The sequence below is a fragment of the Arachis stenosperma genome, chromosome 5, assembly GCF_014773155.1.
Source record: "Arachis stenosperma cultivar V10309 chromosome 5, arast.V10309.gnm1.PFL2, whole genome shotgun sequence".
NCBI lineage: Eukaryota > Viridiplantae > Streptophyta > Magnoliopsida > Fabales > Fabaceae > Arachis > Arachis stenosperma.
This window is the reverse complement of record NC_080381.1, coordinates 124450918-124511865: the sequence shown is the minus strand read 5'-3', so window position 1 is coordinate 124511865 and position 60948 is coordinate 124450918. Positions and strand designations below refer to the sequence as shown.

The 60948-nt window shown below is 35.5% G+C and overlaps 4 protein-coding genes and 1 pseudogene across 5 annotated transcripts; 1 reads left to right on the top strand and 4 right to left on the bottom strand.

Annotated features, from left to right (window-relative positions):
• Positions 1–6568: 6568 nt before the first annotated feature.
• Positions 6569–8478, top strand: LOC130982973 (pentatricopeptide repeat-containing protein At1g63330-like; annotated as a pseudogene).
• Positions 8479–10609: 2131 nt separating this feature from the next.
• LOC130979366 (zinc finger protein VAR3, chloroplastic) lies at positions 10610–15500 on the bottom strand. The gene is made up of 8 exons (XM_057902795.1): positions 15033–15500; positions 14508–14625; positions 14004–14377; positions 13435–13551; positions 13061–13177; positions 11527–11619; positions 11292–11396; positions 10610–11011 (listed from the first exon to the last, which is right to left on the bottom strand). Exons 1-8 carry the CDS (start codon positions 15395–15397, stop codon positions 10897–10899), a joined length of 1404 nt encoding a protein of 467 aa, XP_057758778.1. The 5' UTR covers positions 15398–15500; the 3' UTR covers positions 10610–10896.
• Positions 15501–18430: 2930 nt separating this feature from the next.
• On the bottom strand, positions 18431–22970 carry LOC130979365 (putative pentatricopeptide repeat-containing protein At1g12700, mitochondrial). 2 transcript variants are annotated; one of them, XM_057902794.1, is made up of 4 exons: positions 22767–22970; positions 22006–22106; positions 20350–21911; positions 18431–18882 (listed from the first exon to the last, which is right to left on the bottom strand). In XM_057902794.1, exon 3 carries the CDS (start codon positions 21861–21863, stop codon positions 20364–20366), a length of 1500 nt encoding a protein of 499 aa, XP_057758777.1. In that variant the 5' UTR covers positions 21864–21911; positions 22006–22106; positions 22767–22970; the 3' UTR covers positions 18431–18882; positions 20350–20363. The 2 variants fall into 2 exon arrangements, with proteins under 2 accessions (XP_057758777.1, XP_057758776.1); XM_057902793.1 differs by lacking the exon at positions 22767–22970 and having other exon boundaries at positions 20350–22054.
• Positions 22971–26097: 3127 nt separating this feature from the next.
• Positions 26098–27672, bottom strand: LOC130981317 (pentatricopeptide repeat-containing protein At1g62930, chloroplastic-like). Its single transcript, XM_057904913.1, has one exon. It carries the CDS (start codon positions 27670–27672, stop codon positions 26098–26100), a length of 1575 nt encoding a protein of 524 aa, XP_057760896.1.
• A 3946-nt stretch (positions 27673–31618) lies between these two features.
• Positions 31619–33615, bottom strand: LOC130981316 (uncharacterized). Its single transcript, XM_057904912.1, has 2 exons — positions 31713–33615; positions 31619–31653 (listed from the first exon to the last, which is right to left on the bottom strand). The coding sequence occupies exons 1-2, from the start codon at positions 33613–33615 to the stop codon at positions 31619–31621; spliced, it is 1938 nt and encodes a 645-aa protein (XP_057760895.1).
• Between the last annotated feature and the right edge of the window lie 27333 nt (positions 33616–60948).

Below are 60948 nucleotides of genomic sequence, written 5' to 3'. Positions count from 1 at the left end.
TTACAGGTTTCTTATAGGAGTTAGTTTTTGCAATAGCATGATTGTGCATGATGAAAAGAAAAATGTTCTAAGGGTTTAACCTTGTTGCTATTGGAAATTTCACAAGTGGAGTTATCTCCTTAGCTTATCTTTCAATCTGTTTGGTTTTCGGTGAGCCAGTTGTGGCTTTCAATTGCAAGTTAAAAATGTTTGTTAGGATTTGGTTTCTTTAGTTACAAGTTTGGTTACCATGAAATTAGAGATGTTGTAAGGGTATGCATATAAGCAATAGGGTTAAGCTTGGTGGTAAGCAAGTTGGTCTTTAGGGTGAAAACCAAAGGTTGAACCTTCAAGGTGCCTTCCTATTTACAACAATGTATAGTTGATTGTTCATATTCATACCATCTTTGTGAATATTACTGTCAAATATAAAAATAATCTTTGCTTTGTAAATTTTGGTTTAATAAAATGTTTTTTCACCTTTTTTCTCCCTTTCTTTGCAGCTTCAGTTAGCAGGTTATTCATGTTCAATTACAAGTTTATTAGATGTTGGATTCTGTAATCACTAGTTAGCTTTACAAAGGGGCTTGGTATCTGAATGACTAATTGTATTTAGTTATTTACCAAATATGACATAGGTGTTTGGTGCTGAGTATGTCTCCCTGCATGTTAGAAAGAGCAATCGTGCTGCATTTAATTTGTACACGGAGACATTGGGTTACAAGATTCTTGATGTGGAGACAAAGTATTATGTAGATGGGGAGAATGCTTATGACATGAGGAAGTAGCTCAAGGGGAAGCAGAAGCATCAGCATCCTCATAGTGGGGGTCATCACCACCACCACTACAATCATCATCGTGAGCATGGTGGTGGTTGTTGTTCTAGTGAAGCAAAGGCAGAGAAGACAAAGACGAGAAATGCGAAGTGCACCTGATTGTAAGAGCAATTTTCCTCCATTATGTTTCTCTGTAAATGAAATTTTCTTTTCTTTTTTTTTTGTTGTTGTTATGAAAGAAACTGGGTATTGGCTTGGGCACTCTGAGAGGATAAAAGACTCAATAGATGTTGGTATTGTGTCTGTATCATTGGTGGATCAGAAATTGTTGATGATAAAGGAGGTACATTTGTATTGGTCGAAGCAAGATTTGCAACACCTTTAACAAGACTTTTGTTTTTGAATTTTCCATATCTTGGAGGAAAGCCGTGAATATTAAAGCATCGATCAATCGTATGTCCTAGAACCCCGCAATGAGAGTACAAAAGTCTATCACGATCTTTCTTAGTTGATTTTGGCTTAAATTCAGTCTTAGCAGCAAAAGCAAGAAGATCTGAGGCAAGGGGTTTGACACAGAGCTCCTTCTATTTTTTTTCTTGGAGGATTAATGAAAGAACATGATTAATAGGAGAGAGAGGCTCCATGAGCAACAATTGACCTCAAATTCCAGAGAAGTGTTCATTACGTCCCATTAAGAATGACATTATATATTCACTATCATGAAAATCTTGTAAAGGTCGAAGGCAACCACAATTGCATTGAACAATAGGACGATATGCACTCAATTCATCCTAAATATACTTTAATTTGGTAAAATAAACACTCATTGAGTTGATACAGCACCATAAGATCGCGTCGAAGTTGGAAAATCCGTGGACCATTACGCTGTTGAAAGCGCTCATGAAGGTCTTGCCAAACCTCCGAAGCTACTCATGACCTCATAACACTACCAACAATATCCTTGGAAAGTAAATTGAAAATCCAAGAAAGTACCACATTGTTGCTACGTGTCCAAAGAGCAACATGCTGAGGATTATCAGCAGTCGAACGGGGCAGTGAACCATTAACAAAGCTAAATTTGTTCTTGACAAAAAGAGTGAGCTCCATGGAACAGCTCCAAGAATCATAGTTATCACCAGTTGGGGTTGTGAGACGAGAACGAGTCCAGGACCATCAGCTTAATGTAGAAAATATAGATTGGTGAGATCATCCATAATGATGAAAGAATCATGCTAGAATCGTAAAAGAGAAGCACAAGAGGAAAAACGTTTCCCTAAAAATAGAAATTTTCCTGGAAAGTAAGTGAAAAGAAAGAAAGAGAAGTAGCAGAAGTGATTATTCATCTGATACCATATTAAAAGAAATAAAAAGTGATTGGTCATTAACATTAACTTGATGTTCATATATACAATAACCGATATCACCAGTAAAAGTACTCAATTGACTTACAATAACAAGTCATAATTAACTGTACTCTATTTATCTAATTCAATAAATAGTAAGCTAAAAATTATCATTAACCAAAAAGCTTTATCCTCTAATATTGGGACATGGCTAGTTTTGAATTGTAGAAATGGGTTGTAATTATTTTGTGCACTTATAAATTTATTGGTGTTTCTTGGCAGTTTTGTTTCAATATGAGCTTTTATTACGTTTACATCATGATGCTTGTTTGAATAGACATGCTGTTTTTTCAATATGAGCTTTTATTACGTTTACATCATGATGCTTGTTTGAATAGACATGCTGTTTTTGTATATAACTTATAAGGATCCCGCTAGGGAGATAATGGACTATTTGTACAATGTGTACAATGGGCTATTGAATTACAAAATGAACATCCCCCATACCATATAGAATATCCGAGTACTAGGGATAGTAAACATCTTCCCGAAAAAATTAAACTAATTTTGGGGTTCACCAAGGATCGAACTCTTGACCTTTCTATTCTAATGCTCTAATACCATGTCATGATACCACTCATCCCAAAAGTTTCAGCTAATGGAAGAATGTAACACTAATAATTATATCTCTAGTACTCCATAAACCTCCATTTTACACATTGTATAAATATTCCATTGGCTCCCCATACTTTCCCAACTTATAATTATAAAAATTGAACCGAATCGATCGGTTCAACCGAAAAATTAAACCTCTATCTAATTCGGTTTAATGTTCTAACCATTTAAGACAACAAACTGATCAAAATCGATGCAAATCGCAGCTAAACCGGTCAAACTCATTTTGGACCGGTCAACTACAGCTAGTTTGCAAAAATGCTGAAAGCAAGGTTTAAACCTGAAACCTCAGGATTCGTTGCACATAATTCCACCCCTAGGCCAACTATCTTCCTACTACATAATGTGTTTATAATTATGTATAATCAATATCTAGTGCAACTTACATTACAATATAATTCTATATAATTCTATATCTTCTTACTTTTAATATGTTTATATATTTGTTCATATAATATAATATATATATATAAACTTATATTATATTATAATTTATATATAATTTAATTAAGTCAAATTTAATTTATATCAAATATTAATTTCATATTTCAATAATAATAATATTGTATTTTTATTATTAATATTATTATTTTATTATAATTTTAAATATATATTAACATATTAAAATGTTAGTAAATATATGCATTTTAAATTTTAATTTTATATTTTTGGTTATTTTATATTTTTTATTTACGTGCGATCAATTCTATCAGTTCAACCAGTAATTTTTTGGTTGAACCAATAAACCAATAACTTAACTGATTCGATCACCGATTCGGTTCTAACAACTATGGTATAACTCCTTCACCCTTGGCCGTTTCAGAGTATATAGGGGATATTAGGGGAAGAAATGTAATAATATTATATTATTATTACTTCTAAATCACGTAAGTAAAAATTATTTTTTACATTAAGAGAAAAAGACAAATAGGTCCTTGACCTTTTGTCCTACAGATATTTTCGTTCCTGACCATTTAAAAATACTTTTAAATCTCTGACCTTCACAAAACTTGGACGGATGAATCTCTCCGTCCAAATGTCTCCGTCAGACTCAATGGAAAAGTCTGACGTGGCTCCCGTTCTGATGACCTGGCGTCACAGGTTGACACGTGGACTGATGAGTGGAAAGGTACTTTCGAAAATTGGACAAATAAGTCCCTCAACTTAAAAACTACGTCGTTTCGCGTTTGGTCCTAATTCTTAAATTGATTGCGTTTCTTTGTGTATGCTGGTGGTGAGGAGCTCTACCTGCATCAACAATGGCTGCTAATGGAGCATCATCAACATCAAGAAGAAGCTTTAACGGAGTAAGGCGAGAAGATTCAGCTTCAAGCTCAGGAGCTCTTTACACTTATTACGCCATTCTTCTAATTGCTGCTCATATGCTTTAGTTTTCTGATCTATTTCTGCTTTAGCTTCCATAGCCTCTACTTCTAATCGTGAGCATTTTAATTCAAGTGCTTTTTTGCCTCAAGTGCTCTAATTTTAGATTGATACTTTTCTTCACGAACCTTGAAAAGATTGCTTTGCTGATGACACAGGACAGGAAAAGAAAGTGATATGATGAAATCAATGCAGAAAGAAAAACAAGTCAAAGTAGTAATAAGTGTATTTGGCATACAGTTCTTGAATGTTCTGCTTGGACTGACATGCGGCGCTCAAGCTCCTAGGAAACTTTTCTCAACAAGCAAGCAACGCGCTGAATGACAAATGTTAATATTAATGAACAAACGAAACAAGCAATGTGCAATACAAACCAAAAATCTGTTAAGGCCATACATACATAAGGCATTTCACCATTTCGTTTTTCAACAGTTTCTTCAAGAATACCATTCACAAAACTAAGAAAATTGGGATTAGAGTGGAATGCCAAAAGTAAGTGTACAGAGCATGAACTATTACAAGGTTTGCATCACCTTAAAATCTAGAAAAACTAAAACTAATGGACTTTAAGAAATTGACATTAAAGGAAGAACTGACCAACCTCCGTATTCTCAAAGTAACCTCACAAGGGATGTTCAATGAAGACTCTCTTAGCCTTGCGGCTAAAAAAGCTTCCCTAATCTTGAAGTGTTTTATTTGTATGTACTATCTAAAACCATTTCAGAACAAAATTTCTCAAATTTTTTATTTTACCTTATAGAATGGGCAACCCAAGAAGATTTTGTTTAGGTTGCTAATCATCCTTGACATATACATTATTGTATAAACTCCACCGAAGCACCTCGGGGCGACATTGTCCTTTAGGTCTTCGGCGTGCACAGCACAAGGAACTGAGTTTGAAGCTGAATTTTCTTGTCTTACTCTGCTGAAGCTTCTTCTTGACGTTGATGATGCTCCATTAGCAACCATTGTTGATGCAGGTAGAGCTCCTCACCACCAGCATACACAAAGAAACGCAATCAATTTAAGGATTAGGACCAAACACAAAACAACGTAGTTTTCAGGTTGAGGGACTTATTTGTCCAATTTTCGAAAGTAGCCTTCCACTCATCAATCTATGTGTCAATCCGTGACGCCAGGTCATCAGAACGAAGCCATGTCGGACGTTTTTATTGGGTTTGACGGAAGTATTTGGAAGGAAGGACTCATCTATCCAAATTTTGTGATGGTCAGATATTTAAAAGTATTTTTAAATGGTTAAAAACAAAAATGTTCGCAGGACAAAAAGTCAAAGACCTATTTGTCTTTTTTTTTTACATTAATACACATCTATTATGTGCAATTATGCATAATCATTATAAAAAACAAAGTAAAAATTCACATGCAGTACTTTTTTACATAATTTTACATATTTAATTAAATTATTATTTAATTATTTTTAATTATTAATTTTATATAAAAAGTAACTACATATAAATTTTTGTCTTGTAAAAAACATACATTAGATGTTTGAATTTTTTTAAGAAAAAATTCAATATTTATATATTTGCTAAAATTTAGAAATTAGAATGATTTATGTTCTAGGTTCCTATGTATTTTTCCTAAATTTTGCAGGTTTCTTGAAAATGTTTTACATGCAAAAGTGACCAAAATATTTTAATGGAGTTTCTTTACATAGTCTAGGATTATTATATAAAAAGTCGTCGACGATTATATAAAATATTTTTTATTTTATTAAAATAAAATTAAAAATTAATTATTGTCACAATCCACAACAATAGTGCTCACATTTGAACGAATGAACTATATATTAAAGAGGTGATAGTTTTATAATTAAAAAAATATTATGAACTATCAGAATTTATTAATTTTTGTCTTCACTTAATTATAAATTCAATTTTTTAATTTAATTTTTTTAATTTAATAATTTAATAATATATTTTATTCTATATTTTTAAATATTAATAGCTAATTGATAGTTAAAATACATATCTCTTGTAATTGTATAATTTATTTTAATATACATATAAACTATATCCTTAACCAATTTATATATCTATAAGGTTTTTTCTTTTAATTTAGCCTCTCTTTTGAAAAACTTTTGTGTGTTTTACTCTTTTTCTTGTGTTTACTCGAGAATTTAATTAAATTCCTTATTTTTTTTGGTGACTATTAAATTCCTTAATTTTTTGGTGACTATTAAATTCCTTAATTTGAAAGTATAATAAGATTTTTAAATATTTTTATACAATTATCTAACTTTTAGAAAATCAGCTATGCTGTTAGAAAAATAATAGAAATCAACTCCAATCTCATTATCATGGTTCTTTGCTTTGGTGTCAAGTGTCAACTATCAAGTCTCAACCAACCTTTGTTTCCATGACACTATGCCAGTGATTGTTTCCGCAATTGAATTCACTCTTTTCTCTTCCAAATCCTTCGTCTCATTTGATCGGATTTTACACAAACATGTTGCGTGCAGCATCATTCTCCAGGTTCAGCTTCTCTCTTCATATTGTGCCCTATGTTTTCCCTTTTCGCTTTCCTTCCTGTTCATGTTCAATGTCAAGCCTTCACTCTCATTCTCAGCTCACATCCCCTCGCCATGTTGATGAAGCTGTTGATTCCTTCACTCGCATGCTCTCTATGCGTCGCACTCCATCCATCATCCAATTTAACCAGATTTTGGGGTCTCTTGCCAAGACGCACCATTTCCCCACCGCCATTTCCCTTTTTCAGCAATTGCAAGCCAGGGGAATTGCGCCCAACATATTTACTATGAATATTTTAATCAATTGTTGCTGTGGCATGGGTCGGATCACTCTCGCTTTCTCTACATTGGCCAAGATGTTCAGGATGGGTTTTCAGCCTGATACCATAACGTTGAATACACTCATTAAAGGTCTCTGTCGATGTGGTAATGTTGAAAAAGCACTGCATTTTCATGACAGAGTGCTGGCTCATGGATTTCTGTTTAATCAAGTCACTTATGGGATCTTGATTAATGGACTCTGTAAGACCGGACACACATCTGCTGCTATTCAAGTGTTGAGAAAGATCCCACAGTATGGGATTGCTCTTGATGTCGTCATGTACAGCGCCATTATTGATAGCTTGTGCAAGGTTACGCTTGTAAGTGATGCTTTTCATTTATACTCTGAAATGCTTGCTAAGGGAATTTCTCCCAATGTTATCACGTACAACACTCTAATTTATGGATTGTGCCTTGCGGGCCAACTTAAGGAAGCCATTGATTTACTAAATCATATGATGCTGAAAAACATTAATCCAAATGTTCGTACCTATAATACTTTGATTGATGGACTATGTAAGGAGGGAAATATCAAAGATGCTAAGAGTGTGTTGGCTGTGATGACAAAAGTTGCTGTGGAACCAACTGTCGTTACTTATAATTGTTTAATGGATGGGTATTGCTTGGTTAACGAATTAAACAAGGCAAAATATATATTTGACACAATGGCCCAGATAGGAATGGCTCCTGATATCCAAAGTTACAATATTATTATTAATGGCTTGTGCAAAAGTAAATTGATGGATGATGCCTTGAATCTCTTTGAAGAGATGCGTCGCAAGAACTTGGTTCCTAACACAGTAACTTACAGTACTCTAATTGATGGCTTGGGAAAATCAAGGAGAATCTCTTGTGCTTCAAAGCTTCTTGTTGAGATGTATAATAAAGGTCAACCTGCTAATATAATCACTTATAATTCCTTGTTGGATGGGATGTTCAATATCAAACAAGTTGACAAGGCACTTATGTTATTTAATCAAGTGAAAAAGAGTGGCATTGGTCCGGATATATTCACGTATAATATACTTATTGATGGCCTATGCAAAAATAGAAGACTTGTAGAAGCAAAAGAGATTTTTCAAGATCTTTCCATTAAAAACTATCATACAAATGTGAGAACATACACTATTATGATCAATGGGCTCTGCAATGAGGGCTTATTTGAAGAAGCATTGGCCCTGATGTCAAAAATGGAAGACAACGGTTGCTTACCAAATGCTGTGACTTTTGAAATCTCGTGCTTTGTTTGAAAAAGGTGAGAATGACATGGCGGAGAAACTTCTTCGGGAAATGATTGCTAGAGGCTTATTGAATGGATGAAAGAAAGTAAGATACATCAACTCAAATTGAAATCACATCTCTGTTGTTGCTGAATATGTATCATAGTTCTGTAAATTCTGTATCTGTTGGGTGAGAGGACTTTGGCTATGCCATAACATCGATACCACTGATGTCTTGACTATCTCATTTATATTTAATTAATTTTGAACTTTCTATTTTTGCAATTGCTATCATCCTTTTTAATTCCACTATGCTTTATTGATTCTTTAGAGGATATTCCTAGTTGTAGCTTACAGCTTTAGTGTTTAAGATCTCTTTATAGTAACTAATAGTTCTTTACTGTTATCCTATGAGATCATATATCTTAACTATTATCAAGCTACAAACAAAGAAAAACAAAAAAAGTGTTACAAACATTTGCAAATCCATTGCATTCTGTATAAGGAAAATTACATTATTATGAAAAATATGTGGTTCTAAAATATGAGTGTGTTAATAATTCGGTTATGGTTTCCCAACTTCAAATTTTATTGTTAGTTTGCTTGTTGATCAATGACTTCTCTATGGAGATTGGCAATATTTGCTTTACACTGGATTTTGACCTGCTTAAATGAGTGCGTGGTTTGGCCACCAAAGTATTTCAAAGCAGATATTTTTCTGCATCAATATTTCTCTTGCCTTGATTTTAGTTTGTAGTTTTGTACATCTAAACTTGTGTCGCAAGAACTTCCTAACACGGTAACTTACAACACTCTTATTGATGGCTTGGGCAAATCAAAGAGAATCTCGTGCTTTGGAGCTTTTTATCGAGATGCATGATAAAGGTCAACCTTCTTCTATATTCATTTACAATTTCTTGATAGATGCCTTGTGCAAAAACTGACAACTTGACAAGGCACTTGTGTTATTCAGTAAAATTGAAGAGATTGGCATTAACCAAACATACACTCATACAACATACTTATTGATGGCCTACGCAAAAGTGGAAAACTTAAACATGCTCAGGAGGTTTTTCAGGATCTTCCTGTTAGACGCTATCATCTAGACGTCCAGACATACAATATTATGATCAATAGTCTTTCTAGAGAGGGTCTGTTTGAAGATGCATTGGCCCTGTTGTCAAAAGTGGAACATGATGATTGCATTCCTGATGCTGTGACTTTTGAAACCATTATTTGAGCTTTGTTTGAAAAAGATGAGAATGATACGGCAGAAAAACTCCTTCGTGAAATAATTGCTAGAGGCTTATTGAATAGATAAATGAAGGTCAAATACATCTCAAATTAAAATTACATTTCTATTGTTGTTGAATATGTAGAATAGTTATATAAATTCTCTATACGCTGGGGCAGAGGACTTTGGCATTGCCATGACCTCACTATCACGAATGTTTTGACTATCTCAATTTTATTCAATTAAGTTTGCACTTTTGATTTTCACAATTGTTAATAATTTTGTTATGGTTTCCCTGCTATTCCTAAACTGTGCAACTTGTTTTTCTTTATTTATGTAGGTGGAGTATCTAACTAATTCGCATGACTGTTGACATTTATCATTAGCAACCGTGAACTGTTGTTTATTTGACCGAATCCTCCAAGAACTGTAGTAAAACGAATTTAAGTGGGGATTAAGGATGTATTCATAAGCTATACGGTTTTCTATTCCACCTTAAAAACAAATCCAACTTCTAAAATGTGTGTCGCCTCTTTTGATTTTCCTTTTTATCTTTATTTCCTTTTCAGATTACAACCTAAGCGAAATCGATTTAGGTTATCCATCTAAGTTTAAACTTCCCAATTTATCTCGTTATCTTTTTTTTTTTTTGGTAATTAATAATTATTATTTATCTCGTTATCTATTAGAAGCAGTTCCACACATCAAAAATTCAAAATTGTCTTTTTTATGCTAAAGCGTGTGATGATGACACTTGATGTCAAAACAAAAGATATCGCGTGTGAAGAAAAGATAGAGAACATGGAGAAGAAGAAAATGAAAGAGGCCATGATTCTTGTTACTATTGTATTTCTGTGGCAATAATTATTGATAGGAGTCGGAGCTGTAATTACTTTTGATGGCTGCCAAATAGCCGAAGGGAGTTTTGGATTTATTTTGTTGAATGCTTCTGTTGACTCGGTTGATTCTTATAGTGGATTTTGGAATGCTGGTTTTTTATTACTATTATTTTCAAGATAAATATTCCTCCATATTAGAGTTTAAGGGTTCGACTAATGTGCTCCCTTTTATTTGCTATATTCCTCAATTATCATATTGGGAATATAGCAAGACTAAAACATAACGAGAGAAATAAAAATTCTACTCTTTTGCTTGATCTTACAATTGCTCGAATTGATACTTCAATGGACATATGAATTTTCGTCTTCGTATATTTCTTCCTTATTAAGTTGGAACATTCACATTTCACGAGATTCAATCCAACTCCAGATATATTAATGATGGTACATTACACATCGTTAAATTTGCTTCTAGATCTGTACATGATCATATTAAACATCATCAATTACATTCAAATAACTCTCCGATTATATTGCCGATGTGTATCTTTCAAATGAAATGACAAGAAAACAAATTGGAAAGAAAATGCACATTTGACTCCACCATGCAAATGCCGCCCTATGGCATCTCTTCATCAATATGATCTTTTCCAAACATGCTCCTCATGCTCACTGGTTGGTTGCTCTTTAGGTCGTTCAATGTTGCACTTTAGACAATTCTTATTTCTTGCATAATTGTAGAAATTACACCTAAGCAAGTAATATGAAACAACAAACCTTAGCATGCTAGGAAAAGAGAAGAGACAACAGGATCAGGTGGACTTGTATGCTCCTTAAACACATTTAATATGTAATTCAAAAACATCTATAGCCACTTATTTTCATTTATGCTGTTTCAAAATTATATAACACAAAATGAGTAGCCATGAATGTTCCTGGAGCACACATTAAATATGCTGTAAGAGCATACCAGAAAATTCTCGACGATAAAAGAGATGGAAAGGAGAAGAAGAAGAAACAATAAACTCACTTAGGACAACTCCAATCCCCGGGATGTTGACATTTGTTGGAACTAGGACTTGGCTCTTGACAATGCAAGCACTTCACTTTACTAGCAAAATTCATGAAACCACACCTACATACAATAGAAATCCTATTAACAATTTTTAAACCAAACTTTGAAAGTCAATATGAATTTCCACATAATACACAAAGCAACATATAAAACAAGAAACTCGGGGGTCAGGTGGAGAAAGAGAACTTACTTGGAGCAACTCCAGTCCCCGGGATGTTTCTTGGGTCTTTGCTCAGAGCAACGCAAACACTTCGATTTACTAGCAAAATTCATGAACCCGCACCTACATAAACGAGAAAATTCTTGAAACTATTGCTTATAAGTCAACATTCACGAATTCTGTTCCTAATCTGTCAGTGCTATGAATCCAGCTTTTGCTGGTACTCAAGCCAAAGCTCCTTTTAGCTTTAAGTTAAAGGATGCTTGCGAATGAGAGCTGTGTGATTACAGATTAGCAATGTTGATAGCTAGTATGATACCAAATGCAATAGTAGGCAAATGCAGGGCATCGTTTTGTCAATTAAAACAATAATATATATAACAATCCATTCATCCACAAACTCAAAAGGACAAAACCACCATCCCAACATCATAAAACAAAGACAGCAAAAAAATGCATATAATAAATTACACAGCACAACAATAGAGGATCCACAGAGCTTATAGAAACACACAATTCTACTGTATACTAAAATATTTACATAACATGAGATTGTGTGTATGTATTCTAGCGATTGGACGACTATATCATATGAACAAGCTTAATAGATGATAACTTTTGACATCTAAGTTGTATGTTTCGCCATTTTAGTGCAAAGAAAGTCCGCATCCTAAAATAGTGCCAACTGCAGCTGTCTGATAGGGTTTAGACAATTCAAGAATCCTGGGTTATAAAATATAATAAATAGCATTCTTTGTGGAGTTCTTTGTTCAGCGTGTTCCGAGAATTGTGGGTGCGCCTCATATCACTAGCTCAGTTTCTTTTGATTATGTTTGCAGGTTTTGGGAGAAAGAAAGAGGCTAAATTTTTGTGGCAATGTGCAATATATTCCACTATTTGGAGCATTTGGCTAGAACAGTCTTCGTACATTTCATGACAGATTCACAGGAAAAGTTGTTTGTTTGGGATAGAGAAAGGTGTTTAGCATCTGTGTCTAAAATATATGATTTTTTCAGATGACTTTCCCTCTCAGACATGACGAGAGATTGGAAGTTGCAGTTCATTGAAGCTTCCGAACTTGTTTGTATTTCCAATGGTTTGGAGAAACTCTTTCCTCCACCCATTTGTACTTTTCTCTCAATACATTAATGATATTCTTTCTTTTGTTATCAAGAAAAAAATATATAAAATAAATAGCTAGACTGATGGTATTGAGAACTCCGAAATAAATGTTTGTAACATTTATCTGTGGATTTATCTATCTATGGAAAAATAGAGTTGTGTTTAGTTTCAAAATGAGCCCAACCAAAATGAGAAACAGATGAAGCATGAAAAATTCTAGAAGAAATTAAATGCAATGTATATTATCAAAAGGGTTAATGAGTGGGAAGTTATCAATGTGCCTAAGTATAGTGTTGCTATCAATATGATTTATTCACCTTTGATCCATGAAAGAGATAATGATTCATTTTCTATCACAAAGGTACCCTAAGGTATAAACAATTCCCTGGAAATGTAACAGTTAGCAAAAATAGTAAAACAATATAAAAGATAGGAGACTCACTGTGGACAATTCCAATCTCCTTTTTTCATTTCAACTTCATCTGGATTGATCCTCTTGGGCCCTTCTGTCTTACATTTTAGACACTGAAAATTTCTGGAAAAATTCATAAAACTGCATCTGCAGCAAAACCAACAAGAATATGTCAGCAGATCATAAGGAGAAAGTGAAACAGTTAGGCATGCATAATTGCATATGGTCAACTACAAAAGTTAGAGAAAAAAGATCATAGAACAGGGTAATTCATATAATGCTATTGTTATGAACCAAAATTATACGACTTTTCAGAAAAGGAACCTTCATAAATAAATGGAAAATGTGACCATGCCCTGGGATAAAAGCTAGTAAAAAGCAAGTGAAGCAGCTAGAGGACTTACTCTGGACATATCCAATCTCCTTTACTCATTTGATTAGTAGGCAGATCAACATCCTTTGGCTTATTTTTTTTACAATTTAAGCATTCTGTATTCCTAGAGAAGTTCATAAAATTGCATCTGCGGGAAACATGGAAGAAAACAGAAATGAGAGAATCAACTGTTACAAATGAATTATTAGGTGGCCAATAGGTAAATTGTAGATGTCAAAAAGTCATGGAAATATGCACCAAGATTTCGAAAGCTCTTCATCTTGATTCATGTATAGCATTATTAACAAAGGTAGAGTAAAGTATCTACAGGCCTAAATTACTTCAGCTTCTTCAACATGAACAATATTTCTTAAAGCAATTTGCTTGAGAGAAACCTAATTAGACAGGTAAAATAAAATAGGTAATCATCTGACAACAGATTTTGAAAGAGTCAAAGAGATGATGTTGCTTTAATATATAAAAAAAAATAGTAGATAGATCACTTGCTTGAATTCATAAGCAACATGCTTATGAACAAAGAATATCTTCCAAATTTCATGTGGAAATGGAGAAAAACTATAAATTTCATGTATGACTCACTTTTGGCAAATCCAGTCATGTTTCTTCATCTCCGCTTCTTTTGAAAATTTACTAGTTGTTGAAGTTAGTGGTTGGCCTTCTGCCAAATCATTTTGGGCAGTGGGCTTTGATCGAGCAGGAGCAGGAACAGGAGCATGAGGAGCTGGAGCAGGAGATGACTCGCTCAACTCAATCAGCTGGGAGAGAAGTTTTCGCACAGATGATTCAACAAGTTCTCTCCCCGAGGGTTTCTCTCCACCGGAAAGAACAACTGGATCTAGTGCGTAGAACAAAAGTATTCTAACTACATCCACAGTTCGAGCATCAACTCCAAGGGTCTCCATAATCACATAAGCCCTATCACAGGAGCCTCGCAGGTGGCAAGCACTACAGACCTGAACAAAAACAATAAACTTGAGTGAAGAATAAAGAACTAAATCGTATGGATTAAAAGGAACATTTGAATGTCATGCATTTTAAAAGCGTAAAGCTTGAAACAAAAAATAAAAAAATGAACTGACATACATCCCCTTCATCTAATTGCAGGTGGGCTCTCAACCTTTTAGCCGAATTTACAGCTTTTCGGAGAAGATTAGGACATCCTCCCTCCACGATTGCTTGAAGATCACTCGAGGACAGCAACCTGCATGCATAAGAAGCAAAAGAACTTGATGCTAATTCTAAACTCCTCTAACTCTAACATACCATGATGCTAAATTGCTGATGCTTGAATGTAGTGTTTGTGCTAACATTAGCTTATTTGGAGTTTGAAATAGCAAAATAACCTCGCCTTTAGACCCTCCTCAATGTGCATTTTTCTCAGTTCTTACATAACCAACTTCAGAAACAAATAGAAAACTTCCATTGTCACCAAACAAGTAAAGAAAACTACTCATGAACTCAAGCTAGTTATGAAAAATGTGCTTCCCGCTGCAAACTCAACTTGAAAATTAAGTACTCTCTCGCATTCCAATAATCTAATGAGACGCAAATATATAAATAAGAGAGAGAGAGAGAGAGAGAGAGAGAGAGAGAGAGAAGAAAACGCACCTGAAAAGATCGTAGCGGTCACGACCGAAGCTGAGACAGGCATCCTTCAAGAGGTTCATGTTGACGTAAACGGCGTCGTCTCCGTCATCGCCAGAAGAAGAGGATTTGGTTAGATAGCCTTTGGTACTCAAACGGTCGACGAAAGAGATCCATTCGGGCCAAGGATGGTGGATTTGGAGGCGGTTGTCCTGGTCGACAGAGGTGACGGCGGTAGCGGTGGATGAAGAAAAAGCGCGGCGGCGGGGCGGGGGTTTGAGAGGGAAAAGGATTGGTTTAGAGAAGGGAAGAAAGGAAGAAGAGAGGAATCGATGGGTACGGAACAGGGTGGTTCCGAATCCGTACAGTGCGAGCTTTGAAGCTGACATGGTTAGTGGTAAGTGGTAACTACTTCTTCCTCTTCTTCTTCAGCTATGCTTAGCTGAGAGGGTTTATGGTTTATCTTAAAGTTGGAGTTCACACTCAGGGTTTTGCAATGCACCAACCCCCGAAATCCCAACGTTTTTGTTTCAGTTAAAAATAAAATAAAATAAAATAAAAAATGTATGGACAATAATTATTGAAATAATACTATATATTTAAATTTTTTTGTTAATTTTTTTTACTAAAAATAGAAAAATTTTCATTTGAGTTATAACTCATTAGTTAATTAAGTTGGTTTAACATAACCAAATCAATTATAATTAATACTATTCTAAATTTTATTATTTAATTTAGTTAAACTTAGTTTATAAAAGACTTGGATATATAGTATTATTCTTGTAAATAATACTGCACATTAAAATTTGTTTATTAACTTAGTCTAATTAAGTTGATCGAATATCAATAAAAAATAATTATGGATAATATTATTCTAAATTTTATTGTTTAACTTAGTTTATAAAAAAACTTGAATGCATAATATTATTATTTTATTTATTTATTTAAATAAGTGTTAGAGACTCAAATCTTATGCATATAATAATTTATTGGTAAAATTTAGATATAATGTATATATACAAATAGGCCTTAAAAAATTTTGCATCAGACATTTATGTCTCTAAAAAAGTTTTATTATATTGAGATTCTTGAATTTTATAAAAGTAAGATATATGAGTCCTGACTTTAGTTATACATATTATTTTTATTTGGACAAATAAATTTTTAAAAGTGTGACGCAAAGACTTATATATCTTATTTTTGTAAAGTTTAAAGATCTCAACGTAATTATTTTTTTTTTAAAACAAAAATATCCAATACAAAATTTTTTAAAAACTTATTTGAATGTATATTCTAAAATTTAAATTTTTAAATAAAATTTAAATTCATAATAAATTAGTCTTTAATTTATCAAATTAAATAATATTATAATATTTTTTTTACGTAAACTTTTTGTATTGTATTATATAAATTTATAAAAAAAAATAACATCATCAAAATAAAAAAGACATTACCATTTTCATGTAATATAATATATAAGTAAATAAATAGATAGATAGATTCAAAATTTCAAATAACATTGTTTAATAACAAAAGGATCGGTAATAATTTATAAAAAGATGTGTTATGCATAAAAATTGAGGTAAAAAACATGATTGGGATCATACGGTAGGATAAGATTCATAAAAAATTAGTTGTAAAGTGGATATTACTCGATGATCAAAGACTTAGTATTCCAAAAATATTTTTATATTTAGAAAAAAATGATAAATAGGACAACCAATATTTAAATTTTTTAAAATTTAAAAATATATTTAAGTCCTTGATATTTTTAAAATTTAAACACATTAATTTTTCTGTTTACTTGGATCTATTAAATTCAACGAAAAAATTAAACATAGCTTCTGTTGTATTGACATGGCCGATATACGGATGTACACATGGAAGAATTTTTTAAATGAAATAAATTAGATCCATGAATTAATATGTCCAGATTATGAAAAAGTCGAAACTTAAATATATTCTCAAATTTTTTGAGACTTAAACATTTACAGACTAAAAAGTCAAGAATCTATTTATCTTTTTTTCTTACATTTATAAATAAAGCTAGTGTATTATAATTTTTTTCATAATATTACAAATAGAAACTTTTAATAAAAAATATAAATTATTTTAAGTCCTTTATGCATTGGATGTATTAAAAAATAATCAAAATCCTCTACTTTTAGATATCCTTAAGCCTTAAAGCACCATTTAATTAAATCTACCATTTAAATATCTCAAATTGAAGTTTATCTTTTAAAAACATGTTTTGGTAGGCTCAACAAGTACCAAACTACCAATTATCCCTATTTTTCTTTACCATATGTGCCATTATTATTCTAACAAATTATTTGCTTTTATACCTAAATAACAGAAATCTTGCATTAATTTGCTCGAGGCATTACACTTGGAATTAGGCATTTCAAAATGTACATAATGCTCACAGTTTGAGCAGGCCTAGCAATCTTGTGCACCAAGAAAATTATGTAATAGGAGAACTAATTCTTTGTCCATAAGCACATTAGTGCTGAATTCAAGCAAGTGATCTATCTCCTATTTTTTATATATTAAAACAACGTCATCTCTTTTGAAAATCTGTTGTCAGTGATTACCTATTTTACCTGTCTAATTAGGTTTCTCTCAAGCAAATTGCTTTAAGAGATAGTGCTCGTTCTAAAGAAGAAGAAGAAGTATTTTAGGCCTGTAGATACTTGTCTATACCCATGTTAATTATGCAATTATTATAGCATGATGAATATAGATAAAGAGCTTTCAAAATCTTCTTGGTGCATACTTCCATGACTTTTGACGTCTACAATTTACATATTGGCCACTTAAAATTCATTTGTAAAAGTTGATTCTCTCATTTTTGTAAACTTCTCTAGGAATAGACAATGCTTAAATTGTAATGAAGATAATAAGCCAAAGGACGTTGATCTGCCTACTAATCAAATGAGTAAAGGAGATTGGATATGTCCGGAGTAAGTCCTCCAGCTGTTTTACTTGCTTACTAGCTTTTCGATTTCCATTTGTTTGTAAAGGTTCCTTTTGAAAGCACTATAAGTTTGGTCCATATCAATAGAATTATGTGAATTACACTGTTCTATGATTTTTCTTCTCTTACTTTCGTACTTGACCATATGCAATTATGCATGGCAAACTGTATTCTCGTTGGTTTTGCCGCAGATGCAGTGTTATGAATTTTTCCAGAAATGTTCAGTGTCTAAAATGTAAGACAGCAGGGGATGAAGTTGAAATGAAAAAAGGAGATTGGAATTGTCCACAGTGAATCTCCTAATAATGGGGAAACATGCAGCTTAGATGTCAAAAGATATCATCCATGAAGCTTGTTCATTTGATATACTAGACCAATCACTAGAATACATACACACAACCTCATGTTATGTAAATATTTTAGTATACAGTAGAGTTGTGTGTTTCTATAAGCTCTGCAGATCCTCTATTGTTGTGCTGTCTAGTTTGTTATATGCATTTTTTTTGCTGCCTTTGTTTTATGATGTTGGGACTTGAGATGGCGGTTTTGTCCTTTTGAGCTTGTGGATGAATGGATTGTTGTATATATTATTGTTTTGATTGATAAAACTATGCGCTGCATGTGCCTACTATGGCACTTGGTGTCATACTAGCTACCAGCATTGCTAATCTGTAATCCCACAGCTCCCATTCGCAAGCATCCTTTAAGTTAAAGCTATAAGGAAGTTTTGGCTTGAGTATCAGCAAAAGCTGGATTCATAGCACTAACATACTAGAACCAATTCCTGGATGTTGACTTGCAAGCAATAGTTTCAAGAATTTTCTTGTCAAATAAACAACAGTTCACGGTGGCTAATGATAAATGTCAACAGTCCTGGGAATTTGTTAGATACTCCACCTATAAAGATAAAGAAAAGCAAGTTGCACAGTTTAGGAATAGCAGGGAAACCATAACAAAATTATTAACAATTGTCAAAATCAAAAGTGCAAACTTAGTTGAATAAAATTGAGATAGTAAAAAACTTGGTGATAGTGAGGTCATGGCATTGCCAAAGTCCTCTGCCCCAGCATATAGAAAATTTATATAACTATTCTAAATATTCAATAACAATAGAAATGTAACTTTAATTTGAGATATATTTGATCTTCTTTAATCTATTCAATAAGCCTCTAGCAATTATTTCACCAAGGAATTTTCTGCCGTAACATTCTCATCTTTTTCAAACAAAGCTCAAATAATGGTTTAAAAAGTCACAGCATCAGGAATGCAACCATCATGTTCCATTTTTGACAACAGGGTCAATGCATCTTTAAACAGACCCTCTCTAGAAAGACTATTGATCATAATATTGTATGTCTGGCTGGACGTTTAGACGGAAAGATCCTGAAAAATCTCCTGAGCATGTTTAAGTTTTCCACATTTGCATAGGCCATCAATAAGTATGTTGTATGAGTGTATATTTGGTTAATGCCAATCTCTTCCATTTTACTGAATAACACAAGTGCCTTGTCAAGTTGTAGGTTTTTGCACAAGGCATCTATCAAGAAATTGTAAATGAATATAGAAGAAGGTTGACCTTTATCATGCATCTCAATAAAAAGCTCCAAAGCACGAGAGATTCTCTTTGATTTGCCCAAGCCATTATCAATAAGAGTGTTGTAAGTTACCGTGTTAGGAACTAAGTTCTTGCGACACAAGTTTAGATATACAAAACTACAAACTAAAATCAAGGCAAGAGAAATATTGATGCAGAAAAATATCTGCTTTGAAATACTTTGGTGGCCAAACCACACACTCATTTAAGCAGGTCAAAATCCAGTGTAAAGCAAATATTGCCAACTCCATAGAGAAGTCATTGATCAACAAGCAAACTAACAATAAAATTTGAAGTTGGGAAACCATAACCGAATTATTAACACACTCATATTTTAGAACCACATATTTTTCATAATAATGTAATTTTCCTTATACAGAATGCAATGGATTTGCAAATGTTTATAACACTCTTTTTTGTTTTTCTTAGTTTGTAGCATGATAATAGTTAAGATATATGATCACATAGGATAACAGCAAAGAACTATTAATTACTATAAAGAGATCTTAAACACTAAACCTGTAAGCTACAACTAGGAATATCCTCTAAAGAATCAATAAAGCATAGTGGAATTAAAAAGGATGATAGCAATTACAAAAATTAAAAGTTCAAAATTAATTGAATAAAAATGAGATAATCAAGACATCAGTGGTATTGATGTTGTGGCATTGCCAAAGTTCTCTGACCCAACAGATACAGAATTTACAGAACTATGATACATATTCTGCAACAATAGAGAGGTGATTTCAATTTGAGTTGATGTATCTTACCTTCATGGCTTCATTCATCCATTCAATAAGCCTCTAGCAATCATTTTCCGAAGAAGTTTTTCTGCCATGTCATTCTCACCTTTTTCAAACAAAGCACGAATAACGATTTCAAAAGTCACAGCATTTGGTAAGCAACCGTTGTCTTCCATTTTTGACATCAGGGCCAATGCTTCTTCAAATAAGCCCTCATTGCAGAGCCCATTGATCATAATAGTGTATGTCCTCACATTTGTATGATAGTTTTTAATGGAAAGATCTTGAAAAATCTCTTTTGCTTCTATAAGTCTTCCATTTTTGCATAGGCCATCAATAAGTATATTATACGTGAATATATCCGGACCAATGCCATTCTTTTTCATTTGATTAAATAACATAAGTGCCTTGTCAACTTGTTTGATATTGAACATCCCATCCAACAAGGAAGTGTAAGTGATTATATTAGCAGGTTGACCTTTATTATGCATCTCAACAAGAAGCTTTGAAGCACAAGAGATTCTCTTTGATTTGCACAAGCCATCAATTAGGGTACTGTAAGTTATTGTGTTTGGAACCAGGTTCTTGCGCTGCATTTCTCCAAGGAGACTCGCTGCTTCATCGACCAGCTTTATCTTGCATAACCCATTAACCATGATATTGTAACTCCGGATATTAGGAGACACTCTACTTTGAGCCATTGTGTTGAATACATATTTTGCCTTATTTAATTCATTAACCAAGCAATACCCATCCATTAAACAATTATAAGTAACCACAGTTGGTTCCACAGCATCTTTTGTCATCACAGCCAACACACTCTTAGCATCTTTGATATTTTCCTCCTTACATAGTCCATCGATCAAAGTATTATAGGTACGAACATCTGGGGTAATGTTTTTCAGCATCATATGATTTAGTAAATCAATGGCTTCCTTAAGTTGGCCCGCAAGGCACAATCCATAAGTTAGAGTGTTGTAGGTGATAACATCAGGAGAGATTCCCTTAGCAAGCATTTCAGAATATAAATGAAAAGCATCACTTACAAGCGTAACCTTGCACAAACTATCAATAATTGCACTGTACATGACGACATCAGGAGCAATCCCATACCGTGGGATCTTTCTCAACACTTGAATAGCAGCTGATGTGTGTCCGGTCTTACAGAGTCCATTAATCAAGATCCCATAAGTGACTTGGTCGAATTGAAATCCATGAGCCAACACTCTGTCATGAAAGTGCAGTGCTTTTTCAACATTACCACAGAGACAGAGACCTTTAATGAGTGTATTCAACGTTATGGTATCAGGCTGAAAACCCATCCTGAAAATCTTGGCCAATGTAGAGAAAGCGGGAGTGATCCGACCCATGCCACAGCAACAATTGATTAAAATATTCAGAGTAAATATGTCGGGCGCAATTCCCCTGGCTTGCAATTGCTGAAAGAGGGAAATGGCGGTGGGGAAATGGTGCGTCTTGGCAAGAGACCCCAAAATCTGGTTAAATTGGATGATGGATGGAGGGCGACGCATAGAGAGCATGCGAGTGAAGGAATCAACAGCTTCATCAACATGGCGAGGGGATGTGAGCTGAGAATGAGAGTGAAGGCTTGACATTGAACATGAACAGGAAGGAAAGCGAAAAGGGAAAACATAGGGCACAATATGAAGAGAGAAGCTGAACCTGGAGAATGATGCTGCACGCAACATGTTTGTGTAAAATCCGTTCAAACGAGAAGAAGGAGTTGGAATAGAAAAGAGCGAATTGAATGATGGAAACAATCACTGTCATGGAAATTAAGGAATTTAATTAAATTCTTGAGTAAACACAAGAAAAAAGAGTAAAATAAAAAAAGTTTTTCAAGAGAGGCGCTAAATTCAAAAAAAATATTCTTATAGACATATAAATTGATGAAGGATATGCTTTATATGTATATTAAAATAAATTTGTACAATTACAAGAGATATGTTAAAAGATTATTAAAATTTATTAATTTTAACTATCAATTAACTATTAATATTTAAAAATATAGAATAAAGTATATTATTAAATTATTAAATTAAAAGAAGGGATAAAAATTGTTTTGGTCTCTAATGTTGAGGATCAGAATCGAAACCGACTCCAACTTAATTTTTTATTTAGAATCATCCTTAACATTTTTTTTTCGTATTTAAATCGTCCTTTTAACTTTTTCTAGATAAAAATATCCTCTACTACTATCGGCACCTTTACTTCCACCACCACCACCACCTTTACTTCCACCACCAAGAAAAATATTAATGAAATCAACACAAATTCAACAAATCAAAGGATCAGAAATTCAATTCAACAACCAAATCAACACACAACAACAATAAAATCAGAAAATAACAAATTAAAATAAGAAGAAGAAGCAGAAGTTCAAGCAGAAGTTTAAGCAAAAGCAAAAGAAGAAGAAGCAGAACCATCAGCGCTTCCCCGACGACAGCTCGTGGGCGAATCGGCGGCGACGGCTCAACGGCGTAGTCTCCTGATGCCGATGCGACGGCGGCGGCAAACCCTAACAGCGCCGGCGCATTTCCTTTCCCTCTTCTCTTCTCCCCCGTCGCAGCCCCTCTCCTTTCTTCTTTCTTTCAGCAACGGCCACGGCAGCTCACGGCAGCTCCAAGCTTTGCCGGCGCCGTCCCCCTTCCCCTCGCCCGCTTCCCCTTCCCCTTCCCCTTCCCCTTTCTTCTTTTCCTCCCCTTCCCCCTTCGCGTTTCCTTTCCGCCCCCCTTCTCCCAATGTGGTTTTTTTTTTTTATTTTATAAATTTTTTAATAAAGTAGGAGTAGTTTAGAAATAAAATTAAAAATTTTATTAAAAATGACCAAAATAATACTTATCCCTTAAAAAAAATAGACTAAAAAAATTGATTAATGATTAAATGATGACAAAAAATAATAAATTATTATGACTTTTATTTTTTTTTAATTACAAAACTATCCTCTTTTTAATATATGGTTCATTAGTTCATATGTGAGCACTATTGTTGTGAATTGTGGCAACAATTAATTTTTAATTTAATTTTAATAAAATAAAAAAATTATATAATCGTCGACGACTTTTTTTATAAAAATTATAGACTATGTAAAGAAACTCCATTCAAATATTTTGGTCATTTTCGCATGTAAAACATTTTTAAGAAACCTGCAAAATTTAGAAAAAATATATAGGAACATAGAGCATAAACCATTCTAATTTCTAAGTTTTTGCAAATATATAAATATTAATAAAAAATTCAAACATCTAATTGTATGTTTTTTACAAGACAAAAACTTATATGTAGTTGTTTTTACATAAAATTAATAATCAAATATGTAAAATTATGTAATAGTTTTCAGTTGCTATTAAAGAACTGATGTGAATTTTTACTTTGTTTTTTACATTATGTAAAAAATAATTCTTACTTACGTGATTTGGAAGTAATAATATAATATTATTACATTCCTTCCCCCAATATCCCCTGTATACTCTGTTATATATACACAAAAGCAGGATGTCTATTCAAGCAAGCATCATGATGTAAACGTAATAAAAGCTCATACTGAAATAAAACTGTCAACAAACACCAATAAATTTACAAGTGCACAAGATAATTACAACCCATTTCTACAATTCAAAACTAGCCATGTCCCACTTTCTTTCACAACAACAACAAAAGAAGAGAAAAGAAAAGAAAACTTCATTTTCAGAGAATGAAGGAAAATTGCTCTTACAATCAGGTCCGCTTCGCATTTCTCGTCTCTGCCTTTGCTTCACTGGAACAACAACCACCACCATGCTCATGATAATGATGGTGGTGGTGGTGGGGGTGATGACCCCCACTGTGATGATGCTGATGCGTCTGCTTCCCCTTGAGTTGCTTCTTCATGTCATAAGCATTCTCCGCATCTACATAATACTTCGCCTCCATATCATGAATCTTATAACCCAATGTCTTCGTGTACAAATTAAATGCAGCACGATTGCTCTTTCTAACATGCAGGGAGACGTACTCAGCACCAAACACGTATGTCACATTTGGTAAACACAATTAGTCATTCAGATACTAAGCCCCTTTGTAAAGCTAACTAGTGATTACAGAATCTAACATCTAATAAACTTGTAATTGAACATGAATAACTTGCTAACTGAAGCTACAAAGAAAGGGAGAAAAAAAGTGAAAAAACATTTTATTAAACCAAAATTTACAAATCTAATACTCCTATTTTATATATATTAAAACAATGTCATCTCTTTTGAAAATCTGTTGTCCGATGATTACCTATTTCACCTGTCTAATTAGGTTTCTCTCAAGCAAATTGCTTTAAGAGATGGTGTTCATTCTGAAGAAGCAGAAGTAGTTTAGGCCTGTAGATACTTGTCTATACCCTTGTTAATTATGCATTTATATAGCATGAATATATATAAAGAGCTTCCAAAATCTTCTTGGTGCATATTTCCATGACTTTTGACGTCTACAATTTACATATTGGCCACTTAAAATTCATTTGTAAAAGTTGATTCTCTCATTTTTGTATGCTTCCACGTTTCCTGCAGATGCAATTTTATGAACTTCTCTAGGAATACACAATGCACATAACTTATTTTTCATATTGTTTTACTATTTTTGTTAACTGTTACATTTCCAGGGAATTTTTATAGCTTAGGGCTCTTATGTGATAGAAAATGAATTTTTATCTCATTCCTGTATCCAAGGCGAATAAATTATATTGACCCCAACCATATAACTTATGCACATTCATAACTTCCCACTCATTAACCGTTTTGATTATAATTTCTTCTCCTGAGCATGTTTAAGTTTTCCACTTTTGCATAGGCCATCAATAAGTATGGTGTATGAGTGTATATTTGGTTAATGCCAATCACTTCTATTTTACTGAATAACACAAGTGCCTTGTCAAGTTGTCGGTTTTTGCACAAAGCATCTATCAAGAAATTGTAAGTGAATATAGAAGAAGGTTGACCTTTATCATGCATCTCAATAAAAAGCTCTAAAGCCCGAGAGATTCTCTTTGATTTGCCCAAGTCATCAATAAGAGTGTTGTAAGTTACCGTGCTAGGAACTAAGTTCTTGCGACAAAAGTTTAGATGTCCAAAACTACAAGCTAAAATCAAGGCAAGAGAAATATTGATGCAGAAAAATATCTGCTTTGAAATGCCTAGGTGGCCAAACCACACTCATTTAAGCAGGTCAAAACCCAGTGTAAAGCAAATATTGCCAATCTCCATAGAGAAGTCATTGATCAACAAGCAAACTAACAATAAAATTTGAAGTTGGGAAACCATAACCGAATTATTAACAAACTCATATTTTGGAACCACATTTTTCATAATAATGTAATTTTCCTTATACAGAATGCAATGGAATTGCAAATGTTTATAGCACTCTTTTTTGTTTTTCATAGTTTGTAGCATGATGATAGTTAAGATATATGATCTCATAGGATAACAGTAAAGAACTATTAATTAATATAAAGAGATCTTAAACACTAAACCTGTAGGCTACAACTAGGAATATCCTCTAAAGAATCAATAAAGCATAGTGGAATTAAAAAGGATGATAGCAATTACAATAATTGAAAGTTCAAAACTAATTGAATAAAAATGAGATAGTCAAGACATCAGTGGTATTGATGTTATGGCATTGCCAAAGTTCTGTGACCCAACAGATACAGAATTTACAGAACTATGATACATATTCTGCAACAATAGAGAGGTGATTTCAATTTGAGTTGATGTATCCTACCTTCATTCATCCGTTCAATAAGCCTCTAGCAATCATTTCCCGAAGAAGTTTCTCTGCCATGTCATTCTCACCTTTTTCAAACAAAGCACGAATAACGATTTCAAAAGTCACAGCATTTGGTAAGCAACCATTGTCTTCCATTTTTGACATCAGGGCCAATGCTTCTTCAAATAAGCCCTCTTTGCAGAGCCCATCGATCATAATAGTGTATGTCCTCACATTTGGATGATAGTTTTTAATGGAAAGATCTTGAAAAATCTCTTTTGCTTCTATAAGTCTTCCATTTTTACATAGGCCATCAATAAGTATATTATACGTGAATATATTGGGATCAATGCCACTCTTTTTCATTTGATTAAATAACACAAGTGCCTTGTCAACTTGTTTGATATTGAACATCCCATCCAACAAGGAAGTGTAAGTGATTATATTAGCAGGTTGACCTTTATTATGCATCTCAACAAGAAGCTTTGAAGCACAAGAGATTCTCCTTGATTTTCCCAAGCCATCAATTAGAGTATTGTAAGTTACCGTGTTAGGAACCAAGTTCTTGCGACGCATCTCTTCAAAGAGACTCAAGGCATCATCCATCAATTTACTTTTGCACAAGCCATTAATAATAATATTGTAACTTTGGATATCAGGAGCCATTCCTCTCTGGGCCATTGTGTCAAATATGCATTTTGCCTTGTTTGATTCGTTAACCAAGCAATACCCATCCATTAAACAATTATAAGTAACCACAGTTGGCTCCACAGAATCTTTTGTCATCACAGCCAACACACTCTTGGCATCTTTGATATTTCCCTCCTTACATAGTCCATCAATCAAAGTATTATAGGTACGAACATTTGGAGTAATGTTTTTCAGCATCATATGATTTAGTAAATCAATGGCTTCCTTAAGTTGGCCCACAAGGCACAATCCATAAGTTAGAGTGTTGTAGGTGATAACATTGGGAGAGATTCCCTTAGCAAGCATTTCAGAGTATAAATGAAAAGCATCACTTACAAGCGTAACCTTGCACAAGCTATCAATAATTGCGCTGTACATGACGACATTAGGAGCAATGCCATACCGTGGGATCTTTCTCAACACTTGAATAGCAGCTGATGTGTGTCCGGTCTTACAGAGCCCATTGATCAAGGTCCCATAAGTGACTTGGTTGAAGCGAAATCCATGAGCCAGCACTCTGTCATGAAAGTGCAGTGCTTTTTCAACATTACCGCAGAGACAGAGACCTTTAATGAGTGTTGTCAATGTTATGGTATCAGGCTGAAAACCCATCCTTAAAATCTTGGCGAATATAGAGAAAGCGAGGGTGATCCGACCCATACCGCAACAACAATTAATTACGATGCTCAAAGTAACTATGCAGGGAGCAATTCCCCTGGCTTGCAATTGCTGAAAAAGGGAAATGGCGGGGGAGAAATGGTTGGTCTTGGCAAGAGACCCCAAAATTTTGTTAAATTGCATGATAGATGGAGTGCGACGCATGGAGAGCATGCGGGTGAAGGAATCAACAGCTTCATCAACATGGCGAGGGGATTTGAGCTGAGAATGAGAGTGAAGGCTTGACATTGAACATGAACAGGAAGGAAAGGGAAAAGAGGGGATATGAAGAGAGAAGCTGAATCTGGAGAATGAGAGTGATGAAAATGATGCTGCACGCAACATTTTGTGTAAAATCCGATCAAATGAGACGAAGGAGTTAGAAGAGAAAATAGCGAATTCAATGGTGGAAACAATCACTGTTCATGGAAACAAAGGTTGGTTGAGACTTGATAGTTGCACCAAAGCAAAAACCATGCTAGGGTGTCAGCTAAATTGTCTGATTTGCAATTCTATTATTATTAAAGATTAAAATAGGGTAAAACACAAAATTAAATTAAATCCAACTCAATATTATACAATTTATCCAAATAAAAGAAAATTATATAAATTTTTTTGATAATTTTTTTATGTAAATCGAATGAGTCAGACTAGATTTAATTCTTTATGTAAATCGAAACACGCTAGTTTGATTTATGCATGCAGTATCTAGTAAATTTAATCCCCTATTTCAATTTACTAGAACAGCATGCATAAATTAAGCAGCATGCATAAATTAAAACAAGGTGATTAATTAGATTTATATAAAGAATTAAATCTAGTCTGACTCATTTGATTTACGTAAAGAGGTAATTGAAAAGATTTATGTAAGTTTTTTAATAATTATAATTTTTTTATTCATTTGATAATTTAAATAATTATCAATAATTATACACTACTCACATATGGTTTCTACTTTCTTCGATTCTCCATATTTATGATTGCACTAAATTCTCGTATTCAATTTTTTTCGTTCTAGTTAGGTTTAAAATTTTAAACATTATTTTAGATAGTAACGTACACAAACAAAAATTACTAATTTCTAAAAAAAATCGATGTAATTTAAAATTGTTCATTTAAAACTAACACATTATTTTATAAAAATCAACACATTTAAATTAGTATTAAAAAAATTAGTATTCAAAAAGAATAAAAATTATAAAAAAATAAAAATTTGATAAATTTTATTTGATCATGTATAATAAAAAATTCAAATGTGTTAGTTTTTAGAAATATAATGAACTTATTTTAAATGGACAGTTTTAAATTACTAGTTTTATGTAAATTTATCTATTTTTCTCAAAATTAGTGATTTTTTACAATGTATGTTAGTAATTTAAAACTAACCATCTATTTCTACTATTATTTGAAACCATCTATTTTAAAAAGTTCAGTATAAATAAATATAAAAAAATTATTAATTTAAAATTTAAAATATAAATAAGATATAATTTAATTAAAGTCAATTTAAATAGTAATAAAATATATCAATTTTTATTTTTGAAAATTGGTCTAAATTAAATTATTAATATTGTTTTATTATTTTTAAAAAAATATATATTTTTATATTTATAAAAATTATATTTTTATATTTATAACTTCATATATCTCATTTACGGTATAAATGAGATAACTATAAATTTATCTTATTATGTGTATTTTTTTTAATTCTATTATCTCGTTTGTAAATGAGATAATTCCAAATAAAATAGTATCTTATATCGTTTACAGTGTAAATGAGATATAAGTAATCTTAATTTGTTTACATGACAAACAGAACATGTAAAAAAATAAAAATTGGTAAATATGCTACAAATTATTTATATTCATAAATAAAATATTTATTTAAAAAATCTTAATGTACGTATATGTATAGTGTATCAATATTTTAAAGAAATAATTTTTATACTTAATTTCATAAATTAAATGATAATATTGTTGATATAGTATTTTAATTATTTTTCTCAAATTACATCTTGTAAATCGAAATACATTGGTTCGATTTATTCATGAAGGCATGCTGTCCTAGTAAATCTAATTACTCTCTTCTGATTAGATTTATTAGGATAGCATGCATGTATGCATAAATCGAACCAGTGTGTTTCGATTTAGTAATTTACATTGAGAGTTAAATCTAATTTGACTCATTCGATTCATATAAAGAGGTAATTGAGAAGATTTATGTAACATTTTTTATTTCGATGAATTCTGTAATATTAAGTTAGGTTTGGTTTAATTATGTGTTTTACCCGATTAAAATATGAACATTATCTTTAATAAATTGAAATAAATAAATAAATAAAATACAAAGATAGAATAATAAAAAATATATAATTTATTTTATTTATGTAATTAATTTTTTAAATTATACATTTAAATTTAAAATAAAATTAGAATTTATGTTTTAATATAAATATTTTTGTTTACATTAATATTTTTTAAACACAATTATTTATATTTTTTGTGGTAGATAATTTCTTTATATTCGCACAACATAGCTGATTACTTAAAAAAAGAAAATTTATAACTATATTTTTTGTTGTCTGACTAATGGTCTATGGAATAAAAAGGGCAATTTACTAAAATAAACAAACTGTTTGAAATGTTTACCCAAATACATAAAATGGAATCCTGTTACTTGAATGTGCAAAATGAATTATATGTAATCCGTGGCAAGTTAGCACGGTTTTGGTTTTCTACGTAAACCGTGGGAGGTTCCAACGGTTTTGGAACATTGCATTTCATGCATAAACCGTGGTAGCTTACCACGGTTTATGAAGAGAATGATATGAATATAAAACCCGGTAACCTACCGCGGTTTATGAACAAGTTTGCATAAGCATAAACCCCTGTAAGCTCCCACGGTTTATGCGTTGTAGTATATAAATATGTAATCCGCTGAAGGCTTTCACGGTTCATTTGCTTCACCAAAAAATTTTGAAAGTTGTTGTGTTGAGAGGAGCTTTTGGAAAAGCTTTGAAGGTTTGAAGGAGGAATCCGATGGAGCCAGTGGAGTCTGAGGATCGCTTGTACCGACTAAATGGTGTTGCTCACGTGGCAGGATACCTCGATGAAGAGGTAAGTTATTATTATTAACATATTTATTAATATTGTTAGTAATGTTATTTATATAAATGTTGACATTATGAGCGTTATTATTTGTAAAATTATTTTTTTATGTTTATTTAAATTGTTATTCTGATTAATATTATTTATATAAATATTGATATTGTTATGGTTATTGTTAATATAAATATAATTGTTTATATAGAAATTGATATTATTATGGTTATGGTTAGCAAGAATAATTTTTTTTTATTCTTATTGTTATTTCTACAAATATTATTTATATAAATATTGATATTATTAGGATTATTGTTGGTAAAAATATATTTTCTTATGTTTATCCTTATTGTTATTCTGATTAGACTTATTTATATAAATATTAATATTATTATTGTTATTGTTAGTAGAAATATTACTCGTAGGTTAGAAATTGCTATGACCATGGTTATTGTTAGTAGAATTTAATTTTATTATTTTTATTGTTATTCTAGTAATTTTTTATAAGTTATGTTTGATGGTTTTAGTGATGGATGTATGTTGAAGGTTTTTTTTACCCACATTTTGCAGCCTGCTAGGGTTATTAGCGGCGTCAGAAGACAACAGAATATGCCGTTACACGATCGGATTATACCCTATCTGGAGACAGTGGGGTTGTATCATTTGGCTAGGCTTAACAGTCAGTGGTTCTGGGTCGATGAGCCTCTCCTTAGCGCATTTATTGAGCGGTGGCGTCCTAAGACGCACACCTTCCACATGCCTTTTGGGGAGTGCAGTATTACTTTGCAAGATGTGGCATATCAGCTTGGTTTGCCGATCGATGGTGAGCCCGTTAGTGGGTGTCTGACCGAGTTTGAGAATCTGATGGAACACGGTAGGCCAGCATGGGTGTGGTTCCGGGAGTTGTTTGGGGAGTTACCTCCACAGAGTAAAGTTAAGCAGATGACAGTGTGCTACACATGGTTCCATGAGAGGTTCCGGGTTCTCCCAGCAGATGCTAGTGATGAGACCGTGCGTGTATACGCTCGTGCCTATATTCTGATGCTGTTGTCCGCGGACCACAAATAGCTGAGCAAGCCTCCCGTAAGTTGACTTAGCCAAAGATGTGACCGGGAGGTTGCGAGTTCCCTTTAACACCGAGTTCACACATTCACTAATGTTGGTTGTCATGTGCCCGAACCGTCGACCACTATCCTCATGTTGGGTCCATTTGTCGTACTCCATCCGGTTGGCCCAGTCACACATTGCTGGATTCTCAGTCCGCATGATGTCAAACCAGTAATAGAACTCTGCTTCAGTCTTTGCGTAGGCAGCATTCACAAGCATCCTCCTTGAGTCCTTACCTTTGAACGTAAGGGCAAAATTGGCCGCCACATGCTGAATACAGTACGCTCGGAAAGCACGGGGAGGGAGCCAGCCATTCTCCGGTGCCTCAAGCGCTGCCTTGATTCCATTATGCCTGTCGGAGATAACAAGAATACCCTCCTGAGGAGTTACATGCTCTCGTAGGTTGGACAAGAAGAATGACCACGACTCTGCATTCTCACCCTCCACAAGGGCAAATGCTATCGGCAGGATGTTCGAGTTCCCATCCTGCGCTATTGCCAACAGAAGCGTTCCTCCATACTTACCATACAGGTGGGTACCATCAATACTGACAAGGGGCTTGCAATGACGGAATGCCTCAATGCACGGTGGAAATGTCCAGAAAAGTCGGTGAAAGTACACCGTCGACTCGTCAATCTCACCACGAAGCCGAACGGGAGAGGTCTTCAACACCGTGATTGTTCCAGGCATTGTTGACTGGACCCCTAACATCCAACGTGGCAGGTCCGCGTACGACTGTTCCCAATCGCCATATATTTGTGCCACTGCCTTCTGCTTGGCCATCCAGACCTTCCTGTAGCTAGGCCGGAACCCGTAATCAGCTTCTGTAGCTTCTTGCAAAACCTTTACCGTAACCGCAGCGTCTGCCCTAACCAACGGAAGAATCCTCGCACAGATAACGTGGTAATCCAGCTGACGGTGATCACTCGAAATAGAGGTTGCCAAGCATGTGTGTGGCCCGTTATACCTCCTAACCTCCCAAGTGCCCTTGCGTGCACGCAGGGCTACTCGAATCAACCAAGTACAACCCTTCTCGAATTCCTTGCATTTTCCATGATACTTCAGATGATCTGATTCGATGACTCTGTACTCAACACCTCGCCGGATGCTATAGTCCTTCACACTCAGCACAGCTTCATCTTTGTTTTGGAATGATTGCCCGATCTGAAATTCTGTAGAAGAGCCCCCGACTATGTTACCTCCGTCCTCCTGTTCAGCCAGAGCATCCAAGTTTAGTGTCGAGAAGTGTGGAGGGTACTGTTGAGAGGCAGAAGTTGAAGGCATATGCTGCGTATGTGGATTTGCACCTGTGTCATCGTCGCTGTCCCCTGCGATATCAACAGGCTCCTGCTCAGAGTCATCGTCACACATTGCGTTCTCTACTCGATCGGGTCCACCAAATCCTTCCATATAAGTTAACAGGCCACCCCCAGTGCCGACATCATGAGGAGGCTGATCGACTGGTGCATTCTCCAAAGTTACAGAACCAACAACCTCTCTTCGGCCTAAATCCACTGCGAATGAAGGGGACGCTATTGGTGGATGATACGGTCTGACGGTCGGCATCGAACTAGATGCACCTCCGGCGGCAGTCGAGCCAGGAACTGGAGCGGATGCCCCAGAACTTTCAACACCGACCTCCAACTTCGCGAACAACTCATGGATTCTGATCTCCGGAAAACTCCTTACGCAATGGAACAAAACCCTAAGATCTTCATCAGCCTTAACCACAAAGGTATCATACTTAACACCGGTCGAGACAACTGCGATGGGGATCTTGTAGTATAGTTTCTTCACCCACTTGCTACCAAACACGCCAAGCTTCTGCAAGATGCTGTTCTTCAAATCTGATAAGGAGCTTGACGAACTGATGAAAACACTCAGTGGTTCTCTATCAGTGAACTTCACACCCTCGCTTTTGCTTTTTTTAATTTTGCCACAGCAATGCACTAAGGCTAGAAAACTCTCTCCCTCACTTGCCATTGTGAAAATGATCTCTTATGGAGCTTGAATCACTCACATATATATAGAGTTTCAGTGATTGTAAACCGTGGGAACATTCAGGGTATTATGCACATCACTCCTCCTACATAAACCGTGGTAGGTCATAGAGGTTTATATTCATCTCTTTTTCCTCATAAACCGTGGTAACCTACCACGGTTTATGCATGCCTTGCCTTCTTCCTAAACCGTGGGAACCTCCCACGGTTTACATGTAAATCCTAAACCGTGCTAACTTGCCACGGATTACATATAATTCGTTTTGCACATTCACGTAGGAGGATTACATTTTATGTATTTGGGTAAACATTTCAACCAGTTTGTTTATTTTAGTAAATTGCCCGAAAAAAAATGTTAAGGAAGTGGAGATTTTTTTTATTGGACTATTGTGTTCAACTCATTTTAAGTAGAAACTAATTATAAAAATATGTTAAAATTAAATTGTATATTAAATTCAGAAATTTAATTAAATTCTTGAGTAACCAGAAGGATAAAAAATAGTAAAATATAATTTTTTTCTCAAGAGACATTAAACTAAAACAAAAATATAATATTCTTATAGATATATAAACAAATTAAGGTTATAGCTGATTTTTATATAAAGTAAAAGAGGTAAATATTAAATTGGTACCCGAAAAATTTTGATACTGACAAAATGATACATGACTTTTGTTATTGATAGAATGGTCCTTCAAAGATTTTAAAATTTGACAAGTGTGTCCCTAAACTTGTTGGAGCACATTTCCAGTCAAAACGATGTTGAGATGGCCACCGTGATTTGATGACAAGGCAATTTGTTTTGAGTTGAAATTTTTAATTAAATAAATTCTAATCCTACCTGAAAAATTCCTAAATCAATTTAGATTTGTCCTAATTATCTACCCTTATTATTAGTTACTCTGACTAAGTCTTCCATTTTTTCACTAAGAGTTAAACTAAAAGGTCACATAAAGAGTGAGAGACGATTGCTGTGAAAGTCGATCTTGGCGCGAAAAAGAAAGAAAGGACATGACACGTGAGAGACATTGATGAATCTGGAACTTTAAGTGCAAAGGATTGCAAAGAGCATCTTTGTGACTTTACTCTTCGCTGTAAATGACCTTACGATGGTTTTATGTACGTTGCTTTTGTGGACAACTTTATGATGACTTTGATTGTTTTGGTAGTTCATCATGTTTGTTGTTTGTTTTCTGCACTTACAACATTGCTATAGTCGTTAAGGATGTAAACCCCTTTTTTTGCCACTATCAAAGACATATGACTATACTTCTAGTTTATTCATTCTATCTTCCTTCTATAATATTTTAGATGGATCGTCTAATTATAGTTGTGTATCATCACATAGGTTCTTTACAAAGGAATGGGGACGGTAATGTCACATACGAAGAGGGTTTAATAACTAATATTCATAGGGTGAATGTGAAAACATGCAATTTATTTTTTGTTGAAGGCTTATTTCTAGACTTGGGGTTACCTTGCATATAATGAAGTTTATTGGTCGAAACCTGATCTAGATTTAGCCAACGGCCTGAGAGTTCTTAGGATGGATATTGAAGTTATGAGGATGCGTGAGAGTGCTATGAAGAATGATAACATTGTTCATCTTTATTTTGACCACCCTATTAATATCAACCTTGACATTATTGAGAAAGATGTGGTCTCTAATGGTAGTAGTGAGAGTGTAAATGAAATCAATTCACCTGCTGATAATATGTACGAAGATGAAGTTACTAATAAGAAAATTGGTGAGATTAATGAGAAGGAGAATGAAGTTACTGTTGAAATGAATAAGGATAATGAAGTTGTGAATGAGCCCAATGTGATAGTGAATGAGAGGAATGTTGAGGTTAATGAGTTGAATGAAAGTGTGAATGGTTCTATGAATGAAGCTGTGAATGAAGTAAATGGAATAATGAAATCGGAATTGCATCAGCTCCAGAGAAGAGCGTTAAGAAGGTTAGAAAGAGGCATCCAAGACCACCACCATATGGTTTACCCCAAGAAAAAAGAAGTGGTGAATCTAGACAAGTTGAAACAGTAGATGAAACCACATATGAGAATGATGCTAATGATGTTAGTAATGAAGGTGCCAACAAAGACCGCAATCAAAGTGCTTCTCATGATGCTAACAAAGGTGCTAATTTGGATCAATCAATTGTGGATGAGATCGTGACAGAAGTTGTAACAGAAAACACAATAGGTAAACCTTTTTATTATGTTTACTTAGATAATTTTTTCGAAAAATGGTGTACTATTGCTGTGAAACATGTTGTATCATTGCATAAGTTGCACGAGTTGCTTACCTTTCTTAACAGTTTTGTGACAGATGATGTTACACAAACAATTGAAAATCCAAACAGAAGAAGAAATCATCTAAGGCTTCAACTTTCTGGACAGAGAATTGTTCTTGGAAGGGACAATAAAGCACCAAGAGTAGAGGTGCCTAATCCGAATATAGAAGATGAAGACAATGGACCTGAAATATATCAATACGAGTATAAAGAACTATGTAGCCCTCTTGGGTTAGATGATGAAGCAAAAGCTGTATTTTCTCAACATAACTCGTACACACCGTATGAAAAATTACTCTAGAGTTGAACATGAAGTTTGAGACAATGGACCACTTTAAAGCAGCAGTGCAAAAGCACAACATACAAATTGGGAGACAGATCTTCTATCTTAGAAATGAGAAGAAGAAGTACAGAGTGATATGCTATGACACCAATTGTCCTTAGTTGTATTATTGTGCTAGGACCAAATATCTACCTTTGTTTTAAATTAAGACCTTTATAGATGAACATATTTACCTGAAAAGCAACAAGAGTAAGTCAGTCACATGTGTTTGAATTTCTGAAGAACTGGTATCAAAGTTCAGAATCTATCTCAACATGTTACTGAAAGAGGCACAAGAGTGGTTTAAGATTGAGTATGATATTTCTGTGGGTCAGAAGATGATGTATAGGGCTATAAAAAAGGTAAAAGATATCATTGAAGGCACGGAAAAGGATCAATACATACGGTTGAAAGACTATCTGCATGAGATAATGAAGGTTAATTCTGGGTCAAAAGCAAACATAGGAACATCCCAAAGTCGGATAGGTTACCAAAGTTCATGAAATTGTATGTTTGTTTGACTGCTCCCACGAATGAATTTATGGCAAGATGTAGACCCTTTATATCATTGGATGTGACTTTTCTAAAAAGTTACTTTGGAGGACAATTACTAACAATTATTTCTCAAAATGCGAACAACCAACTATTTCCAATTGCATATTGGATTATGAATGTAGACAGATAAGGAAAAATTGGAGATTCTTTCTTTAAGAATTATATATCGACATAGGGGACTATAATGAGAATAAATGAGTTTTTATATCTTACCAGCAAAAGGTGATATATGCACTATGAATTTTTATTTGTCATGTTAATTTCTTTATATCATTGCATGAATATCTTCTAATTATTTAATCTACTCTTCAATGTAGGGACTAATACCAATATTACAAGATATCATGCCGGGTGTTAAGCATAAATTTTGTTGTATGCACATGTGGAGAAACCTGAACTAAAGGGTAAAAAACTAAAGGGATCATTTTCGTAATGTGCCAAAGTAACCACTGATCAAGAGTTTAATGATGCAATGACCAATATGAAAAAAGGATCAATTCACAAGCATGAGACACTATAAAGAAAATTCTGAAAATTGTACGATTTATTGTCGAAATTATCAAAAAAATCTGCCGGTATAAATTTCGCCGATAACTATTTATTGGAGATTTTTTCGTCTGCCGCTAATTTTCGACATATATAAAATTTTAATTGCGAAATTCTGGAGTTTGTTACCGACAGATTTAATTGACAGTAAATTTGACGGTAAACTTAAATTTTAATTTAAAAAAATGTTTCAAAATTTAATATATAATTTTAAATATTTAAATTTAATTATTCAAACAAAAAATTAGCAAAAGAATTATTAACAAAAACTAAACAATTATTATAAAAAAAATTTGAAGTAATCAAGAATTATAACAGCAAATAAATTCAATAACAACTAGACAAATAAATTCAATATATAACTATATAGTAAAAAGATTAATAACGCCTAACAAAAAATTAGCAAAAAAAATTATTAACAAAAATTGAATAATTATTATAAAAAAATTTAACAAATTAATAAGAACAATGTCAGCAACATTAACAATCACTAATAAATTAATAAGAACCATACCAGCAATAACTACAAAAACTAAATAATTATTAACAAAAAATTGAAGTAATAAAAAATAATAATAGCTAGGCAAATAAATTTAATATACAATTACATACCAAAAAATTTAATAATACTTAACAAAAAATTAAAAAAATTATTAACAAAAATTGAATAATTATTATCAAAATATTTAATAAATCAACGAAAACAATGACGACTACAACAACAATCATTAACAAATTAACAAAAATTATAACAGCAATAACTATAAAAATTGAATAATTATTAACAAAAAAATTGAAGTAAATCAAGAATAATAACAGACCAACAATGATAATAGAGAGAGATTAGAGGTGGCGCATATTTTAGCAGGCTACATGTCCACCATATGAATGTGGTGGGGTAACTATTTAAGATACATAATATTTATAAATATATATAAATTAATAATTTAATATTAGAAGCAAAGTAGTAACAGTAATTGCAGAGATAATCTAGAAAAACGAAAAATGGAAGCGACAGTGATCAAGTATGTGTTGGTTCCTGCTAACCTGCTTCCTCAACACGCACTTAAAGAGGATAGAAAATGAATCATTATCTCTTTCCTGGATCAAAGTTGAATAAGGCCGTTTCGGAAGGTTCAAAAGTAATTTTTTTAAATTTTTAATTTATAAAAAATAATAATATTAATATTTGATATAATTTTTAAAATTAAATTATAGTTTTTTAAAAAATTATTTAAAAATTTATAAAAAAATTAAAAAAATAACTTCTTCCATAATATAGTTACTTTTTATCATATTTTTATAAAATAAATATTTTTAAAATTAAAAATTTAAATACAAAATAATTTATTTACAAATTATTTTTAATAATAATTATTTATTATTTAAGTTATTTTTTTAAAAGTAACTTATTTAAACTATTTACCCTAATCGATAGCACTTAGTCACATTGATAACTTCTCACTCATTAACCCTTTTGATAATATATATTGCATTTAATTTCTTCTAGAGTTTTTCCACTTTTTTATTTTTCATATTGGGAAGAAGATAGAGTATCACATAATTATGAGAGTAATGGTGCTTTACACAAATGTGATGACTTAAAAATCAGTGGGTCTGATTTCATGACTTGTAAAATTTTTTCGCATCTAGCAAAAAAATTGTTGGGTCCGATTTCTTTGGACCCAAAAAAATTTGAACGTAAAGCATGAAATCGGTGGGTCCGATTTTCATGCACTGCCTTTTATGAACCACAAATCGAATTTGTGTCCCCTTTTAACTGCAATAAATCGGACCGTCCGATTTCTTCCCTTCACTTGTCACAACAGTGTAAAACTCTCTCAAATTCCATAACCCAGCATTACACCAAACTTAATCTCATATCGAAAAAAAATAGCCGAGTTTTTCATGCTTAATCTGTTTCTCATTTTGGTTGGGCCTATTTTGAAACCAAACACAGCTCTATTTTTTCATAGATAGATAAATCCACAGATAAATGTTACAAATATTTATTTCGGAGTTCTCAATAGCATCATTCTAGCTATTTATTTTATATATTTTTTTCTTGATAACAAAAGAAAGAATATCATTAATGTATTGAGAGAAAAGTACAAATGGGTGGAGGAAAGAGTTTCTCCAAACCATTGGAAATACAAACAAGTTCGGAAGCTTCAATGAACGGCAACTTCCAATCTCTCATCATGTCTGAAAAAATCATATATTTTAGACACAGATGCTAAACACCTTTTTCTATCCCAAACAAACAACTTTTCCTGTGAATCCTGTCATGAAATGTACGAAGACGACTGTTCTAGCCAAATGCTCCAAATACTGGAATATATTGCACATTGCCACAAAAATTTAGCCTCTTTCTTTCTCCCAAAACCTGCAAACATCATCAATAGAGGAATATTTATCTTGAAAATTATAGTAATAAAAAACCAGCATACCAAAATCCACTATAAGAATCAACTGAGTCAACAGAAGCATTCAACAAAATAAATCCAAATTAAAACTCTCTTTGGCTATTTGGCGGCTATTTGGCAGCCATCAAAAGCAATTGCAGCTCCGACTCCTATCATTAATTATCGCCACAAAAATACAATAGTAACAAGAATCATGACCTCTTTCATTTTCTTCTTCTTCTCCATGTCCTTTATCTTTTCTTCACACGCAATATCTCGAGTTTTGACATCAAGTGTCATCACATGCTTTAGCATAAAAAAGACAGCATCTTGATGTGTGGAACTTCTTCTAATAGATAACGAGATAAAATTGGGAAGTTTAGACTTTAGATGGATAACCTAAATCGATTCTGCTTAGGCTGTAATCTGAAAAGGAAATAAAGATAAAAAGGAAAATCAAAAGAGGCGACACACATTTTAGAAGTTGGATTTATTTTTAAGGTGGAATAGAAAACCGTATAGCTTATGAATACATCCTTAATCCCCACTTAAATTCGTTTTACTACAGTTCTTGGAGGATTCGGTCAAATAAACAACAGTTCACGGTTGCTAATAATAAATGTCAACAGTCATGGGAATTTGTTATACAGTATACACTCCACCTACAAAGTTAAAGAAAAGCATGTTGCACAGTTTGGGAATAGCAGGGAAACCATAACAAAATTATTAACAATTGTGAAAATCAAAAGTGCAAACTTAATTGAATAAAATTGAGATAATCAAAACATTAGTGATAGTGGGGTCATGGCATTGCCAAAGTCCTCTGCCCCAGCATATAGAGAATTTATATAACTACTTCTACATATTCAGCAACAATGGAAATGTTGTTGAATTAAGAAATTAACTAAATTAATTAGTGATGACAAATATTATTTTTGGCAAAATTAATAAATAGAGTTGTTAAAATTAATAAGTATACATTGCTAATTATTTATGTTATGTTGCAGGCCATAATTCAATTTTGGCAGCCCAAGTTGAATGAATAACAAAACAAAGCTAATGGGTTGAATGGAAAGTGTGAATAAAGACAAGCCCAAGTCATTCATATCAAACAAAGAAGCATAGCAAGGCACCACGTGCCAAAAAGAGAAGAACCCGATCCAAGCTTGAAATTGTTTTCAATTTTCCACCATCTTGCTCCAACCAAAGCAACGTTACTCTCCTCTCTAATCAAGTCACATCAAGACTTCAGTAAAGTAAGAAAGAGAAAGAGAAGAAAAGCTTCCTCCATAAGCCAGTAACCAAAGAAGTAAGAAAGAGAAAATCTAAGCTTGAAGCACAGAAGCTAAAGCAGAAAATCTAATACAAATCAAGCTTAAGAAAGGTAATTCATCTCATCTTGCATGCATCAGATCTTCATCCTTTCTTCCCTACTCTATGTTCTATCCGAAAATGGCATTCAAAGAAAAAGTTGATCTCTGTTCTTCACTGCTACAAATCCACGGTCACAAGAGATTCTTGGGGACCAAGTTGCATCTCTATGGTTCAGATTTGGTTGACCATTGGAAAACAATTTCGGTTACTCCTTCATGGCTTTCGGTCAAGTTGAAAAAGTCAGAAGGAAAGGTTCTACTTTGATGATTGAGAAGAAAAAGTGAGCTTGTGGGTTGGTGAAGCTCAAGGCTCAAGATGTTGACCTTGGAGGAAGAACCAAGGAACATGCAAGGAGATAAAAAGAAGCTTGTTGTTCATTCTGAAGCAAGGAGAGAAAACCAGAGTTTGAAAGTTTGTTCTGAGAGAGCTCTTTGAAGAAGTTCAACTAACTGGACAGTGTAACCTATTCAAAGGTGCATTCCGCCAGTATGAAGAACTGAATCAGAGGCTTGCTAATCTGGTTTTTTCGCATAGCACAGAGGCTGTTGATGAAGTCAATCTCCTTCATGTTTTTCTGATTGTTATGTACTTTTCTAAGCTTATCTTTCTGTAATTTCTTGAGAGAAAAGGCATTGTGAGAAAGCTTGAAAAAAAGCCAAGAGTTGAAAAAGGCTGAGTGAAACACTTGAGAGAAAAGCCTAGAGTTATTTTCTGATTTCTTTAGGTTGGTTAAGTGTTTTGTATCTTGTACCTGTTTAGTATCCCTTTCTTAGTTGGGTTAGCACTAAGGGTAAATAGTTAGGTATTAGCATAGCCAATGTCAAGTTAGGTTAGAACTTGAGTGTGAAATTGGTGTATGTAATACTGTTAACTATAGTGAAATTCTTCCATATTTGTGGAGGAGACTGGATGTAGGTTGCATAGCACAAAGCAACCGAACCAGGATATATGCTGGTGTTAGCTTTTTCTTCTCTGTCATGTTCTGTTTTCTGATATTCATGAGACAAAAAGGAATTGTCTCATAAATTTCCGCTGCTGAGTTCAAACAGAATCAGATTTGTAACTTTGCTTAAAAAGGGTCAAAACAGCAACTTAAAAGGATGGCATAGATTCAACCCCCCCTTCTCTAAGCCTACCACAACCTTCAATTGGTATCAGGAGCTAAGGTCTCAAGAATCAAGCTTAACCGCTTGGAGCAAAGATCCAATGGCGAACAACTTAGGCACAACCACAGTTGCCTACACCCTCACTGAAGGTCAGTCAAACAACCGACCACCTTTCTTCAACGGGAAGAACTATTCCTACTGGAAAGAAAGGATAAGGATCTTCATCCAATCCATTGACTACAACCTATGGAAGATCGTTGTGAGCGGTTGACAAACCCCAATTTGACGGTTTGTTTTGTATTGAATTTAGAGTATTTTGATAACCTTTTGTCACATTTAGCCTATGAATTAGCATGGTTTTGTTATCTGGTGCACGAAATTGCAATCACACTTTTGCAACCCCGCACAACTAACCAGCAAGTGCACTGGGTCGTCCAAGTAATACCTTACGTGAGTAAGGGTCGATCCCACGGAGATTGTCGGCTTGAAGCAAGCTATGGTTATCTTGTAAATCTTAGTCAGGATATCAGAAATTATCAGGGTTGATTGTGAAAAGCAAAAGAACATGAAATAAGTACTTGTTATGCAGTAATGGGGAATAGGTTGAGGTTTTGGAGATGCTCCATCTTCTGAATCTCTGCTTTCCTACTGTCTTCTTCATCAAACACGCAAGGCTCCTTCCATGGCAAGCTGTATGTAGGGTTTCACCGTTGTCAATGGCTACCTCCCATCCTCTCAGTGGAAATGTTCAACGCACCCTGTCACGGCACGGCTATCCATCTGTCGGTTCTCAATCAGGCCGGAATAGAATCCAGTGATTCTTTTGCGTCTGTCACTAACGCCCCGCCCTTAGGAGTTTGAAGCTTGTCACAGTCATTCAATCATTGAATCCTACTCAGAATACCACAGACAAGGTTTAGACCTTCCGGATTCTCTTGAATGCCGCCATCAGTTCTAGCTTATACCACGAAGATTCTGATTAAAGAATCCAAGAGATATCTACTTAATCTAAGGTAGAACGGAGGTGGTTGTCAGGCACACGTTCATAGTTGAGAATGATGATGAGTGTCACGGATCATCACATTCATCCGGTTTAAGAACAAGTAATATTTTAGAATGGAAGCAAGCATGATTGAATGAAAAACAGTAGTAATTGCATTAATCCATCAAGACACAGCAAAGCTCCTCACCCCCAACCATGGGGTTTAGAGACTCATGCCGTGGAAGGTACACAAAGAAACGTGTAAAGTGTCATGAGGTACAGATACAATGTCAAAAGATCCTATTAATAGTGAACTAGTAACCTAGGGTATACAGAAATGAGTAAATGACGTAAAAATCCACTTCTGGGTCCACTTAGTGTGTGCTTGGGCTGAGCATCGAAGCTTTTATGTGTAGAGACCTTTTCTGGAGTTAAACGCCAGCTTTCATGCCAGTTTGGGCGTTTAACTCCAAGTTTTATGCCAGTTCCAGCGTTAAACGCTGGAAGTTCTGAGGCTGATTTGCAACGCCGGTTTGGGCCATCAAATCTCGGGCAAAGTATGGACTATTATATATTGCTGGAAAGCCCAGGATGTCTACTTTCCAATGCCGTTGAGAGCGCGCCAATTGGGCTTCTGTAGCTCCAGAAAATCCACTTCGAGTGCAGGGAGGTCAGAATCCAATAGCATCTGCAGTCCTTTTCAGTCTCTGAATCAGATTTTTGCTCAGGACCCTTAATTTCAGCCAGAAAATACCTGAAATCACAGAAAAACACACAAACTCATAGTAAAGTCCAGAAAAGTGAATTTTAATTAAAAACTAATAAAAATATACTAAAAACTAACTAAATCGTATTAAAAACATACTAAAAACAATGCCAAAAAGCGTATAAATTATCCGCTCATCACAACACCTAACTTAAATTGTTGCTTGTCCTCAAGCAACTGAAAATCAAAATAGAATAAAAAGAAGAGAATATACTATAGACTCCAAAATATCAAAGAAACATAGTTCCAATTAGATGAGCGGGACCACTAGCTTTTTGCTTCCGAACAGTTTTGGCATCTCACTTTATCCTTTGCAGTTCAGAATGATTGGCATCTTTAGGAACTCAGAACTCAGATAGTGTTATTGATTCTCCTAGTTAAGTATAATGATTCTTGAACATAGCTAGTGTATGAGTCTTGGCTGTGGCCCAAAGCACTCTGTCTTCCAGTATTACCACCGGATACATACATGCCACAGACACATAATTGGGTGAACCTTTTCAGATTGTGACCCAGCTTTGCTAGAGTCCCCAATTAGAGGTGTCCAGGGTTCTTAAGCACACTCTTTTTGCCTTGGATCACAACTTTATTTCTTTCTTTTTCTTTCTTTTTCTTTCTTTTTCTCTTTTTTTTTTCGAATTTTTTTTGTATCCATTGCTTTTTCTTGCTTCAAGAATCAATCTGATGATTTTTTAGATCCTCAATAACAGTTCTCTTTTTCCTTCATTCTTTCAAGAGCCAACAATTTTAACATTCTCAAAACAACAAATTCAAAAGACATATGCACTGTTCAAGCATTCATTCAGAAAACAAAAAGTATTGTCACCACATCAAACTAATTCAACTAGTTTCAAGGATAAATTCGAAATCCTGTACTTCTTGTTCTTTTGTGATTAAAGCATTTTTCATTTAAGAGAGGTGATGGATTCATAGGACATTCATATCTTTAAGGCATAAACTTTAAATTTTATTAATTATGAATTAAGAAAAAGACTCAAAAAATAGAAAACAAACAAAAATTTAAATAGGCTCCTAATGATAGAGGTTTTCACAGAGTTAGGATTCAACAACCTTGATTTTGAGAAGTGGATGTTCCCTCAAATTGAGGGGAGAACTTTTGGCATTTCAGTCCTTGAAGTTCACGCCCCTGCTTCTCTTGTTCCTTCAGCAATTTGCAGAGCATGCAGTTCTGATTCTGCTGTTCTTCCTTAAGTTACTCCATAGTCTCTTGCAACTTGGTGATAGATGCTTTCAGGCTGGCCCAGTAGCCAATTTCAGGAAATTCAGGGAGGAACTCCTGCGCCCTCCTTTTGATAGAGTTGTCTTGTGTTTCTCCTTCCATTGACTTCTTGGTGATTGGATGTTCAATGGGTATGAATTCATCTACTCCCATCTTTACCCCAGCCTCTTTACAGAGCAAGGAGATCAAGCTTGGGTAGACCAGCTTGGCTTCAGTGGAATTCTTATTTGCAATTGTGTAGATCTCACAAGCAATCACATGATGAACCTCCACTTCTTTTCCAAGCATAATGCAATGAATCATCACTACTCTCTTGATAGTGACCTCAGAACGGTTGCTAGTGGGCAATATGGAACGCCCAATAAAGTCTAGCCAACCTCTTGCAATTGGTTTGAGGTCTCCCCTCTTGAGTTGGTTTGGGACACCCTTTGAATTGGTTATCCACTTAGTTCCAGGGAGGCATATGTCCTCTAGAACTTGATCCAACCCTTTATCTGCTTTCACCATTCTCCTATTAAAGGATTCAGGATCATCTTGCAGTTGAGGCAATTTGAAGATTTCTCTTATTTTGTCCAGATGGAAGTACATAACTTTCCCTCTGACCATGGTTCTGTAAGTATGGTAAGCAGTTCCAGTCATTCTCTGCTTATCTGTTAGCCACAGATTTGAGTAGAATTCCTGAACCATATTCCTTCCAACCTTTATCTCAGGATTGGTTAGAACTTCCCATCCTCTGTTTCGAATTTGCTCTTGGATCCCCGGATATTCATCTTCTTTCAGATCAAATTTTACTTCCGGGATCACTGACCTCAGACCCATTATTTTGTGATAATGGTCTTCATGTTCTTTGGTTAAGAACTTCTCTTGATTCCAAAGATTCTTTGGATTATTCTCTTTCTTTCCTCTTAAATTGGTTTGTTTTCCCTTAGGAGCCATGACCTTGATGAATCTTGGCTTAATGATCACGGAAAAGCACACCAAACTTAGAGGTTTGCTTGTCCTCAAGCAAAAGAAAAGAAAGAAGAGAGAGAGGAGAAGAGCAAATTCGAATGGTGTGGGGGAATGAGGAGGCCGAACTTGTTTTTATAAGGGGGGGAGATTTAGAAAAAATTGAAAAGAGATTTGAGAAGATATGGAGAGGATTTGAGAGAAGGGTGAGTTTTTGAATAAGATTTGGGATTGATTTGAGATAGATTTGAAGAATGGTTTTGATTTTTGAAGATTTGAAAGTGAATGATGAAAGGTTGAAGTGTGTTTATGTAGAAAAGTATGGGTAAGAAAAGGAAAGTTTGAAAAAAAAAATTTGATTGAAAAACAAAATCTTGGTCCCCCACCTTTCTGGCGTTAAACGCCCAGAATGGCATCCATTCTGGCGTTTAACGCCCATTTGTTGCCCATTGTGGGCGTTTAACGCCCAGCCAGGTGCCCTGGCTGGCGTTAAACGCCAGAATCCCCTTTGTCACTGGGCGTTTTGCTAAACGCCCAGGATGCTGCACACCTGGCGTTAAACGCCCAGAATGGTGCCCATTCTGGCGTTTAACGCCCAAAATGGCACCCTTACTGGCGTTAAACGCCCAGAATGGTGCCCATTCTGGCGTTTAACGCCCAAATGCCCCTTTACGGCGTTTTTTTCGCCAGTAAGCTCTTTTTCTCTGCTTTTTGCGCTGAATCCTTCTGTAACTCTGTGAATTCCTTCATTTTTGATATTTGCCTTTGTAAAAACAAAACATATAACCTGCTAATGACTGGGTTGCCTCCCAGCAAGCGCTTCTTTACTGTCTTTAGCTGGACCTTTACTGAGAATCACTCAAGTCTCAGTTTTGAGCATTCCTGCTCAAAATTGCCTTCAAGATAATGCTTGATTCTTTGCCCATTAACAATGAACTTTTTGTCAGAATCAATATCCTGAAGCTCAACATATCCATATGGTGACACTCCTGTAATCACATACGGACCCCTCCACCGGGATTTAAGTTTTTTTGGAAACAATCTGAGCCTAGAGTTGAAGAGCAGAACTTTTTGTCCTGGCTCAAAGACTCTGGTTGACAACTTCTTGTCATGCCACTTCTTTGCCTTTTCCTTATAAATTTTTACATTTTCAAAGGCATTGAGTCTGAACTCCTCTAGCTCATTTAACTGGATCAATCTTTTTTCACCAGCTAACTGAGCATCCATATTTAGGAATCTGGTTGCCCAGTAGGCTTTATGTTCCAGTTCCACGGGCAGATGGCAGGCCTTCCCATACACCAGTTGGTATGGAGAGGTTCCTATAGGAGTCTTGAATGCTGTTCTGTATGCCCACAGAGCATCATCCAAACTCTTTGCCCAATCCTTTCTTCGGGCTATCACAGTCCGTTCTAGGATTCTTTTTAGCTCTCTGTTAGAGACTTCAGCTTGCCCATTTGTCTGTGGATGATATGGAGTTGCCACTTTGTGGCTAATTCCATATCTGACCATAGCAGAGTATAGCTGTCTATTGCAGAAATGAGTGCCCCCGTCACTGATTAGTACTCTGGGAACACCAAACCTGCTGAAGATGTGTTTCTGGAGGAATTTCAGCACGGTTTTGGTATCATTAGTGGGTGTAGCAATTGCTTCTACCCACTTAGATACATAGTCCACTGCCACCAGAATGTAAGTGTTTGAGTATGATGGTGGGAATGGACCCATGAAGTCAATTCCCCATACATCAAACAATTCTATCTCTAATATCCCTTGTTGAGGCATGGCATATCCGTGAGGCAAGTTACCAGCTCTTTGACAACTGTCACAGTTACGCACAAACTCTCGGGAATCTTTATAGAGAGTAGGCCAGTAGAAGCCACATTGGAGGACTTTAGTGGCTGTTCGCTCACTTCCAAAATGTCCTCCATACTGTGATCCATGGCAATGCCATAGGATCCTTTGTGCTTCTTCTCTGGGTACACATCTGCGGATCATTCCGTCTGCACATCTCTTAAAAAGATATGGTTCATCCCATAGGTAGTACTTGGCATCTGAAATTAATTTCTTTCTTTGCACTTTGCTGTACTCCTGGGATATGAACCTCACAGCTTTATAGTTTGCAATATCTGCAAACCATGGAACTTCCTGAATGGCAAAGAGTTGCTCATCTAGGAAAGTCTCAGAGATCTCAGTAGAAGGGAGGGGCGTCCCTGCTACTGGTTCTATTCGGGACAGATGATCAGCTACTTGGTTCTCTGTCCCTTTTCTGTCTCTTATTTCTATATCAAACTCTTGCAGAAGCAACACCCTCCTATAAGCCTGGGTTTTGAATCCTGCTTTGTGAGTAAGTATTTAAGAGCAGCATGGTCAGTGTACACAATCACCTTTGATCCCACTAGATAAGATCTAAACTTGTCAATGGCATAGACCACTGCAAGTAATTCTTTTTCTGTGGTTGTGTAATTCTTCTGTGCATCATTTAGAACACGGCTGGCATAATAAATGACGTGCAGAAGCTTGTTATGCCTCTGTCCCAACACTGCACCAATGGCATGGTCACTGGCATCACACATTAATTTAAATGGCAATGTCCAATCTGGTGCAGAGATGACTGGTGCTGTGACCAGCTTAGCTTTCAGGGTCTCAAACGCCTGCTGACATTGTGTGTCAAACACAAATGGCGTGTCAGCAGCTAGCAGGTTACTCAAAGGTTTTGCAATTTTCGAAAAATCCTTTATGAACCTTCTGTAGAATCCTGCATGCCCCAGAAAGCTTCTGATTGCCTTAACATTGGCAGGTGGTGGTAATTTTTCAATTACCTCTACCTTTGCCTTATCCACCTCTATTCCCCTGCTTGAAATTTTGTGCCCAAGGACAATTCCTTCAGTCACCATAAAGTGACATTTCTCCCAGTTTAAAACCAGGTTAGTCTCTTGGCACCTTTTCAGGACAAGTGCTAGGTGATTAAGACAGGAGCTGAATGAGTCTCCATATACTGAGAAATCATCCATGAAGACTTCCAGGAATTTCTCCACCATATCAGAGAAGATGGATAACATGCGTCTCTGAAAGGTTGCAGGAGCATTACACAGACCAAAAGGCATCCTCCTGTAGGCAAACACGCCAGAAGGGCAAGTAAATGCTGTTTTCTCTTGGTCCTGAGGATCTACTGCAATTTGGTTGTAACCTGAATAGCCATCCAAAAAGCAGTAATAATCATGACCAGCTAGTCTTTCTAGCATTTGGTCTATGAATGGTAAAGGAAAATGATCCTTTCTGGTGGCTGTATTGAGCCTTCTGTAGTCAATACACATACGCCACCCTGTGACTGTTCTTGTAGGAACCAATTCATTTTTTTCATTATGAACCACTGTCATGCCTCCCTTTTTGGGGACAACTTGGACAGGGCTCACCCAGGGGCTATCAGAAATAGGATAAATAATCCCAGCCTCTAGTAATTTAGTGACCTCTTTTTGCACCACCTCCTTCATGGCTGGATTTAGCCTCCTTTGTGGTTGGACCACTGGTTTGGCATTATCCTCCAACAGGATCTTGTGCATGCATCTAGCTGGGCTAATGCCCTTAAGATCACTTATGGACCACCCAAGGGCTGTCTTGTGTGTCCTTAGCACTTGAATCAGTGCTTCCTCTTCCTGTGGATTCAAAGCAGAGCTTATAATCACTGGAAAAGTGTCACCCTCTCCCAGAAATGCATACTTCAGGGATGGTGGTAGTGGTTTGAGTTCAGGTTTGGGAGGCTTATCCTCCTCCTGAAGAATTTTCGAAAATTCCTTTGTTTCCTGTGGTTCTTCTTGATCAGGTTGAGCATCCTTGAAGATGTCTTCAAGCTCTGATTTTAGGCTTTCAGTCATATTGATCTCTTCCACCAAAGAGTCAATAATGTCAGCGCCCATGCAGTCATTTGGTGTGTCTGGATGCTGCATAGCTTTCACAGCATTCAACTTGAACTCATCCTCATTGACTCTCAGGGTTACTTCCCCTTTTTGTACATCAATGAGAGTTCGTCCAGTTGCTAGGAAAGGTCTTCCTAGAATGAGAGTTGCACTCTTGTGCTCCTCCATTTCCAGCACCACAAAGTCAGTTGGAAAGGCAAATGGCCCAACCTTGACAATCATATCCTCTATTATGCCTGATGGGTGTTTAATGGAGCCATCAGCAAGTTGGAGGCATATCCGGGTTGGTTTGACTTCTCCAGTCAACCCAAGCTTTCTGATAGTGGATGCAGGTATTAGATTGATGCTTGCTCCAAGATCACATAGGGCTGTCTTGGTGCAAGCGCCTTCTAATGTGCATGGTATCATAAAGCTTCCTGGATCTTGAAGCTTTTCTGGTAAGCTTTTCAGAATGACTGCACTGCATTCTTCAGTGAGATATACTTTTTCAGTTTCTCTCCAATCCTTCTTATGACTTAAGATCTCTTTCATGAACTTAGCATAAGAAGATATTTGCTCAAGTGCCTCTGCAAACGGAATCTTTATTTCAAGAGTCCTTAGATAATCTGCAAAGCGGGCAAATTGCTTATCCTGCTCCGCTTGGCGGAGTTTCTGAGGATAAGGCATCTTGGCTTTATATTCTTCAACCTTAGTTGCTGCAGGCTTATTCCTTACAGAAGTGGTTGAAGAAGCCTTTTTAGAGGGATTACTGTCAGCACTCTCAGGTGTCTGATCCTCCCTTGGCGTCTGAACGCTAGGAATGGGTGAAGATTGGGCGTTAAACGCCAACTTCTCTCCCTTTTCTGGCGTTTGAACGCCAGAACTGGGCAAGGAATGGGCGTTTAATGCCAGCTTTCCTTCCCTTTCTGGCGTTTGAACGCCAAAAGTATTCCTCTCTGGGCTCTTACTGTCCTCAGAGGGATTTTGGGTAGTGGCTTGGTTATCCTCTGTCAATTGTTCCTCATTTGACTTTTTGCTCTTTTGAGTGGTGTTGTTCAGTGTCTTCCCACTCCTCAGTTGAACTGCTTGACACTCTTCTGTTATCTGTTTAGATATCTGCTGTTTTGCTTGATTCAACTGCAGTTCTATGTTCTTGTTAGCAACTTTAGTTTCATGGAGCATCTCTTTAAATTCTGCTAACTGTTTTGTCATCAGGAGCAATTGTTGATTAAGCTCAATCATCTGTTCTTGAGGACTAGGATCAGTGACTATTGCCATGACTTCCTCTTTTGGAGAGAACTCATTGCTAGAGTATAAATATTGGTTTCTAGCAACAGTGTCTATAAGCTCTTGAGCCTCTTCAATTGTCTTTCTCATGTGTATAGATCCACCAGCTGAGTGGTCTAAAGACATCTGAGCTTTTTCTGTAAGCCCATAATAGAAGATGTCTAACTGTACCCACTCTGAAAACATTTCAGAGGGGCATTTTCTTAGCATACCTCTATACCTCTCCCAGGCATCATAAAGGGATTCATTATCCTCTTGTTTAAAGCCTTGGATGTCCAGCCTTAGCTGTGTCATCCTCTTTGGAGGGTAAAAATGATTCAGGAATTTGTCTGATAACTGTTTCCATGTCTTTATGCTTGCTGTAGGTTGGTTATTCAACCACCTTTTAGCTTGATCTTTTACAGCAAATTCAAACAGTAATAGTCTGTAGACATCCTGATCCACCTCTTTATCATGTACTGTGTCAGCAATTTGTAAGAACTGTGCCAGAAACTCAGTAGGTTCTTCCTGTGGAAGACCGGAATACTGGCAATTTTGCTGCACTATGATAATGAGTTGAGGATTTAGCTCAAAGCTGCTTGCTTTGATGGGAGGTGTACAGATGCTACTCCCATATGCAGCTGTAATGGGGTTGGCATATGACCCCAGAGTCCTTCTGGACTGATCAATCCTACTTAGGTCCATAATGGATAAAGGGAAATAATATGGATTGCAAATAGATAAATTTTGTTTGTTTTTTTTTTGAATTATTCGAAAAAGATAAAATAAAATAAAACAAAAGAAAAATAAAATAAAAATTCGAAAATTAAAAGAAACTAAGATCAAAGCAAATTGAAAACTAAATCAATTAGTTAATTAAAAAGATTTTGAGATTAGCAATTAGAAAGATATGATTGAAAAATTTTTATGAAAAAGATTTGATTTTTGAAAAGAGGAAAGAGAAAAACAACAAAATGACACCAAACTTAAAATTTTTAGAAAATCAAACACTAATTTTCGAAAATTTTTAAGGGAAAAACACAAAGAGGACACCAAACTTAGAATTTTTACGGATCAAAAAGGGACTAAGGACATGCAAAATCGAAAATTAAAAGAAAAGCAAAAGCATGCAATTGACACCAAACTTAAAATATGAAACTAGACCCAACTAAAAGACTCTAAACCAACAAAAATAAAACAGTCCTAATCTAAGCAACAAGATAAGCAGTCAGTTGTCCAAACTCGAACAATCCCCGGCAACGGCGCCAAAAACTTGGTGCACGAAATTGCAATCACACTTTTGCAACCCCGCACAACTAACCAGCAAGTGCACTGGGTCGTCCAAGTAATACCTTACGTGAGTAAGGGTCGATCCCACGGAGATTGTCGGCTTGAAGCAAGCTATGGTTATCTTGTAAATCTTAGTCAGGATATCAGAAATTATCAGGGTTGATTGTGAAAAGCAAAAGAACATGAAATAAGTACTTGTTATGCAGTAATGGGGAATAGGTTGAGGTTTTGGAGATGCTCCATCTTCTGAATCTCTGCTTTCCTACTGTCTTCTTCATCAAACATGCAAGGCTCCTTCCATGGCAAGCTGTATGTAGGGTTTCACCGTTGTCAATGGCTACCTCCCATCCTCTCAGTGGAAATGTTCAACGCACCCTGTCACGGCACGGCTATCCATCTGTCGGTTCTCAATCAGGCCGGAATAGAATCCAGTGATTCTTTTGCGTCTGTCACTAACGCCCCGCCCTTAGGAGTTTGAAGCTTGTCACAGTCATTCAATCATTGAATCCTACTCAGAATACCACAGACAAGGTTTAGACCTTCCGGATTCTCTTGAATGCCGCCATCAGTTCTAGCTTATACCACGAAGATTCTGATTAAAGAATCCAAGAGATATCTACTTAATCTAAGGTAGAACGGAGGTGGTTGTCAGGCACACGTTCATAGTTGAGAATGATGATGAGTGTCACGGATCATCACATTCATCCGGTTTAAGAACAAGTAATATCTTAGAATGGAAGCAAGCATGATTGAATGAAAAACAGTAGTAATTGCATTAATCCATCAAGACACAGCAGAGCTCCTAACCCCAACCATGGGGTTTAGAGACTCATGCCGTGGAAGGTACACAAAGAAACGTGTAAAGTGTCATGAGGTACAGATACAATGTCAAAAGATCCTATTAATAGTGAACTAGTAACCTAGGGTATACAGAAATGAGTAAATGACGTAAAAATCCACTTCTGGGTCCACTTAGTGTGTGCTTGGGCTGAGCATTGAAGTTTTTATGTGTAGAGACCTTTTCTGGAGTTAAACGCCAGCTTTCATGCCAGTTTGGGCGTTTAACTCCAAGTTTTATGCCAGTTCCAGCGTTAAACGCTGGAAGTTCTGAGGCTGATTTGCAACGCCGGTTTGGGCCATCAAATCTCGGGCAAAGTATGGACTATTATATATTGCTGGAAAGCCCAGGATGTCTACTTTCCAATGCCGTTGAGAGCGCGCCAATTGGGCTTCTGTAGCTCCAGAAAATCCACTTCGAGTGCAGGGAGGTCAGAATCCAATAGCATCTGCAGTCCTTTTCAGTCTCTGAATCAGATTTTTGCTCAGGACCCTTAATTTCAGCCAGAAAATACCTGAAATCACAGAAAAACACAAAAACTCATAGTAAAGTCCAGAAAAGTGAATTTTAATTAAAAACTAATAAAAAATATACTAAAAACTAACTAAATCGTACTAAAAACATACTAAAAACAATGCCAAAAAGCGTATAAATTATCCGCTCATCACAACACCTAACTTAAATTGTTGCTTGTCCTCAAGCAACTGAAAATCAAAATAGAATAAAAAGAAGAGAATATACTATAGACTCCAAAATATCAAAGAAACATAGTTCCAATTAGATGAGCGGGACCAGTAGCTTTTCGCTTCCGAACAGTTTTGGCATCTCACTTTATCCTTTGCAGTTCAGAATGATTGGCATCTTTAGGAACTCAGAACTCAGATAGTGTTATTGATTCTCCTAGTTAAGTATAATGATTCTTGAACATAGCTAGTGTATGAGTCTTGGCTGTGGCCCAAAGCACTCTGTCTTCCAGTATTACCACCGGATACATACATGCCACAGACACATAATTGGGTGAACCTTTTCAGATTGTGACCCAGCTTTGCTAGAGTCCCCAATTAGAGGTGTCCAGGGTTCTTAAGCACACTCTTTTTGCCTTGGATCACAACTTTATTTCTTTCTTTTTCTTTCTTTTTCTTTCTTTTTCTCTTTTTTTTTTTCGAATTTTTTTTTGTATCCACTGCTTTTTCTTGCTTCAAGAATCAATCTGATGATTTTTTAGATCCTCAATAACAGTTCTCTTTTTCCTTCATTCTTTCAAGAGCCAACAATTTTAACATTCTCAAAACAACAAATTCAAAAGACATATGCACTGTTCAAGCATTCATTCAGAAAACAAAAAGTATTGTCACCACATCAAACTAATTCAACTAGTTTCAAGGATAAATTTGAAATTTTGTACTTCTTGTTCTTTTGTGATTAAAGCATTTTTCATTTAAGAGAGGTGATGGATTCATAGGACATTCATATCTTTAAGGCATAAACTTTAAATTTTATTAATTATGAATTAAGAAAAAGACTCAAAAAATAGAAAACAAACAAAAATTTAAATAGGCTCCTAATGATAGAGGTTTTCACAGAGTTAGGACTCAACAACCTTGATTTTGAGAAGTGGATGTTCCCTCAAATTGAGGGGAGAACTTTTGGCATTTCAGTCCTTGAAGTTCACGCCCCTGCTTCTCTTGTTCCTTCAGCAATTTGCAGAGCATGCAGTTCTGATTCTGCTGTTCTTCCTTAAGTTGCTCCATAGTCTCTTGCAACTTGGTGATAGATGCTTCCAGGCTGGCCCAGTAGCCAATTTCAGGAAATTCAGGGAGGAACTCCTGCGCCCTCCTTTTGATAGAGTTGTCTTGTGTTTGTCCTTCCATTGACTTCTTGGTGATTGGATGTTCAATGGGTATGAATTCATCTACTCCCATCTTTACCCCAGCCTCTTTACAGAGCAAGGAGATCAAGCTTGGGTAGACCAGCTTGGCTTCAGTGGAATTCTTATTTGCAATTGTGTAGATCTTACAAGCAATCACATGATGAACCTCCACTTCTTTTCCAAGCATAATGCAATGAATCATCACTGCTCTCTTGATAGTGACCTCAGAACGGTTGCTAGTGGGCAATATGGAACGCCCAATAAAGTCTAGCCAACCTCTTGCAATTGGTTTGAGGTCTCCCCTCTTGAGTTGGTTTGGGACACCCTTTGAATTGGTTATCCACTTAGCTCCAGGGAGGCATATGTCCTCTAGAACTTGATCCAACCCTTTATCTGCTTTCACCATTCTCCTATTAAAGGATTCAGGATCATCTTGCAGTTGAGGCAATTTGAAGATTTCTCTTATTTTGTCCAGATGGAAGTACATAACTTTCCCTCTGACCATGGTTCTGTAAGTATGGTAAGCAGTTCCAGTCATTCTCTGCTTATCTGTTAGCCACAGATTTGAGTAGAATTCCTGAACCATATTCCTTCCAACTTTATCTCAGGATTGGTTAGAACTTCCCATCCTCTGTTTCGAATTTGCTCTTGGATCCCCGGATATTCATCTTCTTTCAGATCAAATTTTACTTCTGGGATCACTGACCTCAGACCCATTATTTTGTGATAATGGTCTTCATGTTCTTTGGTTAAGAACTTCTCTTGATTCCAAAGATTCTTTGGATTATTCTCTTTCTTTCCTCTTAAATTGGTTTGTTTTCCCTTAGGAGCCATGACCTTGATGAATCTTGGCTTAATGATCACGGAAAAGCACACCAAACTTAGAGGTTTGCTTGTCCTCAAGCAAAAGAAAAGAAAGAAGAGAGAGAGGAGAAGAGCAAATTCGAATGGTGTGGGGGAATGAGGAGGCCGAACTTGTTTTTATAAGGGGGGGAGATTTAGAAAAAATTGAAAAGAGATTTGAGAAGATATGGAGAGGATTTGAGAGAAGGGTGAGTTTTTGAATAAGATTTGGGATTGATTTGAGATAGATTTGAAGAATGGTTTTGATTTTTGAAGATTTGAAAGTGAATGATGAAAGGTTGAAGTGTGTTTATGTAGAAAAGTATGGGTAAGAAAAGGAAAGTTTGAAAAAAAATTTGATTGAAAAACAAAATCTTGATCCCCCACCTTTCTGGCGTTAAACGCCCAGAATGGCATTCATTCTGGCGTTTAACGCCCATTTGTTGCCCATTGTGGGCGTTTAACGCCCAGCCAGGTGCCCTGGCTGGCGTTAAACGCCAGAATCCCCTTTGTCACTGGGCGTTTTGCTAAACGCCCAGGATGCTGCACACCTGGCGTTAAACGCCCAGAATGGTGCCCATTCTGGCGTTTAACGCCCAAAATGGCACCCTTACTGGCGTTAAACGCCCAGAATGGTGCCCATTCTGGCGTTTAACGCCCAAAATGCCCCTTACTGGTGTTTTTTCGCCAGTAAGCTCTTTTTCTCTGCTTTTTGCGCTGAATCCTTCTGTAACTCTGTGAATTCCTTCATTTTTGATATTTGCCTTTGTAAAAACAAAACATATAACCTGCTAATGACTGGGTTGCCTCCCAGCAAGCGCTTCTTTACTGTCTTTAGCTGGACCTTTACTGAGAATCACTCAAGTCTCAGTTTTGAGCATTCCTGCTCAAAATTGCCTTCAAGATAATGCTTGATTCTTTGCCCATTAACAATGAACTTTTTGTTAGAATCAATATCCTGAAGCTCAAAAGCATGCAATTGACACCAAACTTAAAATATGAAACTAGACCCAACTAAAAGACTCTAAACCAACAAAAATAAAACAGTCCTAATCTAAGCAACAAGATAAGCAGTCAGTTGTCCAAACTCGAACAATCCCCGGCAACGGCGCCAAAAACTTGGTGCACGAAATTGCAATCACACTTTTGCAACCCCGCACAACTAACCAGCAAGTGCACTGGGTCGTCCAAGTAATACCTTACGTGAGTAAGGGTCGATCCCACGGAGATTGTCGGCTTGAAGCAAGCTATGGTTATCTTGTAAATCTTAGTCAGGATATCAGAAATTATCAGGGTTGATTGTGAAAAGCAAAAGAACATGAAATAAGTACTTGTTATGCAGTAATGGGGAATAGGTTGAGGTTTTGGAGATGCTCCATCTTCTGAATCTCTGCTTTCCTACTGTCTTCTTCATCAAACATGCAAGGCTCCTTCCATGGCAAGCTGTATGTAGGGTTTCACCGTTGTCAATGGCTACCTCCCATCCTCTCAGTGGAAATGTTCAACGCACCCTGTCACGGCACGGCTATCCATCTGTCGGTTCTCAATCAGGCCGGAATAGAATCCAGTGATTCTTTTGCGTCTGTCACTAACGCCCCGCCCTTAGGAGTTTGAAGCTTGTCACAGTCATTCAATCATTGAATCCTACTCAGAATACCACAGACAAGGTTTAGACCTTCCGGATTCTCTTGAATGCCGCCATCAGTTCTAGCTTATACCACGAAGATTCTGATTAAAGAATCCAAGAGATATCTACTTAATCTAAGGTAGAACGGAGGTGGTTGTCAGGCACACGTTCATAGTTGAGAATGATGATGAGTGTCACGGATCATCACATTCATCCGGTTTAAGAACAAGTAATATCTTAGAATGGAAGCAAGCATGATTGAATGAAAAACAGTAGTAATTGCATTAATCCATCAAGACACAGCAGAGCTCCTCACCCCCAACCATGGGGTTTAGAGACTCATGCCGTGGAAGGTACACAAAGAAACGTGTAAAGTGTCATGAGGTACAGATACAATGTCAAAAGATCCTATTAATAGTGAACTAGTAACCTAGGGTATACAGAAATGAGTAAATGACGTAAAAATCCACTTCTGGGTCCACTTAGTGTGTGCTTGGGCTGAGCATTGAAGTTTTTATGTGTAGAGACCTTTTCTGGAGTTAAACGCCAGCTTTCATGCCAGTTTGGGCGTTTAACTCCAAGTTTTATGCCAGTTCCAGCGTTAAACGCTGGAAGTTCTGAGGCTGATTTGCAACGCCGGTTTGGGCCATCAAATCTCGGGCAAAGTATGGACTATTATATATTGCTGGAAAGCACAGGATGTCTACTTTCCAATGCCGTTGAGAGCGCGCCAATTGGGCTTCTGTAGCTCCAGAAAATCCACTTCGAGTGCAGGGAGGTCAGAATCCAATAGCATCTGCAGTCCTTTTCAGTCTCTGAATCAGATTTTTGCTCAGGACCCTTAATTTCAGCCAGAAAATACCTGAAATCACAGAAAAACACACAAACTCATAGTAAAGTCCAGAAAAGTGAATTTTAATTAAAAACTAATAAAAATATACTAAAAACTAACTAAATCGTACTAAAAACATACTAAAAACAATGCCAAAAAGCGTATAAATTATCCGCTCATCATTATCTCTCCCATATTTGTGCTTAAGTGTAAAAACATGCTTTTTAAGCCTCATTTTGATGAATTCTAGTTCCTCTTTGATTCCATAAGATGCCTTGATGTGTTTGCTAGTAATTCCAGGATTGAAATAGGCTAGGCATGGATCAAAGAAAGCAACGAAGGAAGCATGCAAGTGGAGAGAAGCACAAAAAGCCAAAGAATTGATTTCGGCCAAGCACGCGTACGCGTACAAGGCGCTCGCGCGCACATTGCGATGTAGGCCAAGGACGCGCACGCGTACCGTGCGCGCACGCGTCGTAGCCCGCACGTGATTCTTTTATTGTAGCACGTGCCTGGCGATTTTGGAAGGTTTTAGCAACCAACTTTGGCGCCAAAATGTATATAAGAGCCAAGGATTGAAGGGGATTGACATACATTCACATCCATAGATTAATTTTAGATCCTTAGATAGATAGTTTTAGTTAGTTACATTTGTAGAGAGAGAAGCTCTCACTTCTCTCTAGAATTAGAATTAGGATTAGGTTTAGTTCTTAGATTTAGATTTAGATTCATCTTCTTCTACTTCTATCTTCTTAATTCCTTGTAGTTACATTCATTCTTCTCCTATTCTTTTGGTGTAATCTCTTTTATGATGTTCTTATATTTTGTTGTAGATCTAGTATTGTTCCTTCCTTTCTCTTTCAATTCAATAAAAGTAATTCATAATAATTGTGTTCCTCTTGATTTGTGTTGTTAATTCCTTTCAATAATTGTTGTTAGATTTTGCTCTTGTTGTTGATTTACTATGTTTCCCTTTTATGCCTACCAAGTGTTTGATGAAATGCTTGGTTGGATTTTAGTGTAGCTTTTGTTTCTCTTGGTCTAGGTAGAGTAATTAGTGACTTTTGAGTTATCCAATTCCTTTGTTGGTTGATAATTAGAAGTTGCTAATTAATTTGAATGCCTCTAAAGCTAGTCTTCCCTTAAGGAGTTGATTAGGACTTGAGGAATCAAATTGATTCATCCACTTGACTTTCCTCCATGGGTAGAGGTTAACTAAGTGGGAGCAATACACAATTCTCATCACAATTGAGAAGGATAACTAGGATAGGAATTCTAGTTCTCATATCTTGCCAAGAGTTTTATAGTTGTTAGTTTACTTTCTTGCCATTTATCTTTCATGCTTCATATCAAAACCCCAAAATAACTCACAACCAATAACAAGACACTTCATTGCAATTCCTAGGGAGAACGACCCGAGGTCTAAATACTTCGGTTTATAAATTTTAGGGGTTTGTACTAGTGACAAACAACTTTATGTATGAAAGGATTATTGATTGGTTTAGAAACTATACTTGCAACGAGAATTCATTTGTGAAGTTCTATACCATCAAAAAATCTAATCATCAAAATGGCGCCGTTGCCGGGGATTTGCAATGGTGTTATGTTATTGGTTATTGTACATATGTGAATATTGTAAATAGCTTGTCTTTTGCTTGTTGACTAGATTTTTGTTAGTTTTATTTTGTCTTTCCATAATGAATTCTCCATATGGCTATGAGTTTGGTTCTAGTTTTGTTGTAGGAAATGTGCACCTCAATGATGACACTCATTATGGATGGAACCAACAAAGATGGGAGGAACCTCAAGGAATTGATCACTCCTATTGGCAACAACCTCCGGATACTTATAGGTATAATTTCCATCCTAATGCATGTCAATTTAACGGCTATGATGATTCTTTTTGTGACACTCAACAAACACCATCATATGCCTATGAATACTATCCTCAACATGAACCTCAACCATTCTCACAAGCCTTTCATTACCAAACACCGCCTATGATCCATATCCATCATATGACCAAACCCCCATACCATACTCTTATGACCATTATGAGCAAGAACCCTTAGAACCACCACAACCCTATCAAGATTACTCCCAAGAACCACCTCAATACACACAATCTCCACAACCTTACCAAGAAGAACCACCTTCCTATTATGAACCCTCTCTCCAAAATGATGAACCTTCCTACCCACCACAAGCCCCAATAGACGATTCTCTCACTTTGTTACTTCAAGGACAAGAGGCCATGAAGCGGGATACACTTGAGTTTGTGACCAACTTGACCAAGGTAGTGTCTACCTTAGCCTACCAATGCT

Coding starts and splice junctions, on each gene's coding strand:
- LOC130979366 (XM_057902795.1), bottom strand. CDS start 15,397: ATGTCAGCTTCAAAGCTCGCACTGTACGGATTCGGAACCACCCTGTTC. Junction 13,552..14,003: donor CATGACTGGATTTGCCAAAA/GTGAGTCATACA, acceptor TGTTTCCCGCAG/ATGCAATTTTATGAACTTCT. Junction 11,620..13,060: donor GGAGATTGGAATTGTCCACA/GTGAGTCTCCTA, acceptor TCGTTTATGTAG/GTGCGGGTTCATGAATTTTG.
- LOC130979365 (XM_057902793.1), bottom strand. CDS start 22,031: ATGTTGCGTGCAGCATCATTCTCCAGGTTCAGCTTCTCTCTTCATATT.
- LOC130981317 (XM_057904913.1), bottom strand. CDS start 27,672: ATGTCAAGCCTTCACTCTCATTCTCAGCTCAAATCCCCTCGCCATGTT.
- LOC130981316 (XM_057904912.1), bottom strand. CDS start 33,615: ATGGCAAGTGAGGGAGAGAGTTTTCTAGCCTTAGTGCATTGCTGTGGC. Junction 31,654..31,712: donor GACCCAACATGAGGATAGTG/GTCGACGGTTCG, acceptor TCGGTGTTAAAG/GGAACTCGCAACCTCCCGGT.